Source organism: Schistosoma haematobium, chromosome ZW (genome assembly GCF_000699445.3).
Source record: "Schistosoma haematobium chromosome ZW, whole genome shotgun sequence".
NCBI classification, from domain to species: Eukaryota; Metazoa; Platyhelminthes; class Trematoda; order Strigeidida; family Schistosomatidae; genus Schistosoma; species Schistosoma haematobium.
In genome coordinates, this window is record NC_067195.1 from 80,426,965 (window position 1) to 80,487,912 (window position 60,948).

The 60,948-nt window shown below is 34.3% G+C and overlaps 1 protein-coding gene across 2 annotated transcripts; it reads right to left on the reverse strand.

The window, feature by feature from the left end:
- Positions 1 to 17,799: 17,799 nt before the first annotated feature.
- On the reverse strand, positions 17,800 to 57,469 carry DLG3_1 (Disks large 3). Of its 2 annotated transcripts, XM_051212425.1 has the most exons (8): positions 57,249 to 57,469; positions 55,919 to 56,323; positions 46,621 to 47,200; positions 42,063 to 42,194; positions 30,978 to 31,124; positions 29,314 to 29,537; positions 27,482 to 27,632; positions 17,800 to 21,185 (listed from the first exon to the last, which is right to left on the reverse strand). In XM_051212425.1, exons 2-8 carry the CDS (start codon positions 56,231 to 56,233, stop codon positions 20,899 to 20,901), a joined length of 1,836 nt encoding a protein of 611 aa, XP_051072611.1. In that variant the 5' UTR covers positions 56,234 to 56,323; positions 57,249 to 57,469; the 3' UTR covers positions 17,800 to 20,898. The 2 variants fall into 2 exon arrangements, with proteins under 2 accessions (XP_051072611.1, XP_051072612.1); XM_051212426.1 differs by lacking the exons at positions 17,800 to 21,185; positions 27,482 to 27,632; positions 29,314 to 29,537; ... (1 more) ...; positions 42,063 to 42,194; positions 46,621 to 47,200 and adding an exon at positions 50,259 to 52,178.
- Positions 57,470 to 60,948: the final 3,479 nt, after the last annotated feature.

A 60,948-nucleotide genomic window follows, 5' to 3' on the forward strand; every position in this document is an offset into this window, starting at 1 on the left:
GTCCATCTAGGGAGTTGGAAAACCCTGATTCCAAACTAATGGTGCACATGGGTAACAGTATCCTAGAGGAACAAATGGCGTATGAATCAATCGTTGGTTACCGGCTACCATGGGACTGCATCTCCTTATGATGCTCCACTGCCTTGTGGATCAGACCCTCAGGTCGAAGGCTTCGAGTATGGCCTCCTAAGAAAACCACCTGCTTTGGTTTGGGCGCACGGGCAGTATCACAACCCTCACACAAATCTAATGAGATTTGTATGGCACATATGTATTTGGTGCCTCCTTGTACCAATACCTATATGTTAAAATAAATAAATAAACAAATAAAAATAAGAACCATGTTCAACACTATAGTAACTGACTAATGATATTTCTAAGAATTATTGATGAACATCGTTTCATTTATCTCTGGTATCGTCAATATTTGAAAGTATATTTCAACCTGTTCATCTCATTTTTAAAGCAAAAGATTACCATGTCAGTATACTAATAATAATTAGTTACAATTCTAGGCATTTAACTTATGAATCCCGATTGCATTTTAAAGGATAACCCTAATTGATGATAATCATCAAAGTTGATTAATAAATTTTTTCCCAACGCATTTTGATTTGTTGACAACTTGCTTAAACTTTTAAACTGTCTTTTGGTTAAGTGTTCGAATTTTTCACAACAAATTTTTCCATATCAGGAGGGGTTTTGTGGATATTGTAGTAATTTCAATGGTTGAAATCATGAGTCAATTGAAGCTAGACTGCTGAGGAATCCCACAATAGGACAAAACGGCCGTCCAATGCTTCCAGGTTTTCCATGGTGGTCTAGCTTCTATTGACTCACAATCTCAACCATTTAAACTAGTTTTTTTCACTTTTTAGTTAAATTCATGAGTCAATTGAAGCTATACCACTATGGAAAACCCACAAACACTGAACAGCCGTTTCGTCCTATTGTGGAACTCCTAAATAATGCGCATCCATGATCCTGCCTCTCAAGATTCCAACCCAGGATCTATTGGTCTCGCACCATGTGCTCAACCAACTACACCACTGAATCGGTATCCAACTAGTGAAATTTCTAAAAATCTCCACAAAACCCCTTCTAATAATAATCATCTGCTCACTAATGACTGACTTCAGGAGGCATTTCGTGGAGTTACCAGTCGAGTTCAACTAGGTCTGTTGTGAGATATCAACTCACTGAAGACAATGGTGTACGGTGGCGCAGCTTGTGGATTAGTTGAAGTTAGACAAGTTTTATTGTTTATTAATTTTGTTCTTAATTTATTGACCAGAACAACTACAACAACCAAAAAGAAAAAAAAAAGAAATCAATATTATTCAAATTAGTGATAATTTTATTCACTTTCTCACGTAAATAGTTTATCTATTTATTTATTTATTTATTTATTTATTTATCTTCTTATAAATGAAATGAATGGTTGTTTATTATCATTTCAATGTTATGCTATTAGAGATTGTCCTGAGATGAAACTTCCTTTCAATCAGTTCAATGTTAATTATGAAGATACAGTTTTTGTTTTTATAATCACCAATCATTAAAAGAATACTATTATTATTATTGCTATTATTATTATGACTATGGTTTATTCTGCCACGCCTAGTTATTCTATCAAAGTATTAAGAGTTAACAAAGGATATTTAATGATGACTTTTATCTTAAAAATAAATTTGAAATACATTAAATTAAATATCATATTCAATTAGTTAATATTAGACAGCATTAGGATGGAAGCCCTAACCTGGAATCCTGAAGGGAAATAGAAAATGGAAAAACCGAAGGTCGAGAATTGGTAGCAGTCACAAAAAGGATGAATATCATCTGGAAAGGATTGTCCAGGATGGAGTTAGATAGAGAATGCTGGTGAACAGTCTATTCTCCACTATGAGGAGTTACAAGCGTAAGTAAGTAAGTAATTTCAGTTAGTAAAATTAAAATGGTAATTATACTCAACAGAAGGCATTTTGTGGAGATTTTACTGATTGAAATCATGAGTCAATTGAAGCTAGACCACTATGGAAAATCTGGAAACACTGTACAGCCGTTTCATCCTAGTATAGGACTCCTCAGCAGTGCGCATCCACTTAGATAATATTAGTATTAGATGATCAAAAGTATTCTTAAGCAGAGGATACAGGAAACGGACTTCTATTTATAGGCTTTGAATCTTTGTCATGTAATAATACAATCAAAGAAAATAATACTAAGCTACTCGAATCATGATTGACTTCATGTAAGACCAAGATTATGTGTATTGATGGGATAATAAGTAATATGAAGTATTATGTTACATAACCAATATGGAAAGTTATTGATATTTTTTAAAATATGATTTCAACGTAGAAACATTTTGAGAAAAATATTCTAATTCAATCACTTCACTGGAAAATGATCAAGAAAAAATAATTGCTGTCTATACAATAGAAGTATAACAGAGATGAGTAATCTGCAAAACGGTGTAACCTTAGTGAGGCAGAAATTGGAGACTAAAAAGTACTAGACAGCTGTTTTACCTTAGTATGATACTCTTTATCAGCACGTGTTCAAAACTATACCAGAAAACTAACCTAATCCCATCAATCTGTGTCTTAACTGCTTATTCATTAAGCCTCTGAAGTGATATTTACTAGTTAACAGTTTATTTGATTCTCGGTATTACGCGACCATCATCTTTTGCCTTTGGTAATATTTATGTTGCCAAAGATACAGTTATAAAGCATCCAATTACACTGTATTTAATGTGTACCGAACTATGAACCTTTTATTATTATGGTTCATCAATAAGCAATGAGTCTCTTTCGAAAATATTGATGAATTGCAAACTGAAGTATTCACGGAATGTAGAATCCGGAAATACCGTTCATGTTCTTGCTATATGAATTTGTAATCCCAGCGATTAGGTTTAAAAATCAAATAAATAGCACTACAAAAGTAATCAGTTACACAAAGTTTATTTGTAATTAGTCTTAATCAATTGTTCATTTAACTTAAAAACCAAGTTATTCGTCTCACAAGACCTTCAACACTAATTCGTTTCCAAGCTCTTGGCCACTAAGGATTGCCGACTACATATACATCCATCAGCATTTGGATTATTCAGGTACTGGTACTGGATCTGTCGGATATGTTTTAATCGTCTATTTTTATAACAAATTTCTGCTAAGAATTTAATTGGACATTTGTGTTGATTAATACATAAGGCTATCAGTAAAAAGTTAAGTTTAATTTTAAACGTGTATCATTACTATTTGTAAATTAATACACAAAATACCATGTTCGTTTAATCTACACACATTCATACTAATATGATTCTTGGTTCTGTGTTTCTACTGACTTTCATCATGAACAACTGAATTATACTTTCATAATATTATATGTATTAAAAGTTTAATCGTCATTCGATAATCACCATGGTATATCAGGAGTTAAAATTGGAAATATATACCATTGAGAACCAACACAGTGGCCTTAATGGTTGAATGTTCTCTACAAAAACAGTAAATAATTTATTTAAATATTGATGGTGTTGTGAGCGTTCAATGCTAAGTCCCATAATAGAACGAAATGGCTATCGAGTACTTCTTGGTCTTCAAAGTTACCGCAATGAATATCAGTATGTGATGAATACTATGTACAAACTGAAATAATCTCCAAAAAATACCCCTCAACTAACCTACTATTAAACATAGAAAACATTAAAATGTTCAGAAACTCAATATTATTTTCCAACGACTTCTGAGAGAAGAAGAACAGATAGTTTTATTATACACTGTAGTATATATATATATATATATATATATATATATATATATATATATATATATATATATATATATATATATATATAGACATAAAAGCACAGCCTTAAAAACCATTCACTAGTGTTGAAAAAACCCTGATTAAAAATAAACGATTCACATGAACTCCAGGGATTCTAAAAAAACGGTGGATGACGCTATTCTTGATCATTGGCTACAATGGGATTGTGTTAGTGTAGTGAACAAAGCCTCCGGTAGTACGCTAATTAACTATATTGTGCCAAACCACACACTTTAAGATGTGAAAACGATATAGCAAATGCATTCTTGAGTTGTTGGATATAAACTCCATGGTTCTTTCATTCCTATTGTTTTTTCGATTGCTTTATGTTTTCTTTCCTCTTATCTTCATTTTCCTCCTATATATCTATATATAATTTCATTGGTTCATAAGGATATGGGTTTGATTTAAGTAGTCTAACAAACCATTTTTTCATTCTGTTTAATCAAATTATCAGTTTAGGGGGTGTGGAGATTGTTAAGTTTTTGATTGAAATCATGAGTCAATTGAAGCTAGACCACCATGATAATTACCATGTGCTCACTAGTGACTAGCTTCGTGAGAAAATTCTCGGAGTTCTAGTGAGAAGCCGTGACCAGTGGAGCTAATTCGTGTCGGGTAGAAACAAGTGTCTACCTCAGTACAATGGAAGATGGTCGCGCAATCCCGTGGATTGGTTGAGGTTAGACATTAACACCATTGGATGCCGGCTCAGTGGTCTAGTTGGTTAATCGCCTGGCGCGAGACTGTTAGGTCCTAAATTCGAATCTTGCGGGGTGCGGGAACGTGGATGCGCACTGCTGAGGAGTCCCATACTAAGACAAAACAGTCGTCCAGTGCTTCCAGGTTTTCCATAGTGCTCCAGCTTCAATTGACTCATGATTTTACGAGTACATTTTTGTCAAAGAATTGTTTTGCAAAGCTTCATATATAAAACATTGATACAGATCATTTATATGAATATTTTAATTAAAAACCTTCTGAAGTTAATTGAATCATTCACTCCATTCATGTACCTATTTCAATCAATTGTACATATCGACATATTTAATCGTATTATGATCTCAATATAGTTACATTACATAACATTTTCTGCTATTTATTAAGGATTATTACGTAACTAAGTTAAGTAATAACATAATTAATCTTTATATGAATATTATGATCAATTTGATTCATTTTTAATACTGCTATTATTATTATTCTATTCATATGAAAAGATTAAATTCATTCAAAGGTCAATTATAATGAAAGTTGTTTATTATTATTATTATTATTATTATTATTATTATTATCAATGTAATCAATGTAATAACTTAAACGTATACATTACGTAAGACATACTTTATAAATATTCTGAAAGAACTATAAGAAAAGACTGTTCAATGTCAGCTTGTTTCAATGAGTTTCACCTAATTAGTCGAATCTTGGAACGTTATAGAAAATATTGCCAGTGAATGTGAAAAATCTAAGGCATTTCAATAATCTGTTCAGAGTTTATGTCGCAGACTGACTGTGAAGCTGGGTGACAAGGGATCGAACCCATCAGAGAGCACCAGTTCCCTCAAGACTCAGGTACAGCTTGCTGAGTGCCAAGTAGTACGAAACCTGGGTCCAGGGTCTCCTGTCGACTACCTCCAACCGCCATTTAAGCACTTATTTCTATTCATTCACGACCCCAACAGGGATTAAAATCAGAACTTTCATATATCATAGAGAGCCCTTAATCTCTAGATAACTGAGTTGGTAAACAGTAATTTAAATTTTTAACTTCAGTTTATTTGACATTTTAGAAGACCACTAATTAATACCACTGGTAGATAATTGTGTTAATCCTGACATTTCAACAGTTCATTATCAAGTATAAAATCAGGTATAGAATAGTCTAGAAATATTGAAATAATGGAAAACATTTGCGGTTGAAACTGATATTAATGACTGGATTGCATTAAGGTATAAACAATGATATAATGATATCTTTTATTTAAGTAAACAAAATAAATATCTTTAACTGACGAAATTTGAGTTCAGAATAATATAAAACTTTAGTTACTTTTAAGATATCGGTGATGCATTCATTATTAAATTGAATAGAATTTCATTTTATTTATACTTAAACAATTTGTTTATGAATACTAATGAGTTAACAATGAGTTAGCAAAACTAGGGTATACTCTTTCATTTACTGGGAGGGAACGGAATTAGAATTGTTATATATATATACAACTGATCGATCAGACACTAAGAAGCGATTAATGATTACTATCAGGACTCAGTAGCTAAGTAGATAACGCGATGGCGTTTCAAGTGAATGGTGCTGGGTTCAAGTCTCAGAGTAAACATCAACACTGAGATGCAGGTACATCCGGCTGACGAACCCCAAATAGGACGAGAAGCGAATCCTGGAGTCCACTGCTAGACACTATCAATCTTTGCTTATAAAGTTTGTGACTTGAGGCAATAGCAACGCAATCCTCACAGAATGTACATATGCTAACAAGAGACTGAACAATTGCTGTTCTAAACAACAATGGGAAGATACAAGCAAACAACGCCAAGTGAATGATTACTATTGGCTATACTGTTGTTTCGAAATTAAGCAACTGACCGTTAAATTCAAACTTATAAAAACCATTAAGCAGTTATAAGCAAAGATGGATAGGGGCTAGAAATCGAATTCAGGACGTGTGTTTCGTCCTATTTGGGACAGAATACACATATGACAACAAGAGACTGATCAATCGTAGTCCTAAATAACAATGGGAAGATACAAGTAAACAACACCATGTGAATTTATTATTGAGCAATTAGATTATAACAATGATGATTTTTAGAGAAACCTTTCACGTTCAATTAAGTAGAATATAAATTGAGAAAACATAGTTTACAGAATGTCAACAATACGTAATGATTGAATTTTTGTTTGGATTCTTGAAATACCCAAAACGGAAATTCTACTAACAGCTCAGTAATGCATTTTTATGCATTAACATTACTACAACATTCATAAATTTGATCTGTGGAAAATGAATAATCATATCAGTAACAGCCAAGTATTAATTAGTATCATTGAATGTTGAGAGCATATTGTCGTTAAAGGAATAAACATAAGAATGTCAAATCCATGACCTAAACATCATAGGTTTGTTACAAGATCTGAAGGTCCTCGATATAAATTACGGCAGTTTTGTGAGTGAACACCATTGGAGAGTTTCTTTTTAAAAGGAAAACGTTATTCATTTTTTCATGATTACCTATGGTTGACTAGCTAATGATAGTTCACGTTATAAACCATTTTTATAACTAAACAGCTTCCATATTCTAGAAAACTGTATCATTTCGTACACCGACTATGCCTAAGGATATGTTAATGAACTGATACGTATCACAGTTGTTCATAGAATGAACAAAGTGTTGTCATGAATCAGAGAAAATGAAACAATGCTTTCAAAGACATCTAGCATAAAAGATATCTATTCTATGATCCTAATCAACTGTGAATATTTAATAAAGTCGCCATTTATCATTACAGAATATATGAAACAAAATGACGGATAATTTAACTACTTAATATATATTTCCCACTTAAACATTGAAAACACGAATTTATTACCAAGCTGTATATATATATGAGCGACGCTAAACTGACCTTGAAAGTGTCTACCTACTTACTAGGACTAAATAAGGGTTATAAAGCAGTTTGAAGAATAAGGATTATGATTTACAGTTGATGATTACGGTTAGGAATTAAATTTAGAGTTTTCATCACGAACTGACATCAGCTATAATACCAAGACTCTATTTAGCCAAATGAGTGAATGAATTTCACGCCAAAATCTAAGACCCATTATCATAAATCTGATTGAGTCATCCATAAATTATATTCTCACCCATATTTTTAGTTAAATCCCAATCATCCAGATACCTACAAATTGTTCACATTCTATTAGTTAATCATTTTAAATTAAAACAGTCTTAACAACTACACTATTGAATTCTGTTTGTTTAGTTAGTTTCAATTAATCATTTTTCACAAGATTTTAATTATGAACAATACTTTCCATGTACTTGAACATATGCATCAAACATTGAATAGGATACATTTATTAGACTATGTTATTTCACACCTGATAAGTCTGACAGATTGAACGCTATATTCGTTTCCTAAGCTATTCTGTAACCACCAAGCTAGAACTATACAGCGACCTGAACAACTAGAGAGAAGACAAAGTATGCGAGAAGTACTTTACTCCAAGGTTCATTTCAATACAGAAAATACAGGGTTTTTATAATATTTTAAATGTCCTTGGATTGATAGAAGATTCTGGAATGCTACTAAACATAGTAGCAGTGTAGCAATCAGTCAATCAAAACCTCTGCATGTGACGTTCCGTCCCCTTGATATTTTTGGTTAAAGCTTCAAGTGAACGCTGATTGGATGAAACGCTTCTTAGTGTTTCCTGACCCTTGCACGTCTTTTGCGAGAAATTTTCTGAATCACTCGAACAACACCATATGTTTTATTTTATTTTCTAGAATTATTGATCAATTTATGAAACTCCTCAGTAGTGTGCATTCTACACCTGGGACTTGAACCCAAAACCTTCAGTCTATCATACTAAAACGAAATGGACGTATAATGTTTCCAGGTTGTTGTTTTTTTTTCCTTGTATAATAATGGTCTAGCTTTAATCCACCCCTCATTCGGATAAAATAAATTAGTTGCTTCTTTTTTTGTCAAACATTTTTGTTACAGATTCAATATTGATTATTCAATATAACATAATGTGTAAAACTTTACATTTTGTAAACTGTTTAAACAATAATCGATAATCAATGATTACAAATGGATACTATTAATACTATGCCAATGTGTACATGTAATGTTTATGGGAATTATTTTTTTCTTGAATATGTACATTATTATGTATATACAATGTGTTTTCTAAACTAAACGTTTACTGCATATTAATCTAACTATTAACTGTTAATAGCAACTATTTTACAATCATAAATAAGAACTTTCGTTTGAAGTTGATAGAATAGTTTCACAGTATTTGGCGCTGAGTTAATATGAGACATTAAAGAGGTAGAATATATTTATAAAATCTTAGAGAATATAATATTTCCTTGATAAAGTTTGAACCAGATTGTCAGACGAAACGTTGGATTTACTTCAAAATTCATTCGTTGAGATTTTACAAATACATTCTTCTTCTTCTCTATTTTACAATCAATTTTGATTATGGTTAAAGTCCATTTAATAACAGATAATGTTATTCGAATAGTAACCATTCGTCTATTTCATTGTACTGTTATGATCATTATGTTCTTTGTATAAACGCATATATTTCTCTTGCTTAAATGTTGATAGTTTAAATATCACTCAATGAAGCATTCTCTTCCCATATATATATATATATATATATATATATATATATATATATATATATATATATACTCGAATGCTATTATTAGCCTTTGCTTTGCCAGTATGCGACTATAGATTTGCCTCCGTATTTAATCGTATACAAACATTCGTCTCTCTACTTCAGACTCTCTTGATGTGCTTGTAGTTTTTTTATCTGCGTTATGCCTTCTGATTTGAAACACCGTTGGGATTTATATAACAATGGTTACCAAGGTGATTGATTGACGAAGCTAAGTCACTACAGTGTTTAGGTCAAGAACCCTATCTTTTAAGGTTAGAATTCTGGAAGAATTTTTAATTACCTAAACGATTATTGGTTTGATTCATATTATTACCATTATTGTATGTTGTGCAAAAAGGAGAATTCTCTTCAAGTAGATGTATCGAAGTATTTTTGATATTATGAACTGTGTATTCGGACATATTCACGATAATTCAATTCTTGTTGATATGTTAGAGTACTTGATTTACTGACTTAAACAAGGCTTGTTACTTACATATTATACACCACTTGCCATTCTTGAGACAATGTGAACGAATAAGAAAGCAAGTCCGTTCATTACATGGAGCCATGAAACACAACAGACTTTCTATAATGGCATATATTAGGTTCTTATTGTGGTCTAGCCAAGATCAGTTTGTGACTTAAACTGCGTAAATACTACAGTCTCCATAAATTACTTATGCATATATTACTCATGTGCTCAATAGTGGCTAGTTTAAAGATGTCTTCTGGATTTCCAGTGAGAAGCTGTGACCAGTGGAGTTTAATCCGCATCAAGTGAGAGCCAGGCAATATATGAGAGATGAAAAATATCGTGGATTGATAGAAGTTACATATTGATCCCATTGGATGTGGACTAGAAGTTAGGCATCCGTGCGTTGTACCGAAGATCCTAGGTTAGACACGAGTTTGCGAGCATGTGGATGAGCACTACTGAGAAGTCTCATACTAGGACGAAACGGCCGTCCAGCGCTTCCAGGTTTTTAGCAGTAGTCTAAGGTTATTTCGTTATCTCAACTATCAATCAATCAAAAATCTTTCAGTAAAATATGTGGAATGTTCAAGGGCGTGACTTGACTTTTAGACAGAAACCAATGATGATTCACTTGTAGTTTCTGATTCTGTTACTCCTTTAACTAAATAAAATATGAGCTAGTTGTTTCTAAATTGAACTAAATATTTTTAAGGTACACTAGTCATTCATTTTTTTGATTCGTTTCTTAACCTGTTTTTTTCCTACTCTATCATAATGTTATCCGTTTTCCGTGTTATTCATTGTTGGTATTTCAGTATACCGGACATCCTTTTTCTTAAAGTTTACTGATTCTAGTTTACATGTTGTAAAATTCTTAAACCATTTACCGCATGTTACGATAAATGAACCTTGCAGTTTATTTGACTTTATCGGCCCCACAATATGAATAACTTAATGGATACGTAGGTGGCCTGGAAAATGTAAACAGACCACCGGTTTTCTGATGAAATAATCCAATGTAGATGATAGTTGCTTTTGAGTTATGACTTGTACTAATTATAGTTTATTTTTGTGGCCCATTATCCGACTTCAATTTGCTCACATGTTGATTGCTATCGAAATATACATATCGCCAATCCTCGCATATAATTATCAACTTAACTCGCATTAATGAATTACGGAAATAAAATAAGTTACATACGAGAATGGAGTTTTGAATACGTATATTTTGTACAATCGCTGATTAGAAAATACAATCAGAGAGATGTAGCAAAGAGAAACGGATTGGAGAAAGCATATAAGACAACTCAATTTAACCAAGAGTGAATCGATATCTATAGTCACTCAAAAATACGCTACAAACATGTGATGAATAAGATAAGAAATGCACACACATAAGCTTCCATAAAAATAGTCAAGGTTGATAAGAGAATAATTAACAAGGTCAAAATGTGAATCAAGTAGAATGAATAGATTGATCTGTCCGGAAGCTAGAATAAGTTATGCTGGCTTGACATGGTACCCGATACTACAATATAACCTCAAATAAATTCACAATTTTACTTACATTGTACAATCGATTTAGGATAGGTTATTATAAAATGCTGTCTTAAACATAAATGTAATATCTATCATGACCTTCATTCATTTGAGGTAGCTAGCCTGTTGTATGCCCTCATGATGTTCTCGTAACTTTCAGGTTGCCTGATCTGCCGAAGAGTGATGGGGAACTGATAGGTTCAAAGGGAATTGTATGCTATATGCATGCGAATCCGGCCCCATTATTGTTCCTGTTATATTTTCGTTTGTAAAACTATATTAAACCACCTATAAAAAAAAAATCAGGCGACTGAAATTCATTCAAATCTAAAAATGAATTTCTTATTTCATCAGTTTTCATACATAACCCATTTCTAAAAGCATAAAATTAACTGAAGATATTACATAAAAAAACAATCAGTACATTGAAGATTTGATGTGTGGGCGAGAATGATTGGTGTTCTGCTTAGTCAGACATGTAGATAGTCTGACAAGTGTGTCAGATGAGTTATATTTCCCTATCCTTATTATTATAATTATTGATTGTTCATTGTTGCTGAATTGTGTCAGGTTTTGGTGTGGAAACATATTTACGTTCTAGTCAGGCTAATAATGTGCTCTTGATTCGAGTTGTGTTGAAGTCCTGTAGAATAGACACTGGGTGAGAATCTAGTGTAGATATTCGTCTAAGGTAAATTAACGTCTCATACATGTAAACCCTACCGTTATAACATTAGATGAAGTAAAACTGAGCATTATAACAAGATTATAAATATTGACATTTTGTTCTATGAAAATGATTGGAAAATATTTGTGTTTCTTTTTTTATTTAATGAATATCAATTATAATTACAATAGTCATAGATCTGTTTCATTTAACATACAAATAAACAATTGAGTTACACGAATGATATACAATGTACAACCTTCATGTATGAATTGTGGGAACAGTAGCAGCTTTAAATCTATGACATTGATATAAGTATACTCTTTATTAATAAACGTAAAGTTTCTTTTCAAATGTATTACTTGTTAGTTTATCTCTTTATTTTATTGATTGAGATCATGAACCGATTGATGTTAGACCACCATTGAAAACCTGGAAGCATTGGACGGCCTTTACGACCTATTGTGGGACTCCTCAGCAGTGCGCATCCACGACCCTGCTCGCAGGATTCGAACCCAGGGCCTTCAGTCTCGCGTGCGAATGCTTAACATACTGGACCACTGAGCCGGCATCCAGTGGCGTTAATCTCTAACCTCAACTAATCCATGAAGTTGCGCGACCATCTCCCATTGTACTGAGGTAGACGCCTGTTTCTACCCGACACGGATTAGCTCCACTGGTCACGGCTTCTCAAATACGTAAAAGCATTTTGATTGTATATATATTTCTGGAGAATTCCATAATTTATTTATTTAAACACATAAACATTGGTACAATGAGGCATTAAATCATTCAATTTGTGTGAGGGCTAGGATATTGCCCAGGTGCCCGAACCGAAACAGGTGGTGTTCATAAAGGGCCACACCCGGAGCCTCTGACTTAGAGGTCTGATCCACAAGGCAGTGGAGATGCAGTCCCATGGTAGCCGGTGACCAACAGTTGGTTCATATGTCATTTATTCCTTCAGAATCTTGAAGCCCATGTGAAGCATTGGTTTGGAATCAAGGTTTTTCAACTCCCCTAGATGGACACTCCATGTCCACCAACCCGGTTAAAGCGCTGGACATTCGCTCTTCGTCCTCTCAATTTCGTAAACAACACCCTCGCCACGAGAAGGCAATGAGTAGGACTTCCCTGGCAGTGGTTGTATGCACGTAACCATATGAGAGCATTTCGAGAGGGACAGCTGACTCTGCCCACTCTCGGCCGTACTAGGGCATTTGGGAAAAATTCTATAATAATGTAAATCGATATGAAGGAAGAGATTTTTCCAGTAACCTATTTCAAATCATACTGTGTTGTAATCAGGAATGTTGCAACAAACATATTGTTCGAGTAATAACTCATTCATTATACAATAATCAGTATGGTCCTATTTAGGAATTACAGTGGTAACATATTTTCAATTATCTAACATCCAGTGATATTCACATTGTTATCAAGGCACTCAACTTTATGGTCACATTTTATAATCTAACCTGAAACTAATCAGTATAGTATTAGCTGACGAATTACTGAAAAATAAGGAGAACTGAACAACCGTTTTTTTAGCCTTGAGTCTCTTTTACGATGTGTATCCTAGAAGTGAAGCCGAAGCTGTCAAGTCTCACAGTGATCACGTTACTGCCTGAATCCAATAATCCTTATTGATAACTTCAGTTAATAAGAATTAACTCAATAGATTCTTAGTTCTATTTTCAAGGGAGTTGTCGTCTTGCACTAGTGAATGATAGCTGCAATCTAAGATTAAGCCTTTTTAGTTTTAACCAATTCAAAATAATAAAAAGTCAAATTCAATCAATCAGTCCCAATATGTAGAATTAGTTCGTCGACAATGATCGTAATGCGTATTCTACAGAAACTTAGATTCCAACAATTAGTGTGTACAGTCACTTATTCACATCCCTATTTAAAGAATACTCAACTATATGAATATAGAAATGTATTATCGTTGTCTAAATACAATAAAAATTAGAATCAATATCGTGAACGTGTCATATTCATTATTAAATTATCAATCTTCAATGGTAAAATCACACATTGCATGTTATAGTATATTTTCATTCACACAGCATCTATATGTACATGACTGAATGTGAACAAAACACAATCAAACAAACAGATGATGTAAGCTAGAAACAAGTGATTACATCAAAACAGGAAGAAGGAGAATAAGAAATTTTCTGTTTAAAAAAAAACTATGGATAGACGTGGACAAATTCACGTAATCTGAACTAAACATAAATATATCTGCTTACTAACCTAAGGATTCATTTGTGAATTATACTGTTATAATTTTCTTTTTAAATGTATTTTAATATCACCTACTAGGCTGAATTGAGTGAAACTGGTACTGAACATGTGATATATCTGGTTGAATTACTTACTTACTTACTTACTTACGCCTGTTACTCCCAATGGAGCATAGGCCGACCAGCATTCTCCAACCCACTCTGTCCTGGGCCTTCCTTTCCAATCCTATCCAATTTTTGTTCATTCTTCTCATGTCTGTCTCAATTTCTTGGCATAATGTATTCTTTGGTCTTCCTCTTTTCCTTTAGCCTTGAGGATTCCATGTGAGGACTTGTCTTGTGACGCAGTTGGGTGCTTTCCTCAATGTGTGTCCTATCCACTTCCAGCGCTTCTTCCTGATTTCTTCCTCCGCTGGGATCTGGTTTGTTCTTTCCCACAGTAGGTTGTTACTGATAGTGTCCGGTCAACTAATCCGAAGTATTTTGCATAGACAACTGTTAATAAACACTTGCATTTTCTGGATGATGGCTTTCGTAGTTGTCCAAGTTTCCGACTCATACAGTAGAACTGTATTGATATTTGTATTGAAAATTCTGACCTTGGTGTTGTTTGACAGACAGTTGTTTTGAGTTCTAGATGTTCTTCAGTCGTAGATATACTGCTCTTGCTTTACCGATTTGCGCCTTCACATCTGCATCAGATCCACCGTCTTCATCAATGATGTTGCCCAGATATGTAAAGGTTTTAACATCTTCCAAATCTTCTCCGTCAAGTGTGATTGGATTGTTGCATGCTGTGTTGTATCGGAGAATCTTGCTTTTCTATAACTGGTTGAATACCAAAGTTTTATGTTTACTGATGGAAACTTCTAAGTTTATCCTAATTGTTTTCAAACAAAGTTACTGAATAATATCGGATAAGAATCTTGTAATACTAAAAGACAATTAAAGTTAAGAAATAGAATATTCTTTTTCCTAATATAAGTCCCAGTTGGTTAGCTCATGTCAGTTCCGAATTCATAAGAAATCGTGAGTGTAGGCTGATGGAAAATTCCAAGACAGGACAGCTGTCAAGTAAACTATATTATATCTTTTCTCCTGTTAATTATATCACGTGATTTATTCGCTAACCAGAACACGACTTACACAATCTTAGCACAGTGCCAAACCAATCACGTGTTGACCGGTTAGAACAGCCTACAGTCCTCATTGGTTCTTCGAGCCTAACCCTTCATGTTGAGTCCAAGACACAATCTCAGCTTCCACAGTATAAAATCATGTATTTCAGACATAAATGTTTTATATACAAACAAACCAGACCAAATTATACCAGAAAATAGGAAATAACAATTATATAAGACCAAGCCAAAAAGTGGCTGTAGTTGTGAAAGACTAAAACAAACGAATTGGGACCAACTTAAGAATGGTAAATCGTATAATAGTAGTCAACAGACCAAATCAAAGCCTATGATTAAAGGAATATGAACATATATAATCTAGTTACGTAACAGTCATATATATATATAACAGTCCATAACCAGTTCACAGAAGTTACGCATAATGTAATCCTCGTTCGGATATAACAAACTATGAATACTTGAGAAACTATCCGAAAATCCTTTAGCTAATGTCAAATCAGGCAGTAGATACCAAAATATAAAAAAAGCCTGACTTACACATCCAGAAACCAATAGTTATATCTGACAAATGCACCTACGGTCAGGTTTTAGTATAATGCTGAATTGATCAGGACTTCAATACCATAACTCAAATATTAAACCAAGATAATGACTATCGACGGAATGACGATTAATTTTAATGATAAAAACATTAGTGGCGTCAGATTTGTTTTCTAAAAATCTGTGAGAAAATGAATAGGAATGAGCCTTATAAGTTACAAGATGAAAAGAGATTTTCGTGCCATATTGGTAGGGTAAGGAATAGGTATGTTTTAAAATTAGCATTTAATTATGGTTTAAATAAATAAACCCTATACTCTGAATGTTAAGCACCTATAGAAAAGTTCACAAATTATGTGAAACCAATATATATATATTGTTTGATTTTGCCTTAGAATTCATTGATTCGTATTTTTCGCCTTCTGATTAATCGAAAGAATTTTTTCAGGGTCAATCTCTCAAGTTCGGCAATTGAATTAAAATTAAAGCCAATACAACTATTGAAGCAGAATAATATGAATTCATTATATTTCGTGGTTACTTGTCAGCTACTTACAATCATTCATGTGTATCAAAGTGTAACAATGAGATTTGATGTAATCAGAAGTAATCAACATTGATGATGAAAAAAAAGAACTATGATAGCAAAGATCATCAATTATATGAACAGGTGTGAGAACATTTGATAATGGAACCTAAAAATATAGGAAGTTGTGAGGTAATGATTAAATGAAGTCCAGAAACAAATAAAATGGATCATGTGATCACTACAGGTGTGAAGAGATTAAAAAAGATTCAGATCACTTGACAATAGGTAAAAATTTAGAGTAGTAAGGTTGAAATTGGCTAGAAGCAGAAATGGAAGGGTTATACAATAATCTTAATTCGCTACTCCATTGTTACGTAACCCGTTTAATATCTGGTATTCATTGCACCAGCTCTACAAATTAATTTTCATTAAGTACATAGATAATGAGAAATATTTATATTTACATCCAATTTCAGTCCCTATTACTAGTCTTATGTAACTGGTTATAACAGTTAACTGATCATGAACATTCATTTTCATCGTCCAAACGATTAACAACTAACTGGTTATTATAATATTTAGTTGACTTAACACCATTTAATCTGCATCGATGTTATATTCATCTGTAAAACCTGTAAATTAGCGGAGAACCCTGATGAAGAACAAATAGGATAAGATATTCCTTCGCTCAAATTACCTTCCTAAAATCATTTAAATCAATCTTATGCACACTAAAAGATGTAATGACGAAAGTAAGAAAGCCTAACATCACCTGCAGAATAAACTGCTATAATAGTGGAAAACAATGGTTTTGAGTGTTGTTAAAGGTATGAGGTGATCTTAATAGCTGCAGTGCCCAAGCGACAACTGATTGAGGCCGGTCGCACACGACATTTTGTGTTAGCTTCGTACTGCTGAGAACTTACCGTCAGAGACAGATATCCGTGGGATAAGGGGAGGTGTGCAAATTAAGGGTTGACATTTTCTAACCCTACCCTTCCTTTGTGCGAGTGCAGCATCGGTGGTAGGCAGCTCGTCTGAGGGAAACATCGTACTGAGTCACAATTATGTACAGATAGTAAAACGACTTCGTTATCGGACCTTGAGGAACAACTGTTCCGGGCAGTACAGTCCAATTAGTTCATCACGACAGGCAAGCTCGACTACCACGTTAAGGTAACAACAAGGGTGGGGATAATGGAAAACGATGAATAAAATACCGTCCTTTTAGCCTGTGTCATCACTAATTTGCTATTATTTAGCATTACGTTATATCAATGCGTATAGACCATAGTGGACAAAGGTTCAAATGGAAAAACGTTGAAATATTGGAACTTGACACACAATAATGATTAGGCATATCGAAAGATCTAATTTATCTATCAATTGGAGAAATCGTGCACAGCTATACACCTAACAATCAATAGTAAAGTGGAAAATGATCAAAATATCTATTCAGATGATAAGAGGGTAATTTATAACAACAAACAAACAAACTGTTGATGATCACTTGTTATAAGTCTGTATTGATAATGTTCTCTAAATAGACAATGAAATTCTCATAAATAAATCATTCAACACTCAGCTTTGCCAAAATTCTTTCATAAACAATAATTTATAACGAGAAAAAAAAACCTTTCACATTCACTCATGAACAAAATACATAAAAATTCAGATTAATTCTTTCAATAGCATTGTATTTATTGTAAACAAGAAAAAAAATTTCCAAATACATGTACGCATACATAATGCTTGTCTACTAATTCAAGTAGACAAGAGAAACAAACAGTAATAATATTACGAACAGTAAAAGCTAAAAAGAAAACAAACAAAATGAAATACCATTTCTGGTATCTAAAAAGAGAGTAAAGCTGACATGGTACACTACCACAGTTGTTCCTTTATGCTTGTATGCCATTTAATGTATACACGCACACGTATATATATATATACCATTACATAAACAAAGATGTTCAACGTTAAACAGACAACCAAAACAGGGAAAGATTATCAATTTCACTATGAATATGTTTTTTTTTTCTATTTCACAAGAAAAAATTTCACCAGCACAGTTAGATAAATTCATTACAAGTCAGCAGTTGGTGTGTGTTCTTAAGTAGGTACCCCATGGTTTATATTCAAAAACACACATTCACATAATCATTTAAATAGGATAACAGAATTTAAAAGAAGAAAAAAGAAGACGCGGTAGTAAGCTGAATACACGTATAAAATAAATAATGTATACAATTTTATTAGATCATTTTGATTTCTCAACTCTGAAAAAGATACTATGATCATCCTTATTATTATGATTAACAATAGCAGAGCATCACTACAACACTAATTTTTTTTTAAATGACCGACTACTGAATCAGAGAAGGGTATACGTATAAGTGAATGTATACATGAGTTTGTGTATACATACTTTAACGCAAGCATATAAGTACATATATGTATATGATCAGATTAAATGATCCAATGTAAATTTGATCATCTCTATAAAGACATTAAAATATGATATGCATTGAACAATGTAAATGATTTGATTCAATTTCATAAACAGTAATAACAGGAATTTAATGTTAATACTAATACCTGTTAAAAAGTTCATGATTATTTACAAATTGTGAACCATTAGAAAACTACTTTTATTGTTCATACATAAAAAAGAGGTAGTTGCTATGCAATTAAAATAGAGAGGCAAGAATTGTCTTTTAAAAAAAAGAAAAATACATTCACACATATACAAGCAAGATTCTAACACTTTATAATATAAAAATATACACTGTATCATTATGTCCTATGTACAAATTAATCGTTGACACTACATAAACACAGAAAGGGGGAGATATAAATATATATTCAATTCATAGATAAATATTCATATAGATTGACAATGAATTAAGTTATATATATTTTATTTCACAATAAAAACAGAACATCAAACATTAAAATACTATGAAAAGATTCTTTTTCCAACATTATTACACTGGGATGTGAAGTTTACTAATCAAAGTCAAGTGAAGTAAATTATGAAAAAGAATTCTTTCTTGCTTCACCCCCCCTCTCTCTCTCTATTTTAATGTGAATTCATGTATCAAGATACATTCTTTCTAATTCGTATGAACACATGTAATTGTACATATATATGTCACTACTCAAACATCACTCATCGACGTACACTTAATGAAAATCATTTCAGTTATCATCAATATTGAATATAAAGAATATATATATCATTATCATTCACACATAGCAATAAGCAGATTTCATAAAGCAGAAAAATAAAACACAAACACAAATCTACAATATTATTCACATTATTTATTAAATATAACATTAACAATTTGTTTATAGTGTTTTTGGGAAATATGATATCCTCAGAGATCATCGTTATCATGAACGTTGTTGTTGATGCTAAGGATGTTGATACCGTTGTTTCATATGAGTAAAAAAAGAAAGATTCAGATGGATATCATCATGATAGATCATTCTCATCATTTCTACCACGGAAAGAATTATAAAATAAGAGGAATGTTTTTTTTTGGTACAATTCGTTTAAAAAGAAACAATCAATTACTATTTGATAAATTAAAAACTAAACATTCTCTTTCAATAAGATTATTGATGATGATGATGATGATGATGATGATGATGATGATGATGATGATGATGATGATGATGATGATGATGATGATGATGATAATGATGATGATGAAGTAAGAGATACATAGTACATAAAAGTATATCGTAGAAGACAGTAGAACAAGAATGTTCAATATGATCTGTATACTCGCCTTTGAACAGTATTGTTTATCTGTAAAGACTATTGTGTTGTTATCCCTCAGTTTAAACAGAAATAGGTAGGGACAGATTTGAACCCGAAAATTCTTGATTGAAATGTTAACATCTTGATCATTAAAACTAGCAGTGTTCAATAGCTTATAACAAAAAAAAATTAAACCATATATATAAATTCTACAACAGACACATGTATATGTTTAAATGAATAACTAAACCGATAGAAAGTGACCAAGAAAATGCAAAGTAAAGATGAATAGAATCATAGAAACAAACTAATGACACATTCAAGAGACAGTATGATAGCCAATACAAATGAGTACAGAATAACGATGAATATACATATAGAATATATACGGTAAGTAAATAGTAAGAAGAAACATGTAGTAAAAAGTCAAATGAATTATAAACAATGTAACATACATATGGATAAGTTCTTTTTAAAAAATAAAATAAATTGTAATGTATACAATAGACAGAGAAGTAAATAAACAATTAGAGATCATTTAATAAATAAATAAAAGAAACGATCTTGAAAACAATTTATTCCATGTAAATCAATTCAGTTTGTTTTTATATTCTGAATAAAATTCATTCACTGAAACCTCTTTTTTTGTTTTGTTTTCAATTATCAAATCTTGTTTACATGATGGATTGTTTCAATGATGATCAGGAGTCTTATTGTGTTGAATTTACAGATTGAATAGATAATGATTGTAAGGCACTAATATTATTATTATCATTAGTTGTAGTGTTAGTAGTAATATTATTAACATTATGTTGAGGATGATTAATTGGATCACTTACAATTGAATGATAATTGATCTTAGGTGTACTTGTTAAACATTGAACACCGGGTAAGGTAGATAATGCTGAAGGTACCCAAATCACTGGACCACTATGTAATTGAACATAATTTTTAACAGATAATAATACATTGTCAAAATTTTCATAGGTTATAATTGCTGAAAGGAAAAAAAATACAACAAAAGATATGATAGAATTTTTTTTTGAAAAAAAAGTTCAATTATGCTTATCATAGAAAAGGTCAATTGTAGTTTAATAGTACAATCTAGAACTTATATTTCGTCGTATTTAGAACTTATCAGCTTTTTGTAGGGCCCTTCATCTAGATGTCAATTAGACCAGATGATGTTGTCGACAGGCTCTCCATTTCAGTGGCCCGGGATTTGACTCCAATTTGATCCTATGAATGATTGTTATTGAAGTATATATGTCGCCTATCCTCGTATATAATCATCGACTTCAATAGGGTTAGTCAATAACGGAATTAAATAAATCAAATAACGAGAATGGACGTTTGAATACATATATTCTGTATATGAAGGGAATGGAATAGAGGGAATCGAGACGACGCGCAGTGGAGAAGGCGGGTAAGCCAACTCCCCTTTAGTCAAGCGTTAATCAATATTTGTAGGCACACAAAAATAAGTTACAGACATGTGATGAGTAATGGGATACGAAGTGTATACACACCTACGCGCTCATACAGAAACAGTCAAGATTAAGTGAATAATTAAGGTCAAAGTGTGACTCAACTAGAATGAGTAGATTGGCCTATCCGAAAGCTAGAAAAAGATATATAGGCTTACCATGACAACAGACACTACATGCTGTATGGAATAGCATTTCAATTTTGATGTTCACGTTGGAATATGAATTTAATGCTTTTCGCTTCAAAAATCAATATATTGTTCACTGACTTACTAAGACTAAATAGACACTAATATAGTCAATGAATAAAATTGATTATGTCACTTTGTTGAATTCCAGGATTGAATATTGATCACTCATTGTTGGATTTATTATAATTATCATTAACTACAATAACTGATCACTAATATAGTATAATTCGAAACAAACTGTTAGCAAGAACAATACCATTATAAAATAAAAGTAGAAGCGATTATGACAGTCAGAGTTTAGCAATGATAGCATTTTAACAATCAAAGTCATCGAAAGTTTAAGTGATTCGACGTCACCTGTACTAAGCATTGAATTTAAATGGCTAGAAACAATCAGCAGCGTTGGTTTGTGGTTGAAAATAAAACTGACATCTTCAAATTCAATATAAAAACACTATGGACTGGAAAATTCTATAAATAAGACCATAATATTTAGTTATTTAGTAAAAAGTAAAATAAAGATGATCATCATCTGGATATAAATTCAACTGAATTACAAACACATACAAAGAGTAAAACCTTGATCTACAATGATTTTGTCATTTAAAATGTTATGCAGTTTTCTTTGTACAGATCAATTTTAAATCAATGCCAACAAGCACACAAACTCAGAGAAATATAGATTATGTCAAACTTTGTAAAATGCACACCTTTTTGAGATTCTTTTTTGCATATCACAGATTTACCATTAATCAGTAATCAGAGACTATTAAATATAGTATATATTAGTTAAACGTGGCTCAGTGGTCAAGCTGTTCGACTTATAATCAGTAAGTCACAAGATCGAATCCCACCTTCAGATTAGCGTAGTCAGCGTAACTAATTTGGCTGTATCACTGACCTTCACATTTGAGCTTTGGCTCGAAGCCAAGTACAAAAACCTTTATCCTTATACCATAAATAAACTTGTAGTAAAGTTAAAATACATTAAGAAACATGTGACTTCATCGATTTTAAACGTTATAAATAATAACCAATAAAAGTGTTTTTTATAATTTCAATGTTCATTCAAGACCACAAGATAATGGATAACATGAAACTATATGTATGTATATATCGAGTCTTTAGGATGCCTAGTCAGAGTAACACGTGAAATTCTATATTTTCCAAAGAACAAGAAAATATTCTGCCCGATTGATTACTGATTGATTAATTAACAGAGTGATTGAATGGTGCAAGATTGACCTCATTACACATACACATATACACACACAAATAACTGTCACCTATTTTGATGCATTGAAAAACACATGAATAGAACAGTCACATAAATCTGACTACGTACATATGTGTATGTGTACACTAGTACACAATAAAATAAATCTGAAAAGAAGTGTTGAATCAGGAATTAGGTTATCTCAAACAATTCAAAGTAATAAACTAACCTCATGAAGTTCGAATGGTTTGATGTGATCCGAAATGAATAAGTTGAAATAATATAATGGATAATGAAACAGTTTAGTCTATTTCTTATCGTAATTATAAGACACTACAACGAACCATCAATACTATCTTAATCATTAATTTTCTTTATAGCGAACTCAAGTTGAAAGGATCACTATTATATTATTTATATTATTAATATAGAAGGGATTATGTTCATAGTATAATTTTAACAGTTGAAATAATAGACTGATCTTAGACCAACATTAAAAACATGGAAGGACTGAACGGCCGTTTCGTTCTATGATGAAACTTATCAACAATGAGCCTTTACAACCATACAAGCGCGAATCGAACCCAGTACCTTAACCTCTAGATCACTGAGTCGGCATACAAAAATATTAATATTAACCTTCAATAAATTCATGATATTGTGCAACCATCATCTAAAACCTGCGGTGGATAACTGTCTCACGCCTGATGAGAATTAAATTCCATTGCTTATGGCTCCTCACTAGAATTATACGAGTTACATCTTGAAACCCGTCGCTAGTGAGGACACGACTATCATTAATATGAGACATTAATAGAGATTGTACAATTTTTAGTCTACATCAAGATCAGCGCTGCTCAATAACGTAGACTGATTGAAGTTAGACAATAACACCATTGAATACCAACTCAGTGGTCTGGAGGTTTAAAGATCGAGCACGAGACCAACGGTCATGGGTTCGACTCCCGTTTGCGGGTTCCGGTTATTTAAGTTGGATCGGTTTCGGAACATGTTTTCGGGAAGCCAATTAGCCGTAATTGTAACAATCTTTCGGATTTCTACTTCGCATTCTTGAAATAAGACTGTGAATCCAGCAGAGTTCATACGGATATAACAGTGACGACTCCTCAAATATAATGGTTGGGAATCCGAATACATCACAAATATAATATATTTTGAAAAGGAATTATGTTTCCTGACACTATTTTAGAGTAACTAATTATATAATAAATACTACACTTCCGTTTTTGTATCTAGTGGTAACATTCATTATAACCTTACATGAAATGAATTACTTCCTAAGTCAAAGAAAAACCGACTTTAACCGATTTAACAATTTACATATGAACATGTAAATAGGAAAAAAACAAAGTAAAGAATATATGAACAAAGAGTATTCTTTCGGAATAAATTCTCTTCACATTATATATTCAAACTTATAGTCCAAATAGTAACCAGGTTTAAGACAATATATATCGCTTAAAATTATAGCATTTTAATTCAGGATTGTTTATAATATAAAATCAAATCAAATAATTAGTGCTGAAGTGACTAAAATGAAATGTTAACTAGAATAAGTTTATACGTTAAATGAAATGATGTATTTGCCCTTATATAACTGAATAGATTTGGGATTAGTACCATAAATATATCATTGTAAGACCTGAAGGGAGTTTATTAAAAAAGGATATTCTTCATTTATATACGAGTGTTTTATTACAATGGGTAGTTTCCAGTGATTAAAAGTATATAAAGTATATTAATATTTCTTGGCATGTTTCAATGAACTTGAAACCAAAAAGTACCAATAACTCGACATTTAATCTATAGTGAACATGTTATTATCGACATTCTTTAATCTTTCAAAATAATGAACCATGAAGAAAGCGCAACTTCATTACGCTTCATTGAAGTAGTAGGCATAAAAGAAAAAAAATTCAAATTAAATTTATTTGTTCAGTAGCAGACAGCTATCAATTTATTATTATCATGACGAATCGGCTGAATTTTGAGATGGTGGAGAAGATCTGTAGCTCAGATGGATGATTTTGGTGGAGTTTTGTTCTCTGAGCTGGATGGTTTGGTCGTGGAGCTTTCACTTCACTTCTACCTGAAGTTTGTGCTGATGATGTCGTTCAGAAGAACGGTGAAAGCTCCACGACCAAACCATCCAGCTCAGAGAACAAAACTCCACCAAAATTGGTTGAATTATCTTCTATTATTACTAATAAGGATAGAATTAGTAGTAATGTTTATATTAATTTTTACAGTCTTCGCTATACTAATGATTATTTCATCCATTGAAGAATCGCTTCTTTTCATCCAGTGATGATCTTCACTTGCTAAATTCTTCAAACTTATGTACACTCTTCAAATATCTTATAAATATTGCGCAAACGATTTGATCAATGCTTGAATTCTAGATAATGATTGCCTTTTAACCTTCATATTTTTTTAGATATGTCTGTTGTGTATGATACTTATTTTGATAGATATAGGTAGTATGTAACACCGATCGGAAGTGGAATGCCTGGTAACAGAAGATTGCAATAAATGGAACAGGGAGGAGAACGGAGAGCGATCGAAATAACAACAGAATTAAAGGAAATAATGGTGTGTAAATAACAACTGGTGAAAAAGTATGCAAATAATGCATTTAATGTATGGTTTACATATTTTATGAAAGCACTGTGTATTACAAAGTAGATTGACTTTCTCCACCTGAGTTTTTCGTTCACTACATATCTACCATATAAATATATGTATGTCCACATATCTCTACATAGTACTGATAATCCTTGTCATATTGATTTCATCCAGTCATCAATCTTTATTATTTGATAGTAGGTTACACTTAATTCCTAAGGGTCTTGAATTGTTCTATTGTTGACTTCAAATGACCAAAGGATTATCCACTAAGCTATTGGGGTCCACATGACCACTATAGCATGTACAACAAGTATGAATTTTATTTAGTTTATAATGGCTCTAAGAACTGTGGTAATATGGTTATAACGGAGCAATCCATACAGGATATACATAGGTCAAGAATATTAACAATGGAACAATTAAAAAACTTTACAAATCAAATTAAATTCAAACTCATTACACAAGCTAGTGTCAAAGATACTGAACTAGAGTCCTAGTATGAACACACAGTCACATCCACTCGATAAGTCCCAAATAGGACGAGACAAACATTGGTGGATTCCACTGCTAGCTACAAACTATCTATTTTATAAAAGTATGTTGCATTGCGAAATGAATACAGTTGTAAGTAGTTGATAATAATACAAGAATTAAAAATAAATCCATATTATTCGACATTAAATAATATTCTTGGTTCTTTTCAACAACAAAGAAGTTAGAATAAAATAACTGAAAAATTCAGTATTATTCAATGTGATTAACGTATATGTATCGGGTACGGTTTTTCGAAACAGGTCAGTGAATTAAAGTAGACAATCTGTAGTAAACTTAAAAATTTAACAGAGCTTGATTGTAGACCAAAATTTCACACTCCTATTCATTGGTGATTGATATTACCAACTTATTACGATATAGATGTATTTGATTTTAAGGTACACTTTGTATGTGAAGGCTGTTGATAATACTCGGTTGCATAAACCAAAGTAGGTGATACGAGGTTCTGAAAGTCGAAAACCTTCAACATTGAGTTACTGTTCCTATTCATCGGTGATTACAGTCGATTTATAGGTGAAATTATTTAACTGAGTTGCATTTTCATTATTCAATAACGACGTGAAATCACAATATGACTGGAGAAAATTAAACCGAACAATAAGACAGAAATGATTTGAATAACTGGAATCAGTATCTAAGATGATAACCCGGTAGTGTTCCAAACAAACAGTACTAGGATCGAATCGTGTAGCGAACACCAACACTGGGATTCAGGGATATTCAGCTGACAACTCGCAGGAAGAACAGAAAGCGCATCCTGGATTCCACTACTAGGCACATTTCTATACTAACTGGTGTCATGGTGGCTATATCGAGGCAATCCGCACAAAATACACATATGTCAACCAACATTGATCAAATTTCTTTTAAAATACCAACAACGCGATGATCTAAATCATTTCAAATGGAAACAAATACATTCAAGTTGAAAAAACTACATCGTCCAACTTATTCGACATATATCCTGTGACATACCTAAATGCCGTAGATCTAGCATCCTACGAGATACTGAGCACTGAGGAGGGAACCACCTGTTCAACACATTAAAAGATAATATCTTTACCTTTTCAAGTAACCAATTATATCATCCTATAGTGTGAATATTTAATTAACCAGATATAAATGAAGTAAAATTATCATTCGACAATAGGTTTACGAAAAATAATGATGTTTGTAATAATAACCACAATCTCACCTGAAAGAAAACGCCAATTCTCATCTTCAATATTGTGTATTTGTTCCATTGATCGTTTAGCTTGATCTTCTGTTAATCGACGTTGTAATGAACGTAAATGTATGACCGATTTTGGTTTCAATAGAATAGTTATAGGAAATAAACCGACCTCCTTGAAATATGAGAAAAATAATCATTAGTTTTACGCTAAACGATACATTAGAATTGTTTTTAACTAAACACCGAAACTGTTATATCCGGTGAAGATTAAATTACAGGTAACTTCCAAGGACTATTCATGGACTAATATTCTATAAATATTCTTATTGTATAACTACTCAACAATTACACTATGTACATTTATATCCCTTTTATGATAAGCTTTATTTTGACCTATAATTTATTACTGTACGATTTACGGTTCTTAAGTTATGTTCAGTTTATTAATTACTGACTCCCACATTCACAGCCACTTTTTGGCTTATTTGTGTACAAATATTTTTTCCTATTTTATGGTACGTTGCGGTCTGTCTGATTGATATATAAACCAAGTATGCCCGAAATAAACGATTCGACTCATATTACGGAAGATGGTATTGTGTTCTGGACTAAAGTGGAAGGGCTCGGAGGACATAGGACCAATAAGGACGCTAAACTGACCACACTGGTTGAACGTCATTGGTTTGGCATAGTGCGAAGATTGTGTAAGCCGGATCCTGATTGGTTGATAAGTCGCGTGATGGAGAAGTCAGACATCCAAGGTCATAACAGAAATATTAAGATAAACTTCACTTGCAAGAGTTTCTGAGTTATCCCATCCCGTTATCACTATTCCAGACTGGATTTTGATCGGTCTCAGCTAACATATATGCATGTTGTGTGAATTGCTTCAATATAGCGATTTTATCACTTGTTCTATAGAGGAGATGGACTGTAGCTGGTAGTGTTTAGAAGGTACACTCAGTTAACCCACTCCCAAATGAGACGAAACGCGCGTCATTGATCTCACTGTTAGCCACAATCTATCTCCTCCATTAAAATAAACGTTATGTCAAATTTATTTTGAAAGTTTTGTAACTGTGTGACATGGTATTATACAAATTATGAACCAATCTAAGTTAGGCCACGATAGAAAACTAGAAGTATTGGACGATTATTTCGTCTTAGCATAAAACTCTCTAGTAATGTTCACCCAAGAACCTGCACGCGAATCCCTGACTTCTAGACCAATAAGCTGGTGTTGATTACTACACAAGTCCAACTTAAACCCACCGTCCTCGATGACTAATTCCCCTCATATCCAACGCGGTTCAGCACTAATGGTCACGGTTCCTCACTAAAACAATGTTGCATCCTGACTCAGTAGTCTAGAGGTTAAGCGCTCGCGAGTAAAAATAGAGGTATTATGGTTCATTCTTACTGGCGTGTCTGTAGATGCGCACTACTGAGAAGTGTCGTAATTAGGATGAAACGGTAGTCCAGTGCTTCCAGGTTTTCAGTGGTGGTCGTTTCATGATTTTAAAAGAATTCAACAATTTCCACAAACCTATACTCATATTAGGCAAAGTTGTCTGTTTTATATATAAACAAGCCTATAAAAAATTAATACTTCTATAGTATTACTTCTGTGTACTGCTACTGATAGAATGAAGTTTCTAAATAAATTGTAGTCACATATTTTGTTAATCGTTAATCGTAGTATATATATTACCTCCATAGACACAACTTGGGACTACGAAATTTACAGAAATTCCATCGGTATTTTAAATAATTCATATGGAATATTATATACTAACCAAAAGCGGAGACACAAACACCCACAAATATACATGTAGCAGAAGAACAAGACCTACTTCTAAATATTTAGCAGCATCTAAGCCAACATCTAAAATGCATATTCGTCCTGACTGAAGAATCGATCGAATCGATTCTAAACTTGTACCATAGTAATGATCTTGAAAACGATTAACTTCAATATATTTGCCTTGTTTAATATCTTCTTCCATAATTGATTTCGATGGTACAAAATAATAATCAACACCATTACGTTCATTTGACCGTTGTGGTCTATTTGTGTCTGTAATAATATTAAAATAAAATAAAAAGGGGAAATTATTATTATTCACGCACATGAACGAGAAATGTTACAAATTGTCCTAGGTATTGCATAATAGCTGAAATGACATACTGAGTTGACCAACAGTAGTCACTACAAACAATCTATAGTAATAATAATTATGTCCTCTCATTGTTGACTAAGTTTAAGGAGTAATTTCTTGAGTCCCAACGAGAAGCAACAACCAGTAACAGCTCAACTATTTCGGGTATGAGGCAGTTACTTTGTCAGTGGAATTGGATCGTGGTTGCATAATATCATAAAAAGATTAAAGTTATAAATCATTCAACTTTATGTCTGAAGTCAACAGTTAATTCTAACACCAACCCAAATAGTTCTCTTTCTGTTTGAGAAGCCGAATAGGATGTTCAACATCTGAATAATAAGAAAGTGATTTAAAGCCTAAGGAATCAAGCAGTATTTAGGACATATTCATACTTTATAATTGAAATATATTACCCATTTTATAAACACCACTTAAAATAAAAAAATTATTATTAAAAATAAAACCTCTACAAAAGGTTAGCTTTGCTTTAGTAATACTAATGACACAGCGTACAAACATTATACAACTTTATTTTCTATACAATCGATCGACTAAGAGTAAAGAAAAGAAAACGAAATTGATTTAGATTGAACAGTATACTTTTTCGACAAGGGAGGAGTATGAAAGAGAGAGATGTGAGAATAGTGTAAAGTTTATGGTAGGAAAGAAAATGGAGTTAGTACTTTATTATGGATATCCAACTGCTTTGATTTGAAAAATTAGGCACAAAGTATTTTTATAAAATTGCATGTCCAACAATCCCTTACATCGATGAACGGTGTTTACTGAGACAGAAGGAAATTAGAAAAAGGCTATGGATAGTTAAAACAACAGGTGGTATCGTTCGATGAGGTCGCTGACTGGTGGTCAGTGCAAGCTACCTAGTTTGGGTCCTTGTGATAACCACGACCAGTGGTTGGAGACGTTGAGAGATATGACATGGAATCAGTCAAAATAGCTCTGCTCAATTCACTTTTTATCTTACTCTAGACTTTAATAATCAGTATTTCTTCATACAAAGCTTTTCCTTCTATCTTCTCTGACTATATTCTCAACCTTGACTCTTTATCATTATCATGGTTACAGCTTTATTTAGACTCCTTCATTGTTCATTGTATTAACTGCAATTCGTTTTGCTAATGCAAGCTAATGGACATTTATGCCAACCTCTATATCAATTATGACTAATGACATTTCATAAAATTAAGCCATGAGCAGTAGAGCTTAAAGTGTACAACTAAATCATTTACAACTACATATCCTAACCACATAATAATAAACTTCAAGTAATCATAAAACCAATAATTAAAATAAAAATTATTAAATACATGTTCGAACAAAATAAAAATACTTACGTAATACACATGTTGTAAATTGTGAATCATGCAATAATAATTCATCAATAATGCGATCCTTCAATGGACCGAAAAATATTAAAGGACGTGCCATAGAAATAGTGACTGGAACTACAAGATCATAACTTCGGATTATAGGGTGTCTGTCTGTTTTGTAGAAATAAAAAAAAACGGGCAAGTAATGAGTAAATAGAATAGTTTCAAATTACAATGAATAGTGAAGTCGATAGTAATGATTAATGATCAATAGAAGAACGAATAGCGTAGTAGTAATGTCTCAAACTGTAAAATTGAGTGACATAACCATGGTTGGACATGGGTAAACATACTGCAACCCCCACACCATTCAGACTATGGAAATTAATAACTTCATCAACTTATTTTTCACCTTTCTTTGGTACCGTTTATGCCTAACCTCAATATAGCTTACTCGGTCGTTCCACGAAACGCAAGCAATGCTCCGAAGATAACTATGAACAAAAACCTGCAGCCGACATATGTCTTCTAATTCTAAAGACTGTTTTTTACAGTCAAATAGTAAAACAGAGCAGACTACAAAGCAGTATACACGATCTTAGATTGGCAGAAAGACAACTCTCCTATTACACAAGTGACCCAAGTTGGTAATGACCAAGTGACCTTATATATACAGGTTTACCAAATAAGTTATGAACAAAGTATCAGTAGCAAATATTATGACAAATTTCATTTCATATATATATATATATATATATATATATATATATATATATTATGCGTAGACTTTCCCGTTTTAATTTTACATCAAGGATCTTCGTAACAATTGGATGAAAAACACCAGACTTATAAAAACAAGAACGGCCTAGATTCAAACAACCAAATGAGTACTTAGTTCCTAGAAAATTGGTTGTAAAATGGCATTTAGAGAAACAAACACATACATACATTATTTTGTAGATTACAAATAACAATGAGTAGTTATTTTTTGATTCATTACAAGAATATGGCGTTTTTTATGTAACTAAACCTAGACTGATATGTGAAAGGGACAACCTTCCCAGTTGAATAAATTACTTCAAGATCAACTGGTACACATGTATATTATGCAAAAAACATACAACGGAAGATTAAGTATAATCACATATACTCGTAACATCCAAATTCAATTCAAGAATGTCAACAGTATGATGAAGTACTTTTGTATTCAGCTTATTACAATTTTAAAATAAGTGTGGTGGCTAAGTAAAGTGGTTTATAAATTTTAAAAGTTTTATCTACAAAGAACTATATTCGTCTAAAGAATCACCGATGAACAGATAACTATAGTTTAAAATAATATGAATTATTACATTACGAAACAGTGTTCGCAGAGAAAACTGGACGAATAATGATATGAGAATGTACCACAGATGTACAAGTTGTCTGAAGCAAACAGCCTACTTCATTCACGCTCCTGCACAGCCTACAATACGACTTCACCGTGACACACTACGTTCTTTGCTTTTAATCTTGTTTTTATTTTCTAACCAAGCTGTTCGACATGATAGGACCGAAAAAACCCCAATGTTATAGTCATTAATCTCGACCGGGTCGCCCCACAACATACAAACTCAACTAACACAACAAGGTAGCAGCTACACAGTCAGGACTTCAGTACGTAAAAATTGGATGCGCTTTTTATAATAAAAAACGATAAGTAATTGACTTTAACCCTTAGTATAAATTACATTAGACCCCAGACAATCTTACTCCCTTTATTAGAACACATGATTGCACATTTTTTTAAACCTTCAAGTGAATCAAATATTTCGGTTCCGTTCGGTTAAAATATTCACATATATACAAATTTTCGCTCAGTATCATTTTAGGAACATTGCCGTGTAGAATTAAATAATAGAAATCGTGTGTGAACGCATGAATCAGTCAGGAAAATCCAATTACAAATGATTATGTAAACGTTTATGATATGTTTAAACGAAAAGTAGCAGAAATCAATAATAGCGGAAAAATGAACTGGTTACCAAGAGAAAAAGCCTTTAGCTTCCACTGTGTTCACTTTTCTTCAATTTTAGGATTACCAAATAAAAACAGTAAGAAAATGTTCATGTGTGTACGTGCCGGTTAAATCTCTTTACAGAATACATGTATTAAGCAATGAACGTTAAATGTTGACAGATGTTTTATACCGTATGATCAAAACACGACACAGCTCCCTTCAATCACCTTTCGTCGATAACAGTCATACAGTAGATAGAAACGAATCATTCAGAGTAATTTATTGTATACCTACTACTTTTTCTCATAGGATTAGATCTCATCAATTCCACATAGCAGAAGCTACAGGGATTGCAGATAAAAACCTAAACCTTTGTATTCATAGAAAATCTGCAATGCCTCCATTTCTTTCTTAAATAAATAAAGCAAATGATCTTATTTATAATTATTTTCCATATCCTTTGTTCATTTGTTATTCTTCACCCCATTTCACAACATACCCTTACCTATCTAATTATATGAACAACCATTATCAAGAAACTTCAATACTTTCTAATGAATGTTATTTCAATGTAAATATTTTTCAATTCTTCGATCCACATGATACCATAAAACACTGACCCAAACTTTTATTACTCGTATTAAAACTAGTACACCTTTCATCACACTATCTATTTGTACATTTTAATTATTCTGTTTAGTTATGTAATCTACTTTGTTTTGATTATTGTCTTATAAACTACTTTGAGTGGCTAAATATCTCTATATATTTCTATAAATGTTACCGCATAAGCAAAGATGGATAGTGGCTAGCAGTGGAATCCACGACGCGCGTTTCGTCCTATTTGGGACTCGTCAGCTGGATATACCTGCATCTCAGAGAGTTGATGTTCACTCTGAGACTCGAACCCAATACCATTCGCTTCAAACGTCATCGCGTTATCCACTCAACTACTGAGTCCTGATAGCCACTTGCTTGTGCAATGGGGTGAATTTAAATTTACTTGATATTGTTTTGCTTGTATCTTCCCATTGAGGTTTAAAACTGCAATTGATCAGTCTCTTACTGGCATATATGTATACTGTGCGTATGCCACGATATTGCCTTAAATCACTGCTAGCCACTATCCATCTTTGCTTATAAAAGCTTGTGAATTAAGGCAATATCGAGGCATACGCACAGTGTGCATATATGCCAGTAACAGACTGATCAATTGCAGTCTTAAACCTCAATGGGAAGATACAAGCAAAACAATACCAAGTGAATGTTATCGTATATTAGAATAAAGCTTGATAAGGATCGAGCTCAAAATAATGCTGATCGATTACACATGCTGTCTTAATATTCGAGCATACAATATTGTAATTCACTCCCTCAAATAATTGGCTGAAGTTAGGCATGAACATCATTGGGTGTTGGGTCAATGCTTTGAAGAACAGGCACTCACCACAAGACCTGAAGTTCCAGATGGTCATTAATGAGGGGCGAAACAGGTCCTCTATGCATCCAGTCAGTCAGCTACAAAGTAGGACCAGGCAGATATATGCATCGGTTCAAGTTGCCATTTCATTAGCACAACAAGATGAACACAAAATTCATAGAAGTAGTTACTTTAACGGTAGTAATATATAAAAGAAAGATTGCGTCCTTTTGTTTAATAGTCAACTAAGATTAGTTCATGATGTAAAATATGGGACTGGTTGGTTATCAATCTGTTTGAATATTTTGTCTAAAAAACAATGCATTATCCGATTTCCTCAATTGGTCAATCAATATACATATAAACGAAATAACTTATAAGGTAAATGGAAAGACATGCAAACCTATTAAGAGCAACGGAAAACTATTAAAAACCACGTATTACATAATCTAAATATTGAACATGGTATGTTATACACATTAAAGAATAACCATTTAATTGATCAATATCTAGCGACTAAAGAAAAAAAGGAAAGATAAATAACCGAATAAAATCTAATCCAAGTTGGCAAAATCAGGGATAAAATGAGTCTTTTTTTTAATGATGATGATAGCGGTAGCTGAACGAAACAATCGAGGTAACAGGGACGAATGAATTAATTAATTTGAAATAGTGAAATGAATCAAATCCACCAATTAACCATAAACAACGCAAAACGTTTCATCGGCAGCTTAAGTTTGTAAAATTATATTAACAAAGACAAAATTATCAAGACAAATGCTAGAATAATAAATAGGAGTAACAGTATCAGTGGTAGTAGAAAAGATTAGACATAGAATATATGACTAGAGAGGGAAAAAAATTAGCAGGATAAAAAAAGACGGGATGATTTTGATATTCAGGATCTAAGAGGAGGCAAAGACTGAATATATTTACGCTGTTGTGACTGATTCTGAACCATATTACCCAATGTTTTCAACCATTAGCTACGATAATCGTGAGCACGTATAAACGTAGTTCACTACAACACACAACTACTTCATGGAATAATGTCACTTCTTGATTTGGCTACCCCCAGGTTTCTTCTAACCAATTCTTAAACCAGTTGACAATGCATGTTGAGGTAGACGGTAAATGGCCATATGTAATACATGTATCAACCATATCAGTCAATAAATATTCACTGTTTGATAGACTAAGAAGTAACCTATCATACAAGATACTTCTACTATTCTAATCACCACGATAATACAAAATCTAAGAAATAAAAGTTTGGACTATCCCATCAGGTTATCTACAGCGGAGAACCATTCAGAAGACGATTAAAAATAGAAAGTTTTGGTTGTGAATCTGAGTGATATTTGCATAGTGAGTGAAAAGTGGATATTTTTCTAGACTGATTTGACATTTTCTTTGAAATTAGCTACTAAACAAACGACTTGTGGGGTGTGAAAACAAGATTAACGCGCATGCTATAAAAACTATGGGATCAAGGTTTCAAACTACATACTGCTATTTTATTTAGGTTGATTTTTTGGAAAACACATTTTCTTAAATGATCAATATCAGTTTTTAAAGAGTGCAATAAGTGGACGGCAACAACTTGTATTTCGTTCTTATTCGTACTATGTTACGAGCATTAATGATATTAAGTGCCTCTGTAGTTGCAGTAGAGTACCAACCACTAATTTGGCGACTGGAATTCCAGTACCGAAACCAATGAGATACAGTTTAAGCGAAATCTCCAGTTAAGCAGAAGTGAAAACAAATTCAAGGACTGGCTTGAACCAACGCTTAGTTTTAAAAAAAGTACAACGAAGTAGTTGAACCCAGAAATCACTTAAATTCTTTAAGAAGTTGCGATAACTTTAATAGCCACGTCGTTGAAAAGATCCCAGCATAAATACAGAAGATTGTCTTTTTGTTTATCAACCTACATCACTAAACTATCCACAAATCCATCCAATTTGATGGGAAATTCTATACTTTTGATGACTATATATTCCTATCTACTTACATGAAAATGATCGGAAAATAAAGAGGTTGAAATTAACTACAACACATTAGTTCAAATTTTCCTGTGCAGAATAAATCAGAAAATCGGTAGTTCTTGACAAAGATTATCCTTGTATGGAGCTCCTCCTTATCAGAGCATACCACGATTTCACAAGTCGGATCCAGGACCATGAGGTCTCGCGACAAGCCCTTAACCTTCAGATTTCCGGAGTCATAACCAAATGGTTTACACTTCCAACCTTAGTCAATTAGTGTTATTGTATAGTCGGAATCAAACGCCACATGATGGGTTACTATCTCACTATCTAAATGATTGAACTCCATTATTCATGGCCTTTCGCTATTTATTGCCCTCTGTACGGTTATCTGTTGATGCGAATTTGTAATAAATAGTACTAAAAATAAAATGTATAGGCAAATATATTTCAACTGTGTGAATGATAGTCAAGTACTAAAGGATGGTATGGAAGAAAAATGTCAATTCATTACATAAAAAGACAAAAATTGTATGTCAATTATATGCCACGTATAGGTCTATGTACTCGGGCTTTGGGCCAAATTTTAGATGTAGAAGTTCAAATCGAAGTAGGTGAATTAGAGTTTCAACACCAAATGATTTAGACCAAAAATGTTCTCAATAAATAACTTCTGCTAAATCTAACGACTTTTTTACTAAGAGATCTGAACATATACAGTTTGAATCAATGATGAGAAGAATAGTTTTGATGGAATTTATTTCTCCGAGCTGAGTAGTAGTGATGAGATCGATTCACCTATAATGAAAGCCAGAGCGGTTTATGCCAATCTGGGCCACCTTTGGGGCCTTTGTGATGTCGGTCTGGCTGTAAAATGTCGGATATACAACGCGTCGGTGAGAGCAGTTTTGCTCAGTGCATGTGAAACCTGGCCTCTCTGAGATGAAGACGTCAGACGACTCTCTGTGTTTGATCACCGTTGCCTCCGAAAGATTGCTGACATCCAGTGGAAACACCATGTCAGTAATGCAGAGATTCGGTATCGTGTATTCGGACACAGAGACGATAATGCAATTGGTGTCACCATCATGAAACATCAATTTCGGTGGCTTGGACATGTTCTACGAATGTCGTCCCAGAGAATTCCACGTCGTGCATTACTTGCCGAATCTGGGACTGGTTGGAAAAAGCGGAGGTGGTCAGTGTATGACATGGTGTCGTGGTATGAAAGAAAGCTGTAAAGGGCTGGCTTCTGTTGGTCCTTCACAATTCCTTGGCTGGAGTCCAAGAGACGGTGCAACACAGTGGCTAGAGACGTTATCAGACATGATTCAGAATAGAAACCAGTGGCGATCCTGCTGTAACCTTCTTTTACTTTCTTCATAAAAAGTGGTTGTAACTTCCTTAACTGAAAGAATCCTGGTTGTACCTTTCCGTTTCTCCCATTATTATTACTATTACTCACTAACATACGCTAAACCGTGGTCGTTATTGTTTTTTTTCTCATACGCTCCTTATCTTCTTTTTCTCTTCCCATTCTCATTGTTTTGTGTGGCGCATATATATCTAGTGCCCCTTGTATTAATATTTGTGTTCAAATGAACAATAAATAAAATAAAGAATAGTTTTGATGGAATTTGATTTCTCCGAGCTGAGTAATTTATTTGTGAAGCTTTCATTGTCCTTCTCGACAACATCACCAGCGCAAACCTCAAGTGGAAGGTGATTTATCCATATTTTCCCACATATAACTCAAAGTTTGTACTTTTGATCAGTCAACATCAAGATCAACAAAACAGGTTGTCAGTTATACGTAGCGAAATGTGAATAGCTTACTCCTATCTGAGGTCTGTGTTAATTTTGTCTACGAAGACGACCAAAGCCTCACGATTAAACTCTCCTAAAACCATCAACCAGAGCTACAAACGCTCTTCACCATCTTCAGAAGAAAAGTAATAAGCACTACGAAGTAGTATTTAAAAGTTTAGACAAAACAACAAAAAAAAACAATGTACTTCTAACGAATGACTCTTAAGGTTTCATAAGAACTATTTTGCAATATCATACAAGATTAAAATAAATTTTCACTTGTTAAAAAGAATCAACTATCATTAAACATTTACATAATAAATACACTTGTCAGTTAATGAACTCTAATGAATCACTTAAATAAAAATGTAGCATTTTTCACATGTGGTTGCTATAGTGTTTTTTGTTTTGTTTTTTTATTGACAGAAAATGTAAAACATGTACTCACTCAATCAAATCATACTTAGATACAAGATTAATTTGAAATTCATACTATTTTAATCGGTTACAAACCTCGTATACATCTGACATTAATTATATATATATATATACATCGCTAACGAACTGTGAATTGAGTCTCAATTATATGATTACAGTAGCCTTATCAACTTTTTATTACAGAAATATATGTCATATTTTAAATACAAAGTATCTTAGATACTAATATATATGTGTTTATAATTTGTAATAATCAACAGGTACATGAGAAAACTAATGTGAAAGAAAATAGTTTCTTAATGTTGTGGATGCGGAGGAATAGACCAATAATTATCATGTTAAGTCCAATGGTGACCTTGGACTTTAAATGGACATTTTCTATTGGTCGATATCTGTTCACCTGTTGAATATTGTACAAAATGTTGTTTTCTATTTTATGGTACGATGTGGTATGCTTGATTGGTATATAAACAAAGTATGTTTAAAATATCTCCGAGGCTGTGGCTTGTGTTCTGGACTCAACTGACTGGGCTAGACAGGGGAGCGCAAACCAATCGAGATTCTAGGCCGTCCGTACGTGTTTACGTGTCACTGTAATCGATCGATAACACAGGGTAGAAGTCGACCCAACTTAAAGCCATAACAATTGGCGACGGGGTGGAGAAAAATTTTGGACCTTGTAATTGGACGAGATTCAGGCTAATTGTCTCGACCAATCAGGGTCCAGATTTATCATCAGCGTCCTTGAGCAACATTTGTCATTATCCCTACAGTTAATTTTCATTGCTGGTGCAGAAAAGAAAAAAATGACTACCTTTTCCGGTCAATTACAGCTTCTACTTGAGCAACAACAGCAGTGTTTCAAAAATAGCCAGTTAAATTTTTCAGAAAATTTACGCACACTGTTGGTAAATCTTTCATAACACTTAAAAAAACAGTTAAAAATTGAAATGAGTAAATTACTCTATTTTATACCTTTTTTTTATATCGTTTAAGTAATCATATGAATTATCAATTAGGTACTGTAAACCGTTTGTAACCATTTATAGAGTAGATTTACTAAATTGTGATTATAAATGTTTATAAAGCATTGATTGTGTATAACTGAATAAAGAAGTGAAATATTAAAGTTTTAGTGTGAATATTGTAAATAGATTAAACAAGTTGTGAATATCCATCAACTGAAATGATCGGGATACATGCTACATATATATTCATCTGCCATTTATCCCAACACATGATTCTGTTTGACATAGAAGAGTGAATTGTAATGAAACTAAAAGGTGACCAAAAAACTAAGATAAACAATCAATCTATGAGGTCATTGACCGGTTGATCAAATCTAATATTGATAGATGCAGATCTACTGGCTAAAGTTAGAGTGATAATCGTGATTCATTTTTGGAAAGATAGGGGACTTAAAATTAATTCTAGTTGCTCAGATACATTTTTATTCCTTATCTAATTTTAAGTCTTTAGCCTTGATATTACATCATACTAATTATTCCCTAATTTTATTCATTCTCTTGGAATAACATCTTTTTTGCATTTAGTTCCTTTTATCATAATAAATGTCAGTCAGTCAGTCAGCTACAACGTAGGACCAGGCACATATATACATCGGTCCAAGTTGCCATACCTCGTTAACACAACAAGATGAACACCAGATTCATAAAAGTAGTTAATTCAGTTGTGGTAATGTATAAAAGAAAGATTGCATATAAGGATATAGTATAGGAAGAGAGAATTAGTTGGTAGAAGAAAAGATGTGAAGCGATTTTAACTTCATAGTTTAAGGGAAAACTGAGAGTGTATACACCGACGCCATTGTGATCGATTCGGAGCCATGTCACCAAGAGTCTCCAACCATTGGTTACGAAAGTCACGCGGACCCCAACCAAGTAGTCTGCATCTACCAACATGGCTCAGACTAGAGGTTAGTGTCTTCAAGCACTGATGCCACGTTTTGGTTCGGCCGCCCCTAACTTTCTTCCAACCATCTCCAACACCGGCTAGCATTTAACTTCGTGGTCATCGGTGTTCAGGCATACGTAACATGTGGCCCAACCATCTCAGTCGATGAAGCCATCACTACCTAAGACCTTGCGTCTAACCTCGCTACTACTTACCCGGTGATCCCAGCAGACGCCAGCAATATTTCTAAGGCATCTGTAGTCAAATACTAGTAGCTTACGATTATCTTCTACTCTTAATGGCCATATTTCGCTACCGTAAATTAAAACAGAACAGACTATCATAATAAATATTACTATTTCTATTTGTCTTGTTGAGATGATGTGACAACTTTACTCAATATCAACTCAATCACGCGTTGATCGTCAGTGCTTTCCAAGATACATTAAAGAAATATTTTACAAAACATTATAGAACGAAATTTTATGTATATGAAAACTTAAATAACCTTTGTAAGCGTCTAGCAGAATATTTACCAAAAAAAAAATATCACGAACATAATTTCTTTTACAAAAATATGGTCATATGTTGCCCGTAAAGGTTGATAAACATTCAGTTTTAACAGAGATTCAACAACGAACGATTAAAAGTACTGACACCTCACTCATTTAATCACATACTAAATACTGAATAATGTACTACGCTTTGGGGCATACTTGTGTATGTGTGTATATGATAGCTAATGATACTATCAGGCTAACTGTACCGCAGTAGCTGTAACGGTGTCTTAGTGGTTAAGACATTCGACATTCAGTCATTGTTCCAGGTTCAAACCCTGCCCCACAAATACTAGTTTGAGTAAACGAGCCACTTAGAGCGTGACTCATAACCAAGTACTTGGTGAATGAGTTAATCACAATTATATTTGCAATTATAATAGCTGAAACGGGGTTCAAATTTATGATCTACATGTTGAAAACCAACAGAATCGGTTAAAACAGCGTAGGTCACACTAACTCTTTGTCTTCCATTATATCTTGAGTCTTAAAATTATCTGATACTTGTTATTTCACGAACTTAACCGTTTTTACCAGCACTGATACTGTAATTGTTACAATTATTCTGGCATTTTCTCTTGTTTTGTTGATATGATGTGGCAGCCATGAACCGACTCACGTATGATATACGTCAGGCTCTGCGCTAATTCTGTCTAGCTAATTAAAATCACTACTTTCTAGTACTACTAAGAAGTAATACACATTTGAATAGACATAGATTATCATAACTTAGTAACCTAATCATTCACAATTTAAAGATCCAAGTGAAATGTGTTGAAGTTGAGATAAAGCATTCCAGGCAGAATATTCATACTATTACCAAATTAGTTAGTCTATAGACAGAACTATACGTGTCAAATGAATTGACCCACCAAACATATAACTCTTCCCGCTAGGGGAAAAAATACGGCAACGTAGAGAAAATAATAGAGATATCCTTCACCACTCCCTTTAAATATATGAACAAAAATAAGAACTAACTCTGATTAACTCCATCCAAAGATCCAGTTCGTGTAACAGTCAATGCGCCAATTGGATCGTTTTTAATGGATCGATGAGAGAAGCACTTTAGTAGATTTCTTGTTAAACTACCAGATCTCTTCTTCTTGGTATCTATTCAAACCAATCAAAAATTGTCCAATAAGAGGTGATTTTTAGTAACCAAACTGAACTAAATGTATGGATATACATATGACGAAATATATTGCTGAGAAGAGCTCAGATTATTTAGATTTTAATTAACATAAGACAGAATCTATCTGATAAAAGTGACCGTAATAACATTTCCTGAACTCATATTTTCGCGATGACTTGTAATGTTCTCTGAATGTGTCTTATTACTTTTCGTTTTCTAATCTTTCGTTCCAAAGACATTTCACACTACTCTACATAAACAGGATTGTTTCATTTCAATCTTAAATTTTTAACTTCTGGAATATCAAGGTTTACCAGTACGGGGAAGTGAAGATGATTGAATTTAATTGAAATCATCAACCAATGAAATTTAGACTAACATTAAAAGCCTGAAAGCACTGGATGACTGTTTCGTCCTAGTATTTGACTCCTCAACATTACTCATCCACGACCCCGTAAACCGGAATCGAGCCCAGACCTGCAGCCTCGAGCGTGAATGATTAGCCATACCACCGAGCCGGCATCCAACGGCGTTAATGTCTAACATCAGTCAATCCATAACATTGCGTGATCATTTTTCATTGCTTTCAGTGACTACATGCTTCACACCCAACACGGATTAGCTTCACTGGTCACAGTCCGAGAATTATCTCTCGAAGCTAGTCAATAGTGAGCCTATATATACTGTCCAGTTCAAATTCGATCCTATTCATATTGGAAGAGTATGAGACATCCGTAGTTAGAAATTGCCGCAATTCCATCTCAAGTTATAACAAATACAGAACATATGTAATAATACTGAGCCCCATAAGAAAAACTGTGATAGTGAATGACGAAGCATATCTATAGATCCAGTCAGATCTGACACGTACAAATTTATTATTTCCAGATAATATGATAGACAAAACTTCAATCATTTTCAGCCATAACAACTATCATCACATAACAAGAAGAATCGATCTATCGAAATTCGTTAGCTAAAAATCCACCTGATTGATCAAGTTTCTAGTCCAACATTTCACGACTGCTATAAAATTTGAGTCAAAGAATGATTCTATGGGAAACAAAATGAGTTCACTAACAACTTCATCGTGCAAGATGAACATACATATGATGGTGAATAGTTAGAGGTAGCAAATACGATGTGTAGCAGGATTGTTGTAACATTAAAATTATTGGTAAACGGGCTGGATTCTAAAGTTAATGACACAAGTAACTGTGCCACATACTATTAATATCAATAGTTTCTTAGTGCGTGATAATATAGCAACTGTTATAGCATAAATTCCAACAATATAGTACTTACAATTACGTAAAGAACAGTACACAAAACTAAAAGAAACAACCTGTGGAATGAATGTATCGAAGATAACACTTGGCATAACACATAATTTAAATCTGAGCACTTATATTAATGAATTACAGTATTCTAAACACAAGCACAATCAAACAAAACAATTTAATACATTCGTGAGATTTGAGTGAACCGTCAAGTTGTTGATGTTAAGGGCTGCAATCGATCAGTATTATTCGGCATAATTACATCCCGTACGGACTGTTTCTATAGTCTCTTTCATCATAAGAATTTTAAGCACAGTTGAACAGTGGTTAGCAGTGGGATCTGAGACCAGCGTTCCGTCCCATTTAAGGCTTATCGACTGGATGTAACTGCACTTCAGTGTTGATGTTCACAATGGGACACGTGACCCAGTGACTTTCGCTCCAAATGCCCGACACATTCATAACTGATTGATCAGTGGGTGGTGATCAATGTCATGTGACCATGTTGCAATGTGGCCACCAGTCTAGGTGGCTCGACACTGCGTGCACTATTGTGAGATTAGTGCACTGACTGTGAAGCTGGGTGACACGAGATCGAATCCGCCAGGGAGCACCAGTTCCCTCAAGATTACAGGTAAACCTTGCTGAGTTCCAAGTAGCACGAAACCTGAGTTCAGGGTTTCCTGTCGACTACCTCCAACCACCACCTAAGCCTGACGCATTAGCAGGTTAACCACTGAGTTCACTAGCTTTTAAAACAGAATATGTTTAATTCATTTGCAAAGAGTGTTTGATTGTTTTCAACGTCGGTCTTAAAATTTAGAATTCAAAAAGGTTTTCTGACAGTCTTATCAAACAAATTGACAATTTAAATATGAACTAATTCCCGCCATTTGTGACTAGCAGTTTACATGTACACATTAATGTGTATATATTGGTAAAAGAGAAAAGAGGGCTAGCGTTCACAGCTCCAAACTCATTGTAAAATGACTGAAATTAGAAGGACAGCATACTTTCAAAAGTGCAAATACTCACCATTTGCATAACAATGAACATGATGTTGACGTTTCTAAATCTTTCAAGATAATCAATAAACAGAGAACTTTAAACCTCCTAAGTTTAGCTGAAACTAATCCTATAAAAAGATTTGCACCTTAAGTTTGTGATGCTGATATCGCTCAGAAGAACGATGAAAGTCCCACGGCCAGACCCCATCAAAATCATCCACCTGAGCTACAAACCTTCTCCACCATCTCATTTACACCAAATTTCTGCAGACAAAAGGACACAGCTATCAATCTGGCTTTACCATTATGACTTTAACTTTCAGAGTTTGTTAGGTGACATTTTTCTCACGAACCCAATTAGTTTTTTATTTCTAGATTTTGACTTGAGCTTTACTCAGTCATATCTTTAAGTGTTACATAACACTGTCCCCAAATGCCCTAGTACGGCCGAGAGTGGGAAGAGTCCGCTCACCCCCTCCAAATGCTCTCACATGGCCACGCGTATATAGCCTCTGCCAAGGAAGTCCTACTCACTGCCTTCTCGTGGCTAGGGTGTCGTTTACAAAATTGAGAAGACGAAAATCGAATGTCCGACGCTTTAACCAGGTTGGTGGACATAGAGAGTCCACCTAGGGGAGTTGGAAAACCCTGATTCCAAACCAATTTTCCACATGGGCTCCAGTATCCTAAGGGAACAAATGACGTACGAACCAATCGTTGGTCACCGCCTACCAAGGGACTGCATCTCCTTACGATGCTCCACTGCCTTGTGGATCAGACCTTTAGGTCGAAGGCTCCGGGTGTGGCCTCCTAAGAAGACCACCTGCTTCGGTTTGGGCGCCCGAATAGTATCACAGCCCTCAAACAAATCTAATGAGATTTGTATGGCGAATATGTATCTGGTGCCCCCTTGTATCAATATCAGTGTTCAAATAATAAATAAAATAAATACATAACACTATATGACATTATTCTTCCACCTGTGAAAACCTTGTTTCCATGTTCTTCTTGGTGTTCCCTTACAAAATATATACGGATTTTACACGCGAATAAATAAGACAGGTTCTGAATTATCCCGTTATTTACATTCTTGACTAAATCTTAACCAGTCTTTGTTGGTATATGTAGATTATTTCGATATAGACATTTTGTCACAATTATTAAAGAACTAAATATTAACAACGAAATAACGTGAACTCTTTCCAATTACGATATAAACATTATACCCGTTACGCAAATTAGTGGACATCTGGACTCAGTATCTTAGTTGATTCTTTGAAGCAAAAGATACGGAGTCCGAGTCACGATATGAATACCGACACTGAGATGCAAGTATACCAAGTTGACAAGTCTCAAATGAGACGGGACGCGAATTGTGGATCCCACTGCTAGCTACAATCCATCCATTATGAACAATTATTTTAATCCACCGACAGCCATTGTATTTTATCAATCTATCTACATGTCACATTTAACCTCAATCAAAACTTTTCTGATATGAAGTATGCACAGTTGTTTTGGTTGTTAAATGATTAATATCACTGTTTCTTTGTTGAAAGCAGTTGAAGGGAATCAACAAAATAAATGAGTTCATATTATTATGATGGTTCGGCTACGATTGTTTTTCTTACGTATAAAGGGAAGCTATCCATCCAATTAGGTGTGAGCAAAAGAGTGAGTTAAAAACGACCAAAGGATATCTAACAAAATCTTATTTTGTTGGGAATCCAACACATACAAACATACCTTTAAAGTGATTAACCCCCGGCTGTTCGAAATAAACGTATGAAATAAAATGACTAGGGTAACAAGAATAAAAAATTGTCACCGAATTTGAAAAATTAGTGTTTGTTGACATTAGACTCTCCATTAGACGTTGAGAAAACTACACTTTCGATTAGCCGTAGAATAAAAAACCAATACGTTTCACGTCCACAAAAGTTTTATTTCGCATTTCACTATTCACTTTTATTTTTTAAAAATGTACCAATTTTATGGTCACCGTTTTGTTCGTGCTCTTATTAGTGAGAACCTAGAGGGAAAACTAGAGGTATAGAATCAACTAACTTATTGAATTAACATCACCATCATTGTTATTATTATTTCATACAACTTACCAGTACCAGTTGAATTAGATACAATAGGCATATCCATAGGTGTATTATTTCTTATATTCATATCAAGAGAATTATTTCTTAACGTTTCACTGCTATTCGAACTGATACCAGCATCCACAGATATATTATTATTATAAGTAGTAGTTGTAGCACAATTATTGTTATTATTTGTAGTAAAATCATTGTTACCAATATCCCAGGGGGATTGATTCATTATTCCTGAATTCGAAACACATGATGATGTGTTACTGTCTTTGGTGTTGTTAATACTAGTAGTATGCGGATAAGATGTTGAACCAATCACAGTGACTTTACCAACAAAATTCACACGTTTTAATCGTGTTCTCTGACGTCTTTCGATACGTTGACAACTAGGAACTATTCCAAGTCCGGTAGTAGATGAAAGTAATGTAGATGTTTGTGTATTACTATTAATAGTATTATCTGTTGTTGAATGCATCGAATTTACATGAACAGCATTTTCAAAATCGGATACTAAAGAAATTCGTTTAGCTTGCCACCATTCACGATCACTAGCATTAACAACGTGTAAAATATCCCCATGTTGAAACGGTAAACCCTGTTTATTTTTTCAAAACACAAGCAACAAGATATGTAAGCGAATGTAAATCACAGAGTTATAATAAGAAAACAATAGTTTAAGAGCATATATGTGGAAAGGATGAAAGACCAGATCATTATAGCACTGTAGTAGTAGGAATCCCTCTACAGGTGTATTTCAACATATTTAAGGTACACTAATTCAATGTACCTGTATCAGTATTTGTCAGCTTTCCAGTCGAGAACGTAAACCAATACCCCCTGTACAGAAAGAGTACTAACCCATGATAGCTACCTAGAGTATAGTGATTATCGGTTCTAATATTATCAATCAGCTTGCTGAATTGATCCGGTACCTGATTTGTTTCTCAGTGGATGTTCTCAAAGAACTGACGTCAGGTACACGAAAAAGTGACAGTTTAGAAAATAACTTTATGGAAATTTTTTTAAACACTAACTGCACTGATTTATACAAACAACGTAAATACAAATGATGTATTACTACAGTTGAAGCAGATATTAATTCAGGAGGTTTGCTTGCTGATAGTCAACAGTATACCAAGATTAGAAAAGTGGTTTGTTTTACTGCTGAACATTTCCCACACTAACAAATCTATAATCTGAACATATCAAGAAAAAGTTTGATTGTGAATAGGATGTGCTCTAATGCTTATAGACATCATGTGGGCGGTTTTCAATTCCTGATCATAGAAGAATACTATTTTCTTGAGAGATCTGACAGAACAAAAGTGATCATTGACTAATCGAAATAAAATATTAACTCCATATTTAAATGTCTGAATCAGGATGACAAACGTGAATAAACTAATGATTTGTGTACCTAATTATTCAGTCTTGCCAATTACAGCTTCCTACTTATTCATTCGTTCACTCACCCGATAGCTGGTTCGAAAAGTGTACAGGGAGTGTGTATCTGAAATAGAAGTCGCAAATGGTAACAGACACCTCCATTCCACATAGTCGGATATGGGGATTTTGAAAAATTTAATAACTTAAAAAAACCTCCAGTTCAATGTACCACTATAAGCTTGTTTATCAATATATTACTTAACAACCAGACAGTAGTTCAAACTTTAGAATTTGTTTCGTAGGTGAAATTCACAAAAACAAAAATTGAAGTTAACATTCTGCATGCTTTTGGAATCCAATTTCTACTTACATTCATTGCACAATATATATATATATATATATATATATATATATATATATATATATATATATATATATATATATATAATACTTTCCAATATATAAAAGTGCATATACATTATCGACGCACCCTAAATTCTCAATATTGTACATTATAAGAATCCGGTAACACAATTATAGATTAGACAATGATTCGTGGTTTAAGTCAGGATTAGATTTCAATGTTACATATTTGTCCGCGTGTAACTTATACTATGTTCCAAACCAACAATACGGTATACATACAATACTTCAAAAATAAATGTACATAGAAATAGCTACACATACCGATCCTAATTATATTCATTCACTAATTGGACTATATAACAATGTAAAAAAATTTTGAAAGTTTGGTTATGTATTGTGAGATCCAGCTAATTACCGTAAGTCAGGATTAATTAGAAGCTATAAAAGTTATATATATCAAATGATTTTATTGAGTGATAGCTTTTCGCGATAAAATTACTCGATTTACAACCGTTATAAAATCAGAGATTCGATCATCACATAATATTCTTTGGCAGGATTCAGGCAATCGGGGTAACATTATGATGTATGCTACTTATGTCTGTCGACATAAGTAGTATGTGACACTAACCGGCAGTGGAAAACCTGGCAGCAGAAAGCTAAGAAGATCGAGTTGAAGAAAATAAAAAGGGATTGTGAACCAGAAGAATCAAACAGAATGTGAAGGACAAATGATGGGAATTCGCAAAGTGTTCAGTGTATGATTCTCATATTTTACCAAAATAATCTGTAATTTTGCGTTCAAACACAATCGGTTGTTCTCATCTGTTTTCTTGTTCACCTCAACACTGCTAACTTTCACACACAACAAAAGTACGATTTAAAACCAAGTACATAAACCGGTAATTAACAAATAACAAACGGCTTAAATGTAAATTATATTTGAATAGTCTCTACATTATACAACAAAAAATTTAAGCTAATCGTTTTGTACAAGTTGAAGTTAGTTTCGTTACCGACTGGCATAAAAGGAAAGATTATTGAAAACCACTGGAAGACTGAAAAGATACTATACCCAAGTTTATAGGTCCTCAGGAGCTGACGTTCACAACCTTATACTGAAGCAAGACTGTAAATTCACTGCTGAGGGACGACGTCAGATGTGTACCACAGATATCGTATTTGTCACTAGACTCGAGATCTCTAATGTTGATCCCTATGTGATCGTGAGTGTGGGATATACTAAACATTATAGCAAAAGTCGATTTGCCAAATATTTCATGATAATAACAGTAATAATAATAATAATGATAATAATAATAGTGGATATATAAACCAGACATTTTTTGCAATATATATATATATATATATATATATATATATATATATATTTGTTAACTTCCTTTAATATTCCGTTTTTCTTTGGTGCGCTATCAAAATAAAACAATTTAAGACGCACTAATTTCCTATTATATATATATTGAAGTTTTGTTCTCTCTGAGCTGGATAGTTTGGCCGTGGAGCATTCATCGTTCTTCTGAACGACATCATCAGCACAAACTTCAGGTAGAGGAGAATTGTTCGAGGTTCGAGGTTACATATGGAGTGACCGCTTAGTGTTTAGAGCCTTGGGTCCAACGGACCTGAAACGTTTTGATAATATGCTATAGGCCCTTAATAGACTATCAACTAAGGATTACATGTGCTCCCCGAATTCAATACTTACCATAACTTCTACCACAGTATTAAACGTAAATGAAAACTAGTGTTTGACCAACTGTCAATATTGTCGTCCCCACATTAAAATCCTTTTGGATTGAAGACAGTTATGTACTATAGACCAAAAACAGTTGAAGATTCAATATATATATATATATATATATATATATATATATATATATATCTTCTTCAAATGTACAGCTAAAATTCCGTTTGTTTGTTTTAAGCCAAGAAAACAAGTATTTTGCACATCTAGCATCATTAATAATACAACACATTTATTGAGGACATGTCTCTCTTAGCCATGAGCTACATTGTTCTTATGAGATTCCATAATACTACCTGGTTAGACTGTAGCCGCTGCCTTGATATGATGACCAAGCTTTCACATTTCAGTGATCCGATGAAGCTATATTCGCTAGATCACTCATTGCTTTAGATGTTACCATGCTCAAAAAATGACTGGGGAACGGTAAGACCAAAAGCATAAAAATTAAAGTTCGACAGAAAAGTCTCACTGGCAACTGGATACGGATGTAAAGGCAGTAAAGTGATTCCCGCAAGCAACCAGGATCTGCAGTGATCCTTTATTTATTTAAACACAAACATTAGTATAAGGGGGCACCAAAATATATATGCGGCACACAAATCAGTTACCGTTCAAGTTGTGTGTGAGCTGGGATACTATCCGGGTGCCTAAGCGGAAATAGGTGGCTTTCTTAGGGGTCCACACCCCGAGCCTTTGGACCCAGAGGTCTAGTCCACAAGGCAGTGGAGCAACGTTAAGAGATACAATCTCATGATAACCGGTTACCAAGATTAGGTTCACACACCATTTGTTCCTTAAGGATCCTGGAGTCAAGGTTTTCCAACCCCCTATGTGGATTCTCTGTACTCACTAACTATTCGCCCTTTCAATTTTGTGAATAATACCTCGGCCGCCAGAAGGTAGTGCGTAGAACTTCTCTGGCAGTGGCTCTATATGCGTTGCCATACGATAGTGTTTTGATAAGAGGAAAGTATTCTTGCCACTCTTGGTCGTAATAGGCCACTTGGGGGCTGCAGCGGTCCTGGCTTGCTACAACGGAAGGAGGTCTTAGAACAGATCGATCCCAAAAAGTGGTACATTTCGCCTTGTCCCACAGAAGTAGGTGGTAATATGACAACTTCTGGTTTCAATTTTGACCATCATCTCTCAACGACTGACTATTAGCCTACATAAGCTAAAGATGAAATAACTATATTTCATGGCACAATCCTAGAGTAATATATGTATCACACTATATCCTATATCACTCCACTGGATAAACTTCATGCTAGGATACAATATTCCAATCAAACATATATAATAAAGGGCAACTTTACATCAAACAGTATCAAAGTTCTATAAATTCTACATTCTATGGTTAGATAAAACAGAATATCCTACTCTGGTTATGTGATAATTTATTTCCCACAGACTGAACAACACAACTCAGGCATATGAACATTACACTGTTAATCTTACCTTCATAATATTTGAAGGCATAATTAGTATACTTGAAGACTACCACAAAATAACTAAAACACCTCACTAATCTCTTTAAAGTATTTTCTACGCTCTTGATAAATAAATGCATGGTGAAGTTTTGTTTTTTATTGCTTTTTTTACACTTCTTGAAAATTATACTAGTAAACCAAGACGAAATAATGGAAACTAATCACCTCATTTATGCCACAGCAGAGGCACATTTAAATACCCAGTTTAATAAACCGGCGACAACCCATGCAAAAGAGGAAACCAGAAATAATAAAGTAATTATAGTAATAATATCTGCAAAAACCGTTTTATTATTAATAATGAGAAAAGAAACACTTATTATTCTCATTATATTATCTTTTAAAGACAGAGAGAAAATAAAATAAGGAAATGAAAAGTTTTCTTTTGTAGGAACCATGTGATTTTACAGCAGAAAATAGAAATGTAGTTTATACATGAAAAGAGAGGTGATAAACAAACAAAACATATGACATTTCCATCAGTGATAATATTAAGCAGAAGAAGGAGAATAATTAAGCGAATGCTTGAAGGATATCCACATAACTCTTGTATGTATTTTTTTCTGCAAAATACATAAATATAAAGATATACTTGTTTCGCATCCGATCACATGAAACTTTTCCATATAAAATAATTTCAAACGAGAAATAACTAAAAGTACTAACAACAAGCTTTATAAATAAGCTAACAAATTGAACAGATAAATTGTACAAGTCAATTGCAAGATATTAAGTCATTCTATGGTAGGATTGTCAATAATCCTGATCAAAATTGATTGGTTAGAGTTGATCATTTATACAGTCTTATGTCTTTTTAAATGATGGGTGATTACCAATTTCAATTAAGTACGTATTCTTTTTAGAACTTAAACAGACATGGTGCATTGCAGCAGTCAAATATTTACCTCGAAGTTAAAAATACATATTCACATCAAACATTTCTTTATTCAAATATATTTTTATCAGGTATTTTACAGAAAGACTAACCGGTCATAAAGAACACAGAAGCTGGAACGAATGTACATTCGTTAGGGCTGTTAGTTATCGAACCGGCACATTGAAGAAGTAAATCATTTGATGAAAAAACATATGAAGAGGAATAATAGCATTCATAGCACTCAAAAGCGAAGCATGAGAGATATATCCCGAAAGGAATGAATAAAATCGAATGATCAAAAACGTGAAACAGAGTGAAGTCAAGATTTAGAGGATAGGAGATGAATAGAACTACTCTAGCATAATCGACTGTGAACCATATAACCAAAACGTCTTTAACTAAGAATTCCGATTGTCAAGCGGAATTCAACCTGAAGGGTTACACTTATTATGCCTTATCCAATAACCAATAAGTTCATGAACTGATATTAAATCTTCAAAAGGCCACCCATAACTCCATTCCATCCAATAAGAATATTAAATACTATTAATTATTGTGGTAAGTGGTGGCTAGGCATGCGTAAATCAATTGGTCATAGGTATCACGACGGATAACAGGCGTACGTAAGTAACCATGACACCTAGCACAAATGGGCACCGGTCCTAACAAACACAGTGAAGTAAAGTCAGAGAAATAGTTGGAAATCTAAATAAGTAAAACCACAGTGTCAATCATAGTAAGAATCTAACGCATTCATTCGCATTTACACAAACATTAGTGTACTAGGAACCTGAACTACATAAACCAAGTGTTTCTTAACCACTTACACTAAACCAGACATACTGAAATTCAAAATTACGTTGCATCATAGCATACATCTTTCCAAGCTTCAATTTTATGATTCTAAAGCTGATTTTATCAACAAATAACTACGACAGTTTAGATTAACAAAACTGTTGTTGTTCGAAGATAAAATTCATCCCGAACTGACGTTTTTCTGGAGAATCATTGAGAATCCGGAGGAAATTGAAACTGTAGTGCTCAACATATGAGTTAAACAGATCGTCGATAACTTTATATGAGAATCACATCAAAACTCGAACCGACTGAAGTTCGAAATGTAGATTACTGAATTATTAGCTAGGAATGATTTTTTATTTCATATTAGTCTGTGATGACCATAACTTCTGGCATCAATCAGTCAGCTACAACGCAGAACCAGGCACATGCATCGGCTCAAGTTGCCAATTCATTAGCACAACAAGATCAACACCAAATTCATAGAAGTAGTTACTTCAATGATACTAATATATGAAAGAGAGATTGCATGTTGGGATATATAACAAGGAGAAAGAATTAGTCCGTAGAAAGAAAGGTATAAAGCAAGTATAATCCCGCGATTTAAGGGAAGACAAAGAGTATATGCCCACGCCATTGTGATTGATTCTCAGCCATGTCATCCACAGCCTCCAACCGTTGGTTACGATTGTCGCGCGGACCCCAACCAAGTGGTCTGTATTTACCGAAATGGCTCAGATTAGGAATTAGTGACATAATGGACTGGTGCCGCGTTTTGGTTTGTCCGCCCCCAACTTACTTCCAACCGTCCTCAATACTAGTCAGCGTTGCGCGTCGTGGTAATAGGTGTTCAGGAATACGTAACACGTGGCCCAACCCTCTCAGTCGATGAAGATTAGCCATCACTACCTAAGACCTTGCGTCTAACCTCACTTACCCGGTGATCCAAGCAGACACAAGCAATATTTCTAAGACATCTCCGACCACATACCAGTAACTTACGAGTATCTTCTACCATTAATGACCACGTTTCATAGCCGCAAAGTAGACCAGAACGAACTGATAGAGATATCTCGCCCTCGCCGTAAGTGACGTAAGCCGGCAAAACCGAAACGATCTCTCTGAATATGTGCTGAAATTTCACCAGACACCAACCCTTTGGGGCTGATCAAACTTCCAAGATAAATGAAGTTGTCGACGCGTTCGACTACTTCACTACCTATCCTTAGTTCAGGTGTTGATACAGGCCAGTTCTAAAGCACCAACTTGCACCTAGAGAGGAAGAAACGCACCCCAAACATAGCTCAGTGCTAACAAAAGACTCGGCATTTTATCAGCGTCTTCACTAAACAGGACCATGTCATCTGTGTATTCTAAGTCGATAAGTGAACCTCCTGGAAGGAGGTTTTACAAAGATCGATCAATGTTGTGTCCACCAAATCCTGGTTCATTTGCATCAATCACTCACAAAATGATCACTTGCTGATCCATGTTCAAATTCAACAAATATTGATTTCCCTAGAGCAGGAAGTGTACTTTACTGACGAGTCCAGATAACACGAAGCTTAGATCCAATGACCCATGCCAATCGCTTCCAACCAACTAATCCATACACAATCCCCATAAGACTATTAAATGCAATTAAACTCCAAAGGCCAAATTAATCACAACGCATTAGTAACAGGTGTAATAAGTGGTCAATGATCATTTATCGTCAAATATATACAAAGTATACTACTTATCTTTAGAATCGACGTCAGGCACATAAATACTGACTATATTTTAGTCCCAAAGTTATATACTGGCTTGAATAATCTGAGGCCTTTTAGAGCGTGCCAATTTTAAGAAAAATCAAGGCGCTGAAGTACAGCATAGCTGTATGTACACAGCATGTTCAAATAGCATCGATGTACATTATGGCTCACGAGCACACAAACAAACTTCCCCTAACTCCGATGCAACACGCTTGACAATTGAATTAAGTGACTACAATAGTTGACGAAACACATGTGTATAGAAAGTTTTGAGCGAGAAATAATATGATATATATCGCACATTTTGTACTCAGAATTGTGGTTAAAAGGTTTTAGTTTAATTCTACTTGCGATTACTAATTATTCTGTTAACAAATTAATTATAATTCATTTCGAAATGTTTTACGCCAGGACAATGCTTAGCAGGTGTATGCATTAAACTAGATTCAGTCGGCCAATAATGATCTTGACTATTTAGTTCCCTATCGATTTCCAAGGCCGAGTACATAGTATTTCTATCAGCATGGACTGGTACCAAGTTTTGCTTGGGCTTTCTCGATGACGAATTTCTATCAGTCAACAGATCTAATCGGTTTAAATTACCAAAGGAGCATCAGTTTTCCCTAGATCACAAGTAAATGTGACTGACGAGTTCGAAGAACTGAAAAACAATGAAATTTGTTGAAAATACACACGTACTAAATGCCTACAGCAACACACTTAAAAGCGTATAAATATGGGTACAATGAATGGTTTTAAAAAAACAACATAGTAATAGCAGCAGCAACAACAACAAACTGATAATGTTACATAAACAGAACTTTAAAAACCCGTAATCATGAAAATTATTCGTAAAAGTTAGATAAGTACTCACCCGACCTGGCAAACCAGTATCCATATTGGGATCATAATCAAAAAGAGCCCGGACATACATTGTTTTCTTAGTAGTTGTAGTTAGACGTGGTGGACAAGATGAGGACACATTAATAAACAATTCAGTCGGAGAATTACAGAAAGGCACAGATGAAGAACTATTGGCATGTGAGTCAGTGGAGTTATTTAGTCGTGTCATGATAGTTTGGGAATTGTCTGAAATAAAGGTATCCGTACCATTTAACGGTACATCAGAAGTTGTTGGTAGGATATGTTTGGAGTTGTGGGCAGAATTAGGTGAGTGGAACACATTCATTGGTGATTGCAAATAATAAGGTAAATTGCAAGGAATATCCACAGTATATTATCCATATGAAATCTTGTTTATCGCCTCAGTTAAACAGGACTAATTACAAAAGGAAAAATAGATACAAGAATAATTTCTTATTTTTTGATTGAATGGGGAAAAAATGAAAACGTTTAACTCCCAACTACTTAAATGACGGGCCTTCTTAAAAACATGGGTAAAATTATATCCTTTAGTCTAGGTTAGAAGACAGTTTGCAGGAGTAGCTAGTAGATTTTTTCAAACGGTTGAGTAATCCTTACCATACGTAATCATTTTGCGGTCAAGTTTAGAGGCGAGCAATTGTCAGACCATTTTGTTTGGATAGAGAATACAAATCAAAACTGGTTTTCTACTACAGATGGTGGTAGCATAATAAAGGACAGTTTGGCTACAACCCCAAGAAAAACGTCACAATCTTGGAAGCATCATTCATGGGTAGGGAAGAAAGCAGAGGTAGTGTCTTCAAAATTAAGGAAAGTACATGAAAATGAACAAACCGGTAGACGCATAATCGTACTATGAATCAAAATGACCAGACTACGTGAGATGTGAAAACGACAAAGCGCTACATCAAAGCGTACAAACCAATGACAAACATCAAACAACCTAATTCACACTGATAGTGTGAAGATATTAAACATGTGCAAATAATGAATTCCAACCCTATGAAATGGACTTTTAACATACAAACCCGGAAGCAATTATAGAGGATTCAGACGTAAACTCATCTAAATAGGTTGAGGTCCCTCACAAACAAAACCCAACGCAGGAGTACGAGAAAACCAGTAGCTTATTAATAACGAATTGACACTATCAAATGCTCTGTAACTCGCAATATTAAATTCATATTCAAAATAAATTTCACAGTGACAGCTGACGAGTAACTACCCTAAGTTCAAAAAACCCAAAGTGGTTGGAGTCTTCCTCCAATTGTTTTTTCCTAAGGATTAACAACAGAACACTTACAAACATAAAAACTCACCAATAGTCGCAACCATGCCAAAACAAACGTTCAACTTCCAAGGTCAGCCGGGGTTTTTTAATTACCCGGAGAATTGCGTTTGAGGTCACATAAAACATACAATGAACAATATCTTTCTCAGACTGACTAACTGAAAATAACTTATTCATGGTATGAGTTAGAAGTCATCTCCCAGCATTCCTGTGAATCTAAGGTGTTATGTCGAAATTTTTTAAAATGGTTATCGATATGCGATCAGGTTAATTCAAACGATTCAAATAGTTGTGGATGGAATAGAAGGAACATTCGCATAGAAGGGCTTCCGTATTTAGTAACAGTGGATCACCAAGGCCTCCAGGATAGAACATAGGTATATTTAACGATAAAAGAAGAAAATATTAGTAAATTATAGTGGGACACTTCTTAGTCCTTAAGAATATGTCAAGTTTCTTCTTGAAGTACTCCTAAAGTGCGTCTTGAACCACGTCAACCGTCCTCAAATTACGGATTCTGACTACTCGTAATGAATAAAAGATGTTTCTTCGTCCGTTTTACCGTGTCTTGCTTCCGAGATTTGGGTGTTACTCCGAAATTTTTGGTCGCGACTGAACTTATGTAGTTAACCAGAGGCTCAAATGGGGTTCAAATGGTTGTGGACGGAATAGAAGAAGCTTTCGCTTAACAGGCTTCCGTGCCTAGTAGCAGGGGATCACCAAATCCTACAGGCAGGAACCTAGGTATGTTAACAATAAAAGAGGAAAAGAGATTGGTAAATCATAGTGTGATGCTGTCCTTGGTCCTTAAGAATAGGTCAAGTTGCCTCTTGAAGGAATCCTGAGAAGTCGCTTGGACTAGCTCGCCCGCAGCGAATTCCAGCATTTGACAACTCTTAAGGAGTAGAAGTTGTGTCTGCAGTCCGTTCTGCTATGTTGTGTTTCCAGTTTCTGGCTGTTACCCCTTAGGTTATTATTCGAACTAAGCTTAGGTAGGTGTTTAAGAGGATGTCCAGAAGTGTTAAGAATACTATAAGCCATTAATAAATCACCTCTAAGACGCCTATACTCTAGTGGGTACAGGTCTAGTGAATGGAGGCGTTCTTTGTAAGGTTTAGATTTGAGTCCTCGAACTGATTTCATGGCTCGCCGTTGGATACGCTCCAAAGTGACCTTGTCCTTTTGGAGTGAGGGAGGGAGTACTATGTTTCCGTACTCTAAATGGGGACGGATGAAACTATTGAAGATTGTATGGAAAGTTCGTCCGTCAAACTGTCCAAAAATGCGCTTCAACGTTACCAGTGCAAGGTTTGCTCGGAAGGCATTTTTGTCACAGTTAGCGTAAGACTTTAAATCATGGGGCACCAGAACTCCTAAATCTTTTTCAACTTGGGATACTACTAGAGAGGAGTTTCCTAAGTTGTAACTGTAGTTTGCGACATGTCGCAGATGGACTACTTTACACTTTGAAGTGTTAAAGGTAAGTCCGTTATCGTCTGCCCAACTTTGAAGTGGAGTCAGATCCTCCTGAAGTGCCTGTATATCGTCTTGGTTGCGTATCTCTCTCCAAAGTTTCACGTCGTCGGCAAAAAGTAATAAGTCTGACGTTACCTGTTGAGGAAGATCATTCATGTAGATCAAGAAGAGAAGAGGTCCTAGTACTGAGCCCTGGGGGACCCCACTAGGACATTCCATAGCCTGAGATAAAGTGAAATTAACCCTAACCTTAAAGTGTCGATTTTTTAGGTATGAAGTAAGCCAATCGATTAGAGGTGGTTTGATACCTAGTCGTTTGAGCTTATTGATAAGATACAAGTGGTTAACCTTATCAAAAGCTTTTGAGAAATCAAGGTAAATGATATCAATCTTTCCCTTGCGATCGAGGATGCTTGTCCATCTGTCCACCGCAGTCAGCAGGTTGGTTATACAAGAGTAACCCTTCCTGAAACCATGCTGTTGGGGTGAGAAGAAATTTAAGGACAGTAGATAGTCGTTTAAACCGTCGCATTTCAGGGACTCCATGGGTTTTGAAGGTAATGACAGAAGAGCCACCGGCCGATAACTTGAAGGTTCATTGCGTCGACCTCCTTTGAAAATTGGTGTGATGTGAGCCAACTTCCAATTTTCCGGTAATTTGCCTCGGCTTAGCGAGTGTGAAAACATCACTTCAAGCGGCGTTGCCAGGATTGAGGCTGCCTCTCTCAGTATGGCATCATGAACCATATCCGGGCCAGGAGAAGTATCTAGTCTTAAGTGCTGCAATTTCCGGAACACCAAGTCAGCGCTTAGGTCCACTTCGAAAAGTCCTGTGGAATTGCAGATGAAACTGTCGTCAGTAAAGTTCATGTCAGCCGGTTGAAATGTTTGAGAGTAATGTGCCGCCAGAAGGTTAGCGGCGTCGCCATCGTTGTTGGTCGGGCCGTTAAGACCTAGCAGTTGAGAAACTCCTGTTTTGGCTTGACGAAGAGAGGCTGCATAACGGAATAGGCTTCTAGGGTTACAGGCAAATTTTTCCATAAGCTTTGTCTGGTACTGAGGCCTGTCTTCTCTTATAGCCTTCGTGCATATGTTCCTGATATGTTTATATTGAATATACGCTCCGTCATTATCAGTTCGTTTGTATTCCGCCCAACAGTGACTTTTGCGGCTTAGCAGGCGAAGGGTACGGTTCTTGATTACTGTAGGTGGCTTGCAGCTTTTGGGAACCGTTTGAGGAACTGAATGGTTTGTAGCACATAAGAGCGTGTGCAGTAAGAAGTCCCAATGACCGTCCACATCGAGTTGAGGGTGAACATCCCAAACCACATGTTGTAGATAGTCATGTAGAGCTGGCACATTCAGCCGTTTAAAATTCCAACGCAAATTGTTGTTGGGATACCTTAGCTTAGTTTTGATGACAAAACTGAAGGCTATGACAGCATGATCACTGTTTCCCAGAGGAGCCAGTATTGAGAGGTTGTCAACTAGGAATTCTTCGTTTGTGAATACACAGTCTAAGTGCGATGGTGTCTGACTGTTTGTCCAACGAGTTGCCGACCTCACATTTTCATATAAGCCCAAGTCATCGATGAGGTTGAAGAACCGAGCTTCAATTGAGTTGTCGCCTCCAGTGTACGTGTGTTCCGCGAAGTTGACTCTAGGGAGATTAAAGTCCCCTAGAATCAGGATGTGTGTGAAACCGAGACGGGTAGAGCGGGATAGTCCTTCCAGCATACGACTATCATACTCGATGTCGGCAGTTGGCTTCCTGTAAATGACTCCAACTAGACACCTCGAAGTGCTTGACAATCTTACAGAGCACCATATGGATTCCTCAAGATTGTTAAACTCGAGGTTGTGAACTTGGTGCTATAAGTCATTGGAATGTCATCTCTCGGATATCTATACTGTAGTGGACGAAGGTTCAGTGATTTGAGACACACCTCTTAAGGCTTGAATTCGAGTCATCGAACTGATTTCACGGCCCACCTTTGGATACGTTCCAATCTATCCTTATCCCATTGGAGTGAGGAAGGAAACTGTGGTGTTTGAATGAACTAATGATAGCTTTGTTCTGGTTGAATGCCTGATTTCGAATTCTAAATACAGTACATTCGTTTGTGGTTACCTAGTACTTCTTGATCCGACTACGCTATTTCTGAGATTCTTAGTTCATACTATGATCCAAATACTTATAAATATCACGGAAACACTATGTTTCCAAATTCTAAATGGCATCGGATAAAACT

Coding starts and splice junctions, on each gene's coding strand:
- DLG3_1 (XM_051212425.1), bottom strand. CDS start 56,233: ATGAATGTGTTCCACTCACCTAATTCTGCCCACAACTCCAAACATATC. Junction 29,538..30,977: donor ATTTACAACATGTGTATTAC/GTAAGTATTTTT, acceptor ATATTATTACAG/ACACAAATAGACCACAACGG. Junction 21,186..27,481: donor GAATTGGCGTTTTCTTTCAG/GTGAGATTGTGG, acceptor TTTTCCTTTCAG/CAATTATAACCTATGAAAAT.